At 42.9% G+C, this 72,089-nt stretch overlaps 1 protein-coding gene and 1 pseudogene across 3 annotated transcripts; one reads left to right on the forward strand and one right to left on the reverse strand.

The window, feature by feature from the left end:
* Nucleotides 1-2,656: 2,656 nt before the first annotated feature.
* On the forward strand, nt 2,657-14,878 carry LOC147882350 (uncharacterized; annotated as a pseudogene).
* On the reverse strand, nt 14,453-42,458 carry LOC147882351 (ABC transporter B family member 6-like). Of its 3 annotated transcripts, XM_087400969.1 has the most exons (12): nt 41,431-42,458; nt 40,019-40,073; nt 39,754-39,929; nt 39,004-39,204; nt 38,596-38,855; nt 38,288-38,371; nt 38,061-38,158; nt 37,745-37,965; nt 37,283-37,623; nt 36,237-37,057; nt 35,849-36,090; nt 14,453-17,012 (listed from the first exon to the last, which is right to left on the reverse strand). In XM_087400969.1, exons 1-12 carry the CDS (start codon nt 41,788-41,790, stop codon nt 15,783-15,785), a joined length of 4,089 nt encoding a protein of 1,362 aa, XP_087257095.1. In that variant the 5' UTR covers nt 41,791-42,458; the 3' UTR covers nt 14,453-15,782. The 3 variants fall into 3 exon arrangements, with proteins under 3 accessions (XP_087257095.1, XP_087257094.1, XP_087257093.1); XM_087400968.1 differs by having other exon boundaries at nt 38,061-38,371; nt 39,865-39,929; XM_087400967.1 differs by having other exon boundaries at nt 38,061-38,371.
* Between the last annotated feature and the right edge of the window lie 29,631 nt (nt 42,459-72,089).

The following is a 72,089-nucleotide window of genomic DNA, read 5'->3' on the forward strand; positions in this document are numbered from 1 at the left end:
CAACCAATTTTGGCAGAAGCACCTCTCGAGCTAGAGTTATTCTTGATTTGATTCATACATATGTATGGGATTATGCACAGACCCCGCAGCATCAATGGTTCACTGTACTACCTGACTTTCATCGTCGACAACTACAATAGATATTGTTAGGTCTACTTTCTAAAAGAGAAATCTAAAGTCTTTCCCAGATTTCAAGAATTCAAGGCCATGTTGAGAACTAGACAGACAGAAAGATCAAAGTCATGAGATCAAACAGAGAAGGTGAATACATATTTCACCATTCATGAACTTTTGCAGAAGTAATGAGATTTGAAGACAATTCACATGTGCAAATACTCCTCACAGCAGAATGCAAAAGTTGAAAGGAAGAATGGGACTTTAGTAGACAGTGCTAGAGTAATGCAGAAACATCTTTCAAATCAATATTGGGCAGAAGCAATCACCACTACAAACTACTTGCTTAATCAGCTTCCAACCGAACCGATTTAGGGTATGACACGTTATGAAGCATTCACTAGATACAAGCCATGCATCGCATATTTAGTTGCATAGCATATGCCCACATACATGACGATCATCGCAGAAAATTGGATCTTAAGTCATGTAAATGCATCATGGTTGGCTAGTGAAGAAACCAAAGCATACAAGTTGTACAATCCCATAAACCAAATCTCCATAATCTCCATAGACATAATTTTTTATGAGGAATCAAAATGGAAAACATCCAATACACAGGAGATGGACACACCGATTAGTCAGTCATCTACATAAACGGTTGATGAAGAATAGCAAGAATTGCCAGAGACACCCCAAGTAGAGTAGTAACTCAAACGGACTACTAGAGAAAGTAGACCACCAGCATGGTTAAGATATGCTCAAAAAGGGAAAGCAATTCAGATTGAAACTACCAATCGTGCTCTTATGACCACCATCATGGCAACCAGTGTACTTTGAAGATGCAGTTGATAAGCCAGAATAGCAAACTACTATGAATGAAGAAATGGAAAGCTTCATCAAGAAGTTGAAACAAGACTTATTTGTGGAGTTTGACATGAAATATCTTGGACTTATGCACTATTGTCTTGGTATTGAGTTTTGGAGAGACTCAAACATCACCTTCATAAGCTAGTAGAAATATGTGGATAGTCTCCTAAAAAAGTTTCATATGGTAGATTGCAAGATTGCAGCCACTCTAGGTACAAGACAATTTGGAATATAGTACAGAGCAAGTCATCCAAGGTTACATGGATACTGTGACGGTGACTATGCAAGAGATCATGAGACTAGAAGACCCACTCAAGCATATGCATTTTTCCATAATCAAGGTGCTATATCAGTGTTGTCAAACAAGCAGCCAGCCGTTTCTTTGTCTTCAACAAAAGTAGAATATACAGCACTCACAACAAGTGCATGCGAGGCTATATGGCTCAGAAGACTATTGTCAAGAGCAAAAAAGCACATTGATGTCAGAGAGCACTTCATCAGATAAAGAGTGTTACTTGGCGACTTCACACTGCAATATCCCTAAGTTCTACAATATGGCAACGGGACTTCTATTCATCAAGTAGATTGTTGTTTATAAGATTCTACACTTTATGGCCTCAAAGAAGTAACAAGAAGTAAGAAAGAAGATATTGCATAGAGGAGATGGTGTGCATCCTTGGCAAGGCTATGAAGGCATTGGAGTTGCCGAGAGTCTTCATCAGCAACATGAGTATTTAGCATCCGTTGGCAAGGCTATGAAAGGATTGGAGTTGCCGATAGTATTTAGCAGCATGCGAGATGAGTATACTTGGTTGTCAATGAGATGCAACACTGTCTATGCACTCAAGACTCAAGAGGCCAATCAAAGTGAAGCCTGGAGGCTTGGGGCCTCCTTTGCATACTCTGCGCCAAGGTTTGAAGTTGGAGGACATCAAGGAGAATAAAAAAACCTTACAAAACTCTCACAATTTCCCCCAAACTATTTTACACTGACTTTCTCTCCCTCTCTCTTCTAAATCTCTTTCTCTCAAACCATACAAAATCTCTCTCTCTCTCTCTCTCTCTCTCTCTCTCTCTCTTTTCCTCACACAATGAATACTCAAACAAAACTCACAAGATTCGGCCAAACTATCATATATTTTACACCATAAGATAGAATAGGAAGATTTGTGAAACAAAATGATGAGGAGCACACCCCCTCTACATGTTCAAGATGGAAGAAATGGCTATTTGTGATACAAAATGAAGCAGAGCACACCCTCTAGACACTCAACACGAAAGAAATGGAAACAATGCCTCAAAGGGTGGGCTTCATGCCATTATCTTGACTCTCACTAAGGAGGATGAAGCTCAAACTAAGCTCTGATACCATGTAGGAGTGGGAGAGTGAGGAGTACACACAAGATGACTTACTCTAGACTAAGTTGTATTCTAAGAAATTGGAAATATATACATGTTCACCATTTAGGATTAGGGTTGGAGTTTGTCCCATGAACCCTATATGGTGCAATTTATACCATTCTAAACAAACCCACTTTGCAAAGACATTAGACCGACCTACAACTAGACTAGACAAGCTTCTACTTCATTCAACATACCCTCATCATACTCTCTCTCTCTCTCTCTCTCTCTCTCTCTCTCTCTCTCTCTCTTCATTCAACATACCGGAGCCAGCCTAGCAGGAGTGTTGATACCCATACTGCTCTATGCAGATGAAGTAGTTTTGATTGCAGATTCCCCGGAAGGATTACAAAGACATTTAGATGCGCTACAAGCTTTTTGTGAGGACAGGGATCTAACAATAAACCTTGGGAAAACCAAGGTGATGGTATTTAATACTACACAGGCTTGGGTAACGCGCCCAGCACAACAGTTCACTTTCAAAGGTGAGACAGTAGAGCAGGTACGATCTTATGTGTACCTCGGGGTGATCTTTTCTGGTCCACAATTTTCATTGAGAGCCGCGATTGATGCCAGATTGGATAGAGGCTATGCAGCTTTGGGGGCACTAGAGAGATAGTGTGCACATGTACAGTTCCAAGAGCCACGCACAAAATTATGGTTGTTTGAGACATTGGTGGTGCCCACACTATTTTATGGTGCAGCTATATGGGGCCCCAGTGTAGGGGGTGCAACTGAGTGGAGGAGATTGGAAAGGCCATTAGTGACACTGATTGCCCACATGATCCGGAGCAAGCCATCTGTACCACATCCGATAATACGAGCTGAATTAGCAGCTGCTCCACTACTGACTGAGGCTCTGTTCCACGCAGTAACTTGCATACATAGATTGTAGGATCTACCTGGCTCCAGATATGCATGGTTGGCTATGATATCATCCAGGCAGCTAGCAGAGGAGGGTCGAACATGGTGCTGGTATGCTCAGCTACAGAGATGGTTTGTAGAGCATGAGTTGACAATGGATGCACTCCCACCCTTTCAATACAGTTTGGATTGTCCTAAGTTAGACCTGTCTCGCCATGACCGAAACAAGATCATTAGAGCTGATATTGTCAAGTTGGAGACTGAGAGAACCTGGACTAGACCACATGAGCCCCTAGGGAAGAAGATGGCACACTACTAGAACCATTTTCTTCATTTATCTCAAGATGAACTTATAGCCAAGCCAGCATACATGGACACACACCTATCTCACGGGCTACGTAGTATTATTGGCCAAATTCGAACCTCATCACATCAGTTGAGAATAGAGACAGGGAGATACACCCACACAGCCTATCAGGATCGGATATGTCAGTTATGCCAGCAGGAGGAGGAGACAGAGGAGCATTACATATGTAGATGCACGGTATATTATGAAATCCGAGGAAGATACCACTGTCTATTCAGAAAGGGATTTGGCCCACTCCGTAGGGTGATGGAGTACGAAGATGGGTTTGTTTTTATCAAAGCTCAGGCGACATAGAGAGACTTTGTTGGGAGATAGACAGCCGAGACCAGCCCCACCCAGGCAAAGTACACTCAAAGACTTCTTCACTGCCAACACCTCAACTAGTGTTATGCCCTCCCCGCCATCAGAAACCCCTGGCGCCACCACCACCTTATCACACACAGGCAGATTGCCACACTCTAGTGGTGTGATTTTGGACCGAGCCATCGCCATATCCAGGTCACGAAGGCCCAGGCCCCCAAGACCCCGTGCCCGACACCCATATCTTCATCGGATCCGTGCCATCATTGCCAAACACCGAAAACGTTTGGCACCGAGTTATGAGATCCTAGAGCTACCCATGATTGGGATTTTTGACATAAGAAGAGTGCAACCTTTTTATTGATTAGCTTTCTGCCTATGCTGATCAATTGGTACTTAGTAAATACTTGCTTGGTATTTCATTAGTTTTGGGTCACTTGCAGTCCCTTTGACTGTAAGTACCTTTAGTAGCTCTCAGCCTTCAGCTTATTTATTTTGTCGTTCTCTTTTATGAGACAACACTAGTAGATGTATCAACTATTTTAGTCTCATAGGCCGTTTGGCCTTTTAGAGACGTTAATATATATCTATCTATCTATCTCTCTCTCTCTCTTTGTGTGTGGCATGTGTGTGTGTGTGTGTGTGTGTTAGACTAGCAAAATAAAAAGTACTCGAAGCAAGGGGGTAATTAATTTTAATTTAACCCAAAAGAGGAGGTTAAAAGGACTTTAGTAATAAGGTCAACTATGAGGTTGACTTTGAAAGAAAGTAGTTACATCAAGACGAGCAGTACCAATGAAAGAAACCGAATCAGAGAAAGGGAGCCTGACTGCTAGCCGAGGTTCTACGGAAGTGTAGTAAGAGCTTGCGCTGCCTCCGTAAAGAATCAAGAGAGATCGTAGTAAAAGGAGTCGATGGCTAACATTCAGTATACGAGGCGCTAGATCACAAAAGAGACAAGTTGAAGCACAATAGCTCCTTTGCTTGCGTGCCACTTAGCTCATAGTTAAAGGTTGCATAGAGAATTTCAATAGCTTTCTATATTATGACGGTTGCCACCGCCATTTCAAGTACTCCTGGTCGACCTCCCATTTTCTTGGTACCTGAATCCGTCGTCTACAGGCATGCTGTAAGAGGTTGTATCTAGTCGTAAATGAAGCAGTGCAAGGTAAGGCGAAAGACAGAAGATCAACTGCGTGCGGAAATCGTTAGATACAAATAGAGAAACCGTATGACCTGTGCAATGCGCAAGAACTTGTAGAAGTACGACCAATGATCAGGGAATAATATCCCTAACAGAGGTAGTCGACAGCAGAAAAATAGGAAAGTCTTACCTGTGTGACTAACAAAACAATGCAACTGAACACGCAATACAGGCAAGTGCACTAATCAACCAGAAATAAGTGCGAGTGGTAAGCCAGAAAAGACCCTCAGGAGCTAGATGATAGATGATTGTAAGTAGTGACTAGTTTCGAGCGGAGAGTTTCGTATAAGCAAAACAAACAATACTATGGAAGACCTAAGCCAACCATCGATCCATGAAGAAAGCGATTAAATGATGGGAGCTACCTGCGAATTGGTAGAAGTCATTGGAAGGGAAGATAGAAGCACTGAAAGAAAGGGAGGAGACACGCCAATAGTCTAAAAAAAGTATAAAACCCCATAGTTAAATAGGGAGAAAAGGATGTAGCATGCTTCATAGGTGAGAACGTGGGGTGGTGGAGGGGTTACACGAAAATAAATAAGTGGGGAAATTAAAGGCTATACTCACATTTGTAGGTGCTTAGGTAGGTCTAAAAGAGGGAATTAACATGCGAAAGTCAATTATAAATTTCATTATCAACATTAATTAAATACCAAAAAACATGGAAAGGCACATTTAAGTTTAATAACCACCACGCTAGGCTATGGGGTAAGAGTCATTATATTACTGCAGAGCCCAAAGTAGAGCAAAAAGAGTCATGTAGACCAGTAGGCTTACAACTAAAAATTACAAAGCAAACAAGCGCTGAGTAAAACTCTAATCACATCCCAAAAAAAAAAAATCCATGTATAAGCTGTCCATCTTTCATCAAAGTGAAAGTTTCTCATAAACCAACAAAAACAAGGTTCCAAGTACTAGAACGCCATAAGATGTCAATCTTCCATCAGAGAGAGAGTTCCCTGCAAAAATAACCATAACAGTTTGAAAAAAGAAGTGTTCAAAGAATTTGTAAGCATTGTGTATGCAACAAATGTTAGTGTGTGTGAGAAACAGTAACTTTGTAAGTGTGTGTGTGTGTGTAGATTAAAAAGTCCCATCAATAATTGAGCCATACAATTAATTCCATCAATTGGAAAAAATATTTGAGACATCTAAGTTTAAAAATGCAATAGCTAGAGTTTGAAATCATCCAAAAGTAAAAAATTTGTAATAATATTGAGTTTGACAAACACAATATTGAAAAAAGATGTCAAATCCTCAGGTTAGTCCAGGTTCGGAGGTTAGGGTCCACTTACCTGCTACCATCCAAACAAATTAGGTGTAAGAACATCATAGTTATGTTTGGGTAGACACGTAATGCTTGTTTTCCCTGGCTTGTTATTGCTTTACCTAGGAATATAGACAACCATATGGATTCTTATATAATTAAAAGAAGTTTAAGTCACAATGAAGTTTAAGGCACAAGTGGAGTAAGGAGCAAATGAGTGCATGGGTTAAGAAGGGATTAGAAAAGGTATGAAAGGATTAGTGTGCTGGGTGTGTGGGGTGGTTAAAAAGAGAGTGTAAAGGGGAGATTTCACATGGGGTACATAAAAGAATAATTCATAGTTTGAGAAGTATACATGTGTGTGTGTGTGTAAAGAAATAATTGTCTGTGTGTGTGAGATACATTTACTAATCAAAATTATTGTGTGTGTGTGTGTGTGTGTGTGTGTATGTGTGGTCCACCCCCAACCGAGAGGGTAAGACCACATGGTGGGGAGTAAGCCCACCATGTGGAACTTACTCCCCACCTATTAAAATAATAAGTGAATAAAATTGGATTTGTATGATAAGTGTCAAATGAAAAAATGATGCAAGTAGTAAATGCGTAAACTGCTTTTGCAAAATAAATATAAAAGTTAGAAAAAAATAAGGCAGATCACAAAAAGACTAGGGATTATACATGCTAAAGAATTATCCAATGGATGTGAATTAACTGTACGGCACTAGCCAATCCATTCTTAACCCATGCACTCATTTGCTCCTTACTCTAATTTTGACTTAGACTTTTTTTAATTATCTAAGAATCCATGTGGTTGTCTATATTCCTAGATAAAGCGATAACAAGCCAGGGAAAACAGGCATTACTTGTCTACCCAAATGCAACTATGATGTTCTTACACCTAGTTTGTTTGGATGGTGGCAGGTAAGTGGACCCTTACCTCGGAACTTGGACTAACCTGAGGATTCGACATCTTTTTTCAATATTGCGTTTGTCAAACTCAATATTTTTACAAATTCTTAATGTTGGTGGAAAATTTTGAAAACTCTAGTTGTTGCATTCTCAAACATTATTTCCTTATATGTTCCCCCTTTTTTACTCTTTAACCAATTGATGGAATTAATTGTATGGCTCAATTATCGATGGGACTTTTTGATGTAAACAAACACTGATTTTTCAACGTATGGAAGGATTAGTGTGCTTGGTGGGTGGGGTCATTAAAAATAGAGTGTAAAGGGGAGATTTCATGAGGGGTACATAAAAGAATAATTCATAGTATACATGTGTGTGTGTGTGTAAAGAAATAATTGTCTATGTGTGTGAGATACATTTACTAATCCAAATTTGTGTGTGTGTGTGTGTGTGTGTGTGTGTGTGTGTGAGAGAGAGAGAGAGAGAGAGATATGTATTAACGTCTTCGAGAGTCCTCCTGGGCCTACGAGACAAAGCACAGAATTAAATGTGACACATACTCATACAAGCCATAAAGGGTTGAGGCAAAGGGCATGCTAAGACCCTTTGCTAAAAGCTATACTAGACTGAAAATTTAGAAATACAAAACATGTAAACTTCAAATCTAGAACTAGTGACCAATTGTATGACTCACTCTCAAATAAGGACTCAAAAGACATATCTAGGTGCCATGGTGGCTCTCCTGTGAGCTGCAAAGATGTCTTGTATCTCTATCTATCTTGGTATCTTGCGTTGTGGTGGAGGGCGTGGTCTTTGGACTCTCTGTATCTTGTGGGCCATATCAATGGTAACACCTCTAGTTGGGAGATCTCCTCCCAATAGAACTGAAGAGGCTAACCTCCATCACGTGTGCTCTAGTCCATTGTCGCATCATGGGTGGCTCTAGTGTCTCTCGATGTATCTCGTCTCATCATCATTTGTCTCATCACATTGGTCCATAGTACTCTCATGTCATGGATCTCCTCAAGCTCTATCCCGACATGTCCAAGAGTAGACATGAATATGTAGAAATCTGTGACATGTCATTAAGCTTGATCCATCACAGTCCCCTGTGAGTTGCAAAGATGTCTTAGATCTCTGTCTATCTGGCCATCTCATGCTATGGTGGAGGGCGTGGTCTCTGGGCTCTTTCTATGGGCCATATCAATGTTAACACATATGGTTGGGCGATCTCCTCCCATTAGAACTATAAGAGGCTAAACCTCCATCAAATGTGCTCTAGTCCATCGCCACATCATGGGTGGCTCTAGTGTTTCTGGCTGTATCTCCCCTCATCATCGTTTTTCTCATCCCACTGGTCCATACTAGTCTCATGTCATCAATCTCTTCAACCTCTATCCGAACATGTCCAAGAGTAGAATTGAATCTATAGAGATCTATGACATGCTGAGCTCGATCCATCGCTAATTGAACATATATGCTAAGATCGGGGCCAAGACCTCCTGCCGTGCACAAAGTGCTCAGTCTGTAAACCCTCATGGTCCTGTACTCTTTGGTTATGGAGCAGACGTAACATAGCTCTCACATTGTTCAAATCTACTTTTGACTATAGCCTAGTGCATGGATAGGCAAAATTAATCATCTCGATCATTCCAAAGAACAAATTCCATAAAAGTTAATCAACTTTTGTATGTTTTTTTCTTAAAACTATATTTAGATACCCATATCTTGGTTATTTTGCATCCAAATCGAGTCCAATTTGAAATGAGGTTTCACATAGTGAAAGGACACATCATTCAAAAGATTTTGATGTGGTTAAGTGTACTTTTCTGCAACATTATTCATGTCAACTATCAACAAGCCATTTTAAGCTATTTTTTGCCATATCTTGGTGGTCATATTTCAGTGTCTTCACTGACTGGTTCACAATTCAAATGCCATACTTTTTGACTCAAACAGTAAATTTGATGACAACAATTTGATTGTAGTTTAAACTTGTGAAAATAGTCCAAATGAAAAAGTGGTGGAAAATCATTGCAAATAAGAGAACAGAACAAAACAGGACCTCAAACAGGACCTCTTGCATCAACTTCAATGCCACTGACACCAGATCAACTTACCAAACAATAAAATAAATGGGATGAGGAAAGCTCATTCGATTTGCAATCTCATCAACTTCAATGTCAAATATTTGTTGATTTCTATCATTAGAAACAAAAAGTCAAGTAGAGATGCATGGAAAGCTCTAGATAATTGGCTAATGCAAAAATGTTCAGGATCATTACGCTTGAAAATCAATTGAACAATGCAACTAAGTTGTAGATAGCAATAGGCCTAGATTATCTAGTGAGACTAAAAAACATATGAGATTAACTGACACCAATTCTAAAAGTAAACTTGTGGAAGGCCTTGAGCTGATACTTGAACATTTCAATGATACTAGGCTTTTGACATTAAGATGTCCAAACCTCTTATTCTATATTGTTGTGAGACATGCATCTTGACTTTTATAATGCACAACAAGAGCTCTCTAAATTGGAACTATTGATGGAAGCTTAAACAGTTTAGCAATCTTGGCACCTTTTGCAATGATAGAATTATGATTGTCAACTCCTTATAACTATGCATCCATATTTGTTGAACACAAATTTATATCATTCTTTGTCATTTGACCAACAAAAATAAGATTTTTCACATAGTTGGAACATAAAAATAATCACAGTTTCAGCATCACTATGTAGTGGTATGTTAGCTACTCCAATTTTATAAGGTTGTCATAACTCATAATAACACCATTTCTATTTGGATACAATTAAGAAAACCCATCCTTTCAGGAGTCATGTGGTTACTTGCATTTGAGTCAAACCACCTGGTATTCTCATCTTCTCGATGCCAATCAACTAGTTTCTCTCTATAATGGCATACTAAAAAATAGAATACTATGTTGAAACTGATCTTGTGAATTATCATGATATAAATCGTTGACATAATATACATACTATTTGTGTTGATTGCCTTAATTTGATTGCAATTACCATACTAACAACTAGATGTATCTCTTTGTTTCTTTGTGCATTTAGTTTCCAATAGCCTGGGATACCATAGTAATGGCAATAGCTTGTCTTTCTAGGAGAATTGCTTGATTACTTCCTCTTCTATAGTTTCACCCCCTTTGAGTGGAGGAACTTGATGATGATTATGATAATCAAATGAATATTATGAAGATTGGTAGATACAAGAATGTATTGTGTGACAAGTTTCCTCTTTTCCTCCCATAGAAAATGCTTGATCATGGCTTTTTGTATCAATAACCTCTTCAGGGGTAACTCCCTAAGTCTACATACTCTACAATTCAAGTTTTTAACTTGAGAAAAGTTGGAATCTTTTACAACCATGGACAGGGTGGGCCAAACTGACTCTCCATTCTTGGAGTGACTAAGTAGTGTGATCATTATGGTTTTTGCCATCATGCAAAGGGGAGTTTCTTGAGACAAAATGCTTTATGGGCATTTTGAGTGTTAGACTCCCAATGATCAACTCAATCAAAGAGTCATCTTTGGAATGAGTAGGTTGTTCTTCCATCATAGGCTATTGCCCCAGTGGTAATTGAGAAAGTTGAGAGTTTTTTAGATAGCAAGAAATGATTTACTTGGGGCAGTCATGACACATCAAGTCTGTCTTGAACTTGATCTTGCTAGATTGGTCTTGTTGCACCAGAAATAGAATTCTTTAGCAAGTTTACCTCATTATAGAGTTGTCTTCTACCTCCACCTACAACCTTCATTCTTTACCAGCTTGCATGCTCTCACTAAGAGCTTTAGTGGACTGGCCGTAGTGATGCATTTTTGGGCACTCCTTGATTCTTTCTCTTCATAATGAAGACCTATCAGCTAAGTGCTCCTCTACTCTTTGAATCCTTGGACCTCCATACAATCAATTTTGAGGCACCTCTAGATGGTTCTTGGCCTCCCTTTTGATCTACCATGTAGGCAATTGTGATGCCCTATGAATGTGTGGCAAGGCCCCCAATGGGGCCCTTTTAAAGTCTGATGACCTTGTACAAGACCAATGAAAAGCCCTTGAGCTACCGCCCAAGACGACTCCTAGTGTTCTCAAACCCACAACTCGTAACATAACTAAAATCCAGGTAGCACCAACCATGGTACCACCATGCATGGTACCAGTTGTCTTCAATTGAGAAATGCTAGCATTCACGAGTAATGCAGGTACAAGCATCAAGTTCATGTAGTTGACCCCCTTAAAGTCCAAGGACAACCTACCAAGCACCATGCTCTTGTGGTCTGTTTCAACCCATCATTAGTCTAGCAATATCCATAACACAGTAATCCATGTGAGCAATGACATTCTGTGGTGGTTGATCCACATACATCCCCATCATCAAGTATCTTTCCATATATAGTAGTCTACATGCACTCACATCTGAGTAACTTATCAATAACAACATACTCTCTTAATTTGTTGATGTTCCCGTCTCCACCTTAAAAGATTCAAGCCCATATTCTTCTACTTCTAGCATTTTGAACTCGAGCTTTGAAGAAGCCTTTGAAATGCATATCCATGTCGGCATATTATGCTCCTCAAAGCAATCATTACTGTCCTTGACAAAAGTTAAGAACAAGCATTGATGGCCTCTGCAATGTTAGCCAGGAAGACTTTCACCCTTCATTTTCTCAACACCTAAGAAACACAAGGCATATAGTTTTCCCAATGCATGCTACTGAAGTCTAAATGTATGCATTGATAACATACATACCATTGGATCCACTTGTATAGTTGCTTGCCTTGAAAGCAAACCAAGTACCTTCGGGGAGGCACCAATAATATCCACATGTGGGTCTATATGTCCATCTCTGATATCTATGTACTCCTATGACCTTGATCTTGGAATTACCTCCAAAGATACCTCCTTCATGCACGTGGTGTCAGCCTTATTCTCACAACAAGAAACTAAGAAACCACAGTTGTCTAGACATTAGGTAGTTCCACACAATTCTGCATAACCCCAAAATGCATCCTTCATGCACGTGGTATCAACCTTGTTCTCACAACAATCTCAAAAACGAAGTTGTTTAGACAGTACACAATTCCACCTAGATCTACATACCTGATTTAGACAACACTCAAAGTAGTCACCAAAAGAAGCTCTCTCGTTTTCGTTACCACACTTGCCACTAGTTTTGGCTTCTCTGACTCCTGCTTGGAGTTCCTTCTTTTGTTTAACCTTCTTTCCGTAGTCCCTCGCATAAATAGGGCTAGTGGGAGAGGAAGCATCTCTTGCTTTTCTTGCTTCCACCTCCAAAAGAGTCTTCATTGTCATCAGAGTCGTCTTCATTATTCTTGTTGGGCTTGCCCTTACCCTTGCTATATGCAAAAACGGTTTTGTCATTGCCACTATCTCCATGGTTAGTTATATCCCTACCATAGTAGTCCTTCTATACCAACATAGCCCCCAACTCCTCAAAGGTGAGTGGCCTTGACCTTTCCACGTTTATCTCTCACTACCTATAGTTTCATCAAGTAGTCACGCACAATATCTCCCTCCTCCATACTCCTAATGGTGAACAATTGATTTCTTTGGAGGTTGAGGATCCTTATAGTATTTTTCATTTTGCATAGGTCCATTAAGACATCCCATCTTTTCAATGTGCAGAGTCACTTTGGATCATCTTCTCTTGCTACCTTTCCCGTCACACTTCGGTTCAGATCCTCTCATGTCATCACCTTCCATAACTTCCCTACCACTAGGTGGCTCCTTCACTTCACCTTCTAGGTAGGATAGTTATCTCCATCCAATTTGCCCACTTCTCTAAAATTTGGGATGGATGCGACAAGTACAAAACCAAGCAATCCCTCATCAAGGCACACTTGTTTTCATCTTGGTCACCTTCTTTCTTGCAAAGATACCTGTCTTTCAAATGTAGGAGTTTACTACAATTTCCACAATCCTAAATTAAGATCTCCTTACAAAGGTTCTCACCCCCGAGCTTCACACACTTGCGAATGTTTCTCAGATTCTGATACCATGTTAGAAAACAGAGGTGGAGATTGCTTTTTGTAGCCATCACTTCTGCAACAATGGAAGTATGTAAAAATATGTAGCACAATGCTAAATCAAAGCTCGCTTCTTTCTATTGTAGACATGAATGTATATAGAGATAGAGACATAAACACAAATTTTGAACAGTACACAATAGAATAGAACAGCAGAACATGTAATGTAGATTGCTTCCAAGATCAACAAAGATACCTTTGCATGCCCTAGTGCAGCAAGAGCTCCATACGCTATGGCACATTCCATGTTTAGTCGGATTTGCCCATTTGCATGGCAAGCTTTGGATCTACCTACATGGCCTCTCTCTGGTCCCAAATCCTACTATAGGTTACACTCCCCATGTCCTCATTTGGGGCCTCATAGGTGGAGAGTTAACCTCTAACATTCGACACCCCTTATAATAGCTTTAAGTACCATCTGTTTGTGTAATAAACCTCTCTCTCTCTCTCTCTCTCCAAACATTTCTCAAGAAATATGATAAATACAAAATACTGTGTTAACTTCTTGTAGTTGGGCTTGTCTAACTTGACATTGAATAAGATCTCATTTAGTAGCTCATCCAACTCTCTCGTCTTTGTGGTTACAGACAAGGATAGTGAGAAATAATATCAACAAAAACGAGCCTTGCACCAATCTACTCACTAACAGAAGACAAGATACCTCAATTACAGATTCAACACCAACTAGCTCACTCACAAAAACAGTGCCTTGCATCAAGCGTGCTCACTGACAAAAGACAGATCACAGATTCTACACCAAATTGACTTTGGAGGTTTTTACATACCTGAGGTGAACTAACATTTTAATACATATAAGAAATACAGCATATTACAAATTATAACACTTGTTACTGAAAGAAAGCTAAAGCCACACATCCACCCACTATTACCAATGGGAAGAGCCTCCACTGGAGTCCCACGGGAGTGCCATTGTCAGGGAGCAAACCTTACATCTATGTGCCCTTATGGTTCAGCACGCAATGACAATTGCCACGAAAGGCCGACCTTGCAATAGATTAGCATTCCCAGCAAATTGGAGCCCACACCCCTCAGGAGAGCACGGGCACACATACAACAGCAATCAATTACAAATGTTGATTTGTATTGCTTAGACAAACGAGAGTGCAGTGATCATTTCTTTTATCCACAAGGTTCACTCATTGATTATGTGCTTCATATTGTTGACATTGTTTCATTAGTGCTCGGGGCTTGTCAAGCCTCCTTATATGGAACCAAGCCTGCAAAACAATCACCCTTCTTACAGATTTCAAAGGAAAAGGGGTACAAAGGAAAACATACAGCAGGCAATTTGTGTAAGGTTTGGTTCTATATGTATCCAAGACAACACAAGACACCAATGTACAGCGCATCACTTCAGTGTGTCACCCCTTTCTCTGAGCCCTGTGAACACATGCCAGCTGTCTTTTCTGTACCTGGACCCAGTCCTACAAGGATAGGATTTGCAATTGACAGAGGTTTATCCAGCACCACCAAAACATTGATTCTTTGATAAGCATATGCAATTTATTTGCCTAAAACCTGGAGGCAAATGGTGATGCTGAATTCTACAAAAGAATTAATCTGGTCAAGCTTTGTTGCACCATGTGAGACATACATGCACAATTTAGACGAGGGACAGTGCAAGAGGAAGCATGAACTGCAGCATGTTCCAACCATTCAACACTCTCACAGGGACAGTGCAAGAGGAAGCACGAACTGCAGCATGTTTCAACCATTCAACACTCTCTGGAGCAATTTATTCTGTCCATTTGTAAGTATCAAATTGTATTACACACATCAAAAAGAGCTCTATCACAACAGCTGCTGCTCAGCACAATCTAGCAAAAATTATCGCAATGGACCATAAAGATCCAATCACCTTGCAGTAAGAAGGATTACAACCTTGTATTCAGTAAGATATATGGCACATTTTTTGGTTTGCACATGTCACCAAACATATTGGTGAAGTGAAGTGTGTAACATGGAGGGCCAATGGACCCCTGTCATGTCATCCCTGCATATGTACAAACTTGTGCATAAAATGGAAACCCAATTCATGTTGCTCAACCACAGACAACATCTTCACGGGTTTCTAGACCTGGGACCATGATACCTCATCAACTCTTGAGTCGTGTGTACAAACCGTAACTCCACAAGGAAACCAATAGAAATGTATCTACCTCCTGAAACCTCCTAAATCATATTTCTACACCTGCAATGGATTTGCCCCGAAAGCATGGGACAATATTAGCACAAGCTTCTGCAAAGAAGCCACTAATTCACAACAAAGAGAAAAGGAAGGTACTGACTATCCTGCACAGCAAAGAATAGGGGGTGAGCCACAGAGAGGAAGTCCATAGACTTGCCCTCAGCATTCCAAAATATCATTGACACAAAGAATCTGCACTGCAGGCTTAAGCAACCCTTTGTTGTCGTAAAGATGATTTGAAATGTGGCTGCATCAACCTTGCATAGAGGCCATTCTTTGCCATGAGTGCATCATGGCTACCTTCTTCAACAATGTGTCCTTCATTAAGCACAACAATCATGTCCACATGACGCATCATTGCCAGTCGATGTGCAATCAATATGGTGGTTTTATTTCCCATTATTAAAGTGTCCAGAGCTTCCTGCACCACCCTACTTGATTCTGATTCGATTGCAGAACTTGCCTCATCAAGCAGAAGTATTTGTGCATTCTTCAATACAACACGTGCAATGGCAATCCGCTGCTTCTGTCCAGGAGTAAGCTCTAAGCCCCTCATCCCCACATGTGTATCATAACCATGCGGTAAACTGCTGATAAAATGGTGTGCATTTGCAATACGTGCTGCTTCCTTCATCTCTGCTTCTGTTGCATTATGGCGTGCATATATAATATTCTCCCTGATGGAGGTTGAAAAGAGAACAGGCTCTTGTTGAACCAGGCCCATGTGACTTCGTAGCCATCGGAGATTCAATGTTTTGATGTCCTTCCCATCGAGGAAAACTTGCCCAGCCAATGGATCATAAAACCTTTCAATCAATGCAATCACAGTACTCTTGCCAGAGCCAGAAGCTCCCACAATTGCCACTGTCTGGCCCCCTGTCACTTTTAAACTGAAGTTGCTTAAAACCATGACTTCTGGCCGAGCTGGATACCTAAAATCAATGTTTCTCAACTCAATAGTCCCATACACATTGGGTAGCCTCAGTCCTGAGGAATCATCCGAATCAATCTTAGGCTTGCGATCGATTATTCCAAAAACAGAGACCAGAGATTTTCGGCGCTTTAGAATGTAAGGAGCTAGTCCAAAGGGTTCCACCAAAGCAAAAGTGGCAAATGAGAACACGATGAACTGCTTTAGAACTCTTGATGAGGGTGCTTCATTCCTCTCCACCACTCGAGCTGCATACCAGAGAAGAGCTGCATTGCAGGCAAAAAGAAGAAACTGGGAGACACCAAATGCCAGACCTCTAAGTTGCCCGTTCAAAAAACTGTGCAGCAAAATTTTCGAAAGATACCCATTGTACACCTGCATAATCTTTTTCTCAGCAGAAAATGCCACAACAGTGTAGATATTCCTTACTGCATTTTCCAAGACCATACAGGATTTTTTATGCACCTCCTGTATATCTCCAGCGAATCCTTCCAGCCACATTTTCTGCAAAGCAAGACCATAATTTTCATGATTCTTGTAAAGTATCTCTGAAGGCAAAAAGAGAGACACATACACAAAGAGAGAGAGAGAGAGAGAGAGAGAGAGAGTTTATTTAAAGTCTTCGAATCTACGAGACAAGAAGAAAACCGGATACAAAGAAATATGAGTGGACACACTAAAGCGGGCATCCACACCCAAGGCTGATGTCTGAGATGAGAATCACAAAATAGACATATACACCACAAGGTCTCTGTGGAAGGGTACACATAGCTACCATGACTGTCCGCATGAGAGAGAGAGAGAGAGAGAGAGAGGTTGTTAAAACTCTTCGAAAGACCGAAAGGTCTATGAAACTAAAAGAATGGGGTACAATGAGCTAAAAGGGTTCAAAGCCTCTAAGCAGGCATCAAGACCCATGACGAATACAAAATAGTCATAATCATAAAGACACCAAAACACAAAGAGCAATCTCTGAGCTCATGGAGAAGATGGAAGCTGGCAGCACTCTGGAAGCTGGCAGAGGCCAAGCCTAAGAGGGGGTCAACGATTATGAGACTATGGTGGCATAAAGGATAGAGCGCTGACTGCTCTCAGTATGTGTGGTCCATTGTGGTCTCCTAGCTATGGCCGTGTGTCAAACAAGTGCCACTGTCACTCCCATCGGCCAGAGAGAGGTTTATTAATGTCAACGGAAGGCCAAGAAGGCCTATGAGACCAACTCAGATTACATCATGTGGAAAAACATCCCTGGTGGGGATCTAGTTGTTAAGGTCTCATCTATTGCACTATTGCAGCTTTTGTTGACCTACGTGAGCACGCGTGTTCATCACCCAACCATGCATGAGCATCAGCCACTCAACACCAGCCCTGCCCCTCCGCTTCCGCTGAACCTGCCTCCCTGTACTCTCCATTCAGCTCCTCTTCCAGTCATCTCTTCCGCTCCTCTTTCACTTCCGCTCAGCCCAGTCCAGCTCTTCAGCTTCTGCTCAGCCCACCTGCTCTCCTTCTCGCTGCACTCCCTCCACTCAGCTCAGCCCACCTCTACTTCCACTTCCGCTCAGCTTGCCCCCTCTCTTTCCCTCTACTTTTCCACTCAGCTCCTTATTCCCCCTCCTAGCTAACTCACACAGCTGTTCCAGAAGTCTGAAGTTCCATAGGCATTCCATAACCATTTCTGAAGGGAATGCCGTTCTAGCGTTCCACAGCTACGGAACGGGGTTCCCTGGCAACTATGTTCTCCACCCCGCCTCCCCCTGCTGCCCCCCGGCCTCTTCCCGCTTCTTTCCTGCCTCCCTTCTCCGCCTCCTCCTCCCCGCCTTCTCCATCCCCCCTCGCCCCATCTCCTCCTCCTCTCTGCCTCTTCATCTCCTTCCTTCCTCTTCTTCATTCGCAGCAGGAGCATTGGTATTTGTTAGGAGGAGGAAGATCTTGGTGGTGACCTTTGGTCTGGCTAGAGGGGCTCTATGGCAGCACCCTCGAATCCCATAGCCGTTAAGGTCCTTCTTTCTTCAGCCAACAAGCAACAGGTACAACAAGCTATTCAATCCCCCCAGCACAAGGAGACTGTTGACACGACCCCAGCACTCCTGAAACCTCTGATCTGCAAGCAAACACAAGAACACACCAAACGTGAGGAAACTGAGCAGGCTGCTCACCACCCAACCATGACATCTATGGGATGCGATCCCGAATCAAGAAATGTCCCCTTCGAGCCACGAGCTCCCAACCAAATCCTAACCAGCCTAGTGTCCCATACCGGGATCTGCTGCTGGGCCTTGGGCTACGCTATGATGCAGGCGCACGTCCGCGACTCAATCCAGGATCAGACCTAGCACCTGGGAACGAGACTTGCTCCCATCGGCTCACTCGAGAACTGAACCTCTGGGCCCCTTATATAGACTCGGGCCCCATGCGCCAAAAATAACGAAGACCTCTAACTGGTTCATACCCTTGCCACTCAACTCGAGAATCAAGCCTACCTAGCTCTAAGCCTCCCCAGGCTACCTGAGCTAGTCTTGTGTACCCAGTACACATCGGATACCAATCCGTGCACATGACATACTTCCCCTCCTCTAAGAACTCACTCCTGAGTTCGCTAAAAAACTCGAGAATGTCCTCTAGAGGTTCTGTAATATCTCCCATGTTGCATCCTCCTCAACACGATCCTTCCACTTGATCTTCTATTCCGTGATAGTTCTATTACGAATCTGTCTTTCATGAAAAAAAGTCAAATCTGTAACTTCTATTATCTCTTAAGGAGAAACAAGTTGATCATCCGCACCCAGTAACTCTTTCAGTCTATTGACATGAAATACTAGATGTACTTTAACATCAGGAGGCAATTCTAGTCTATATGCAACTGGTCCAATTCTTTTAATAACCTTGAACAGACCATAGTATCTGGGGGATAACTTCGGAACCAAACCAGTACTTAGACTCAAGCTGGCTCATCCTATAAGGTGGAACACTAATAGATTGAGCCCCATGTACTAAATCTATGCGATGGTCTACTGCCCGTTCTGGAGGTAAACCTTCCGGCAGTTGAGCAGGGAATACATCCATGAAAGCATCCAACAACATTCTCAATTCACGGTGTTCAAACACACTTAAATCATTCTTGTTATTAACAGAGACAACAAATGAAGAAAGCGGAATCAAAACACACTGATACACATCATAATGAGAAGTGCTTAATTCCGAAGTTGCATCGCAGATACAATAGGTCCCTGTGAAGAGGGAATATTATCACACTCAATACAAAATTGGGTGTCCTTATCCAAAAAAGAAAGAGTATGTTTCTTCCATCCAATCCGAATATCGTGGGTTTTAAACCACTCTATTCCGATTAACAAGTCCACATGTTCCAAGTGCATGACATAGCACGTAAGAGCAGCTGTGTAGTCTTGAATCCGGATAGAAAGCGCTTCAATCTTGCGATTCCAAAACTGCTTCCTAGCTAGAAGCTGCACCTCGTAGGTGTGATCGCTAGGTATTGTGGACAACCCCATCTTCTGCACAAGTTTGTAATTAACAGAGTTGTGAAAGCTGCACGGGTCAAAGAGAATGTGAACTCTTTGGTCCCTAACTTCTTCATAAACTCGAAAAAGATCATGGGAACCAAATAACGAATTATTAAAAGTGCAATTACAAAAAAGTGGGCAAGTAATGACATTTACAGAAATACCTATCATTGAAACTTGATTAGCTCCCTTAGCTTTGGTATTTGGATCCGCATGGAGCTTCGGTCCTAACCCTTGCTTTTGGTTCTTGCGCTTAGGACAATCATTCCTAGTGTGGCCCCGCTCCTCGCATATGAAGCAACGTCCTTCCTTCTTTAGCTTCAAGGTACGAAGGAAACGGACACGACTATTCTTCGCCTGAGACGAATGTTTCTTGGAGGCGTTATCTAAAGACTTCGACTCCCCGGTACCAGTGGTAGACTGGAAGAACTTCCTCTTATTCTTCCCACCCATGTCGGAACGGTGGTTCCCTTTGCGCTGGCCATGTTATCATTATAGATGCGCGCATAATTCATGGCCTCTTGCAAAGTGGTACACTGGTTGTTCTTGATTTGTAACTTGTACAAGTCAAGCAAACCATCCATAAAGAAACCTAACAAGATCACTAGATCCAGCTTTGTAGCTCTGGTCTGCAAATCCCGAAACCTCTAAAGATAAACCTCAAAAGTCAGATTCAGCTTGGACATATCGAGGGCTTTGAGCTTGCCTTTGATATCGTAATCTTCCTCCTCCTTCAGAAACTCTTTCCTGAAGACCCCTTCGAATTCTATCCATGTGGTAGGCTTTGGTCGGAGTTCCTTCCACCATAATAAAGCCTTTCCTGACATAAACCCTATTGCAAGCTGTATTTTCTTGTCATCTAGGTAAGGGTGAAACTGAAAGTGTTCTTGCCACTTGTGCAACCAAGTGTCAACAACCTCCTTGGTATGAGACTTCTGATCTCCTGGAAAAGGATCTGGAGTGATATTTAGACCTAACACTGAAGCCATGGCATCCACATGTGTGAGCCCCTGAACAGTGCTAGTCAAAAGTGTGAGTGTAGTCTGAATCCCTTGGAGTTGCTGCGTCAACCCCGTTTGATTCGTGTTAACTTGCTCAAACTTTTCATCGAGAGCAGTGGTGAATTGTCTTCGTAATCAAATCATAGTAGAGACCCTGGTCATCCTCCGCATGGTAGTTCATATCTTGGTCTCCCATCGCAAGCTCAGGGTCTACAGAATTAGCCATGACTGAAATCTGATCTGAAAAGAAGATAGGCTAGAGAAGAGAAACAAGCAAGTGGCCTCGGAGCTAGGAGGTAGAAACGAAGTGAAAGCTGGCCAGGAAGGAGGCGATGGAAGAAGGGAAAGCTGGCCGATGAAAAGGTAAGCTGGCTGAGCTGATCTCACAATTCAGCTCAGATTCTTGAACCTGGGACTCCGCTCCTGGCTGTCCGTACGAAGTGCTGCAGCAGGCCGTACAGGTGTTCTGGCTCCCGCGCGTGGAGGTGTAGAGGGGCTGGAATTCTGCGCAATCTACAGGCTATGGGAGAAGGCAATTTGGCCGAACTAATAATGGGAGAGCAGGCTTTTAGTAAAGCCCTGCTTTTCCAAAATCTCACCCTCCAAAAATGGAGGGATAGCGCTTTTTTAAGCCTCCAAGCCCCCCCGAAAAGCAACTGGCCTAGATTGTGATCTAGCCCTATCCTTTGGCGCACCTTCCTGCGCTCCCCTTCTACCTGCCATCACAACCCCTGCGCAGCCAGCTGACACGCGGGATCCCCTTTGGTTCGCCCCAGCTCTACACGCTCTCTTGACTCCCTTCTGACGCCTCTACCTGGACCTCACTACTTCCTCCTAACTACACCTCTCTCCCTCTCTCTCAGCCTGTCACATCTTGCAACGAAATCACCCTACACACTCTCTCTCTCTCTCTCCTTCCTTTTATCCCAATCTAATACCACTTCCCTTAACAGACACTTGCAAGGCATGAACACGAATTTCGAAAGTAGGGCACACCTGGAGAAAAATTCGTCCAAAATTCTCGCAACAGAAGTTTCTACCTCAGGAGTTGGCTCTGATACCAACTGACACGACCCCAGCACTCCTGAAACCTCTGATCTGCAAGCAAACACAAGAACACACCAAACGTGAGGAAACTGAGCAGGTTGCTCACCACCCAACCATGACATCTACGGGATACGATCCCGAATCAGGAGATGTCCCCTCTGAGCCACGAGCTGAGCTACTGGCACGAACTCCCAACCACATCCTAACCAGCCTGGTGTCCTATACCACCAGGTGGCGCTATGAAGCCTGGGATCTGTTGCTAGGCCTTGGGCTACGCTATGATGCAGGCGCGCATCCACGACTCAATCCAAGATCAGACCTAGCACCTAGGAACGAGACTTGCTCCCATCGGCTCACTCGAGAACTGAACCTCTGGGCCCCTCATGCGCCAAATATAGCGAAGACCTCTAACTGGTTCGTACCCTTGCCACTCAACCCGAGAATCAAGCCTGCCTAGCTCTAAGCCTCCCCAGGCTACCTGAGCTAGTCTTGTGTACCCAGTACACGTCGGATATCAATCCGTCCACATGACAATTGGGGACAGAATTGTGGGCCTCACACCCACAAGGCGACAGGTGCGAGAGTGGAGCCAAGCCAACTTGGCACTAGAGGGTGACCACATTCAGGAGGTCACTATCTATGGAAGAGGTAAGGTGCCTTCCTCATCCAGCTGAGCTCCCCCGATATTGCCTCAACACTTGTGGAGCAGAGCCCCATCCTCCTTGGCTCGCATATGGTGTACCTCTTTCCTTGGTACCATGGCTTTACAGTGGAGGACATGGACACGACACACCATGTTTTCCCGTTTTTCGGTTACGCTCCGCTTCCAAGGGCTCCCAAAGGAGTATAAAGCCATCCTCCCCCCCATTGGTCAGGCATTTGGCACTGTGCTCGAGCCTTCGCCAGATTCGGCCGCATCAATGGTAGTAGATGACGGGGTCCCCAAGATCAGACTAGAGGTTGAGAGCCCAGAGTTGATAATCCTAGAGACCCTCGAAGGGGATACACTTCGCCAGCGAGTGGAGATTTCTGGGTTACCAGGCCAGTGTCTTCGTTGCAGAAGGGTCACCTAGCCATAGATTGCCCCCGTGGCCAAGGCCGAGCTCCTCTCCCCCACCCCCGTAGAGCAGGTAGAGTCAACACGCCAGAGCCCAGATCCCCCCAGACAAGAGCAGTAGGAGTCTCAAACCCCCTGGGTGACCCCTTTAGAAGGAGACTGGACCCATGTTAAAAAGAAAAAACCAAGCAAACAAGCCCGAAAGCGCTGTAGGTAGAGGGCCAGACGCAGAGAGAGAGAGAGAGAGAGAGAGAGAGAGAGAGAGAGAGAGTTTTTCGAGAGGCACCTGAGGAGGAGCAGCAGCAACAGCCCATACGTGGAGACCCACCCCCCCAAGCGGCAGGGGCCACCACCCAGCCAGGTGATCCTCCCGTGATGGAGGTTCACCATCTGCATTCACCCTTGTATCAGTAGTGAGCCCCAAGAGCTCAAGATGCTGCGATGGCGGAAGCTGAAATTTCGACTACATATCTATCCCATCATCATCAGGACATCAAGGTGAATGAGGCAATGGAGGCATGAAATTTGTGATAGAGTAGTGATCTGAAAGAACTGCTTCGTCATCCTTTCCCCCTGCTGTACCCACCGGACTCGGGAAGAGTGATGGGAGAACTCAGCCCACCGAATCTCCGTGTCCTGAAGCTCAAGGCGAGTGCTCTCAAACTTGCTACTAAGCCACTGAGATCCTGGGTCCTGCTCCTTGAGCCTCTCTATGGAGGCAAGGTCTCTCCGCAGTGCCCGCTCACGCTCCTGAAGAGCCCTCCTCCACCTAAGGGCATGAGCTTGCAACTCCTCACTGCTCCTCTGGGTCGCATCCGCCACCTACGAAGTCCAGCCCTCGCCCGGTGCCATCTCTGATTGCTACCAAATCTTTGCCATGACCTGTTGAATCTCCTCGTCCTGCAAGAGGTCCTCTGGAATGCGGACCCGCTTTTGGGGAAGACCTCTATGGGGCTGCTCTAAGTGGAGTACTGCTGGAGAGTGGTCTGACATCGTGGTATCTGCCAGAATCCCAGTAGAGCCACCTCTGTTTAGTGCCCAGTCCCCAACGTAGAAGCAGTCTAGCCTCTCAAGCAGTCCATCATGTCTCCTCTGTCTGAAAGAGAAGAGAAGGCTGCCAAGTATCCTGCTGAACTCTGACTTCTTGCCACGGGTCTCTACCACTAATCATGAAAATGAACTGCTCCCAGGTGCTCCTCTTTGGTGCTGGCATCTAAGAGAGGCGGCGTCGCCCTGCTTGTCCTCCCCAAACTCCAGGTCGTTGAAGTCCCCTCCAACAATCCAGGAGTCTACATCCGGAAGACACTTTGACAACCTCCTCCAAAAGGCCAGACGGTGCTGTCTACACGCTAGGGCATACACGTTCAAGATCCCAATCCTGGACTCTTTCATCCTAACTCCCATTCAAACTGTCCGTCCTGGGATAAGCTCGCCCTAATCATAAACCTTTGGAGCCACTGTCTGTGAGACCGAGATGCATACCCTCCACTCCGTCCTACTGAAAGGGACCACACCTCCGAGCCTCTCCCCGAGAGAAGGTGGTGTCGCTGTCTAATGTTTGATGCTGAAAACATATGCTCCTGAATCAAGTGGATGTCCACTGTCCGCCCTATCACTGCCCTCGAGCACGGTAATGTAGACCGTGCACGTTCCAACTCACTCTAGTCCAGCTCATGAGGATAGGGAGCAGAAAACAAGGCTCTCTTGTGAGTGGGTGCCTGTTCCAGAAAGGCTGCCTTATGTGACTTTGTCGGGGGTTTGGAGGGCGAGTAGTCCGTGTTTGTACGTCGACATACTAAGGTGGACACCAGCTCAATGCCAATCTTCTGTGCCCACTTCATCATGAAGGAGACTTCCACCCCGAACAACTCCGCACACTTCTGGAGTGGCCAATAGTAAGCCTAATCAACCTTTGCCTCAAGCGGCACTCTGATAACTCCTACCGCCAAACCACACATCGGCTTCTCTTGCGTGAAGCACAACTGAAAATTCACCTCAGCACCATGGGCGTGCCAAAGGTCCAATCCCTGTGGCCCCATGCCTATGCGTGAAATCTGATCTCCCATAATAGCATCAAACACCACTGGGGACCACTTCTCCAACCCTATGGAGGCGAACTGGAATCTTCAAACTGGGTGTGTCTGGGAGCCCACTACGTTGATCGAACCCCCTTTCCATGGCTGCAAGATGACAAGCGTTACCTCCAAGGGTAGAGGGTAAGAGTTCGGAATCTCTAGATAACTCCAAGGTCCCAATCTCCAAAAGTCCCACGGTAAGGGACACCCAAGGAAATTAGGAGCTCCTGAGCGAGAGGACGAGCCCCTTCCCTCTGGCTCCCTCCCCGAATGGAGAGGGGACAGGATGCTGCGTTGAGGAGGCGGAAGGGGATGATGTCTTGCCCTTGCCTGCTGGCAAGGGTGTCGAGGCAGGGGAGGGGAGGGAAGTTGAAGAACCTACTAAGGAGGTGGAGAGGGGGGCGGAGGGAGAGGAGGTGAGGCGGAGGGAGGGGGACGGGTGGTGAAGATGATCATAGCAGGAGGGGCGAGGGGGGGAGGGAGCGGGGGGAATCCAAGAGGGATGGGGGGGAATGGAGAGGGAGAGGGAGAGGGAGAGGGAGCTGGAGGGGGAGGGGGTGGGGGGGAGTAGGGGTGACCACAGGCCCCCCCTGTTGATTAGGCTCATCGAGGCTCTGGATCTACTCCTCCTCAGCCCGTTGCCGAGCTAACGTCCGCAGCTTCTGTCACGAGGACGTGAAATTATGGGACTTTTAATTTGCGACTCCCGTAATTTGCGCGTGACTGTTGCCTTGAGCCTCTGGGGCATAAGGGTTCGGCCATGGGGCAGGACTTGGGGAATTAAAATTCCTTAGTGGGCCCTTGGGAATTGTGACTGTGCGCCCAGTTACTAGGCAATTAATTCCTAGGGCCAAAGTGTGTGGTGCATTAAAAAATTGCTAATTTTAGTACATGATTCCAAAAAGAGTAGAGAGCCCTGTTTTTGGGGACAGAAGGCCAAAATCAGTTCTAGGGGAGTCAGATCATCAGCCTGCCAGGTGCTGCCAGAGCCAAATCGCCATCTACCAAGAGCATCCAAGGCCTGCCAGGGGAAATCGCCATCTGCCAAGGCCAATTCCAATGCATCCAAAGCCTGCTACAGATTGCAATTTTTGCTAGGGTGTCTTCTTCAGATTGCGATTTGATCTCCAGGTCTTCCGGGCTGTTCCAGGCGGCTGTGACTTGTTCCAAGGCTGTTCCAGGTGATTGCGATTTGCTTTCCAGGCTGTCCAAGCTTTGCAAGGAACTTGCGATTTCATTCTAGGGAGCTTCTGGGTGTTGTTGCTGATTTTGGTAACTTTCCAGGCGTGGGTGTTCTCTTCTAAGCTACTTTTGGGCTGTGCCAGAGCAGAGTCAGCTTTTCTTTGCAGGATCTAGGGTTTTCCAGCCCCAGTGGTCTATCTTCTGTGGATACCAGGTAGAAGAAGGCTTGCTTTGGCCTCCTTTTTCCATTCCTTGATTGGTGTTGGCTAGTTATTGCGTTTGGGTTTCTTTCCTTGCGAAGAAAGGTTGATTTATGCTGTTGGACAGTGGCCAGAGAGGCTATAGATTGAGGCAACCTGTTTGGAAGTGCTTAGTTTATTGATTGCATTAGAGTTTGGCTGTTGAGGACTTGTCTTGCAGTTGTTCAGCCGTGTCTGGCTCGTTGGGCACTTGGTTGTGCAATTGCAGATGTGGCACAGACAGTGGATGCTTTTGGGGTCTCTGTTGCATGCTTTGGTTGGCTGAGGATACAAGGTGGTTGCCTAGTAACTGGATGCCATTTCACCATTTGGAGTTGAGCATGGAATTACAGGGTGGGCTGGATGGGGAGTCTGCGGGCGTTGGTTTGCCTGTGGTGCAGCTTTCCAGAACCGGCTTCAAATGAATGTTAAATAAATACCGCAAGGGGCACCAATGTTTGGAGCCAACGTTTGGGTTTTTCGGTGTCCCGGTCTCCCTTGTGATTTAATCTGTGATGCATAATTATTTGTCAATTTATTGTGTATGATGTAATTAAGTGGATCCTACCACCTTTTACATTGTTGAGGTAGAGTCGCAGGCCGGCCGAAAGGGATTACTATGGCCCTTGTTAGGCGCAGAGCTATGACTAGGAGACGTCACAGGCCTGCACTCGTGAGCAGCCGACAACGGACCCGGATCGGCAGGCACACAGCTACAGCGTCTTTGAGATCCGCAAGGCATCATGCACACTGACCCGCAAGAGATTTTAGACCTGACCACAGGTTTTTACAGCCAGCTCTATCAAACAGAGAGGATGACTCCACCTTGTCTTGTGGCCCGTGAGGTAGTTTGGGATCACATTCGAACAGTAGTCTTGCAGGATTTGTGCAGCAATCTGGAGGAGCCTTTCATGGATGAGTAGCTTTGGGAAGCCCTCAAGGCTCTCCCCACCCAGGAGTGTCCTCGCGAGGATGGCTTGACTCCGACCTTCTTCCAGAACTTCTAGGAGATCATCTCCACCCCTTTCCGACTAGCTTGCCAGGAGATTTTCGACACGGGCTCCCTTCCTCAGTCCCTGAACAAGGGGTGGATTTGTTTGATCCCGAAAGGGGGAGATAGGTCAGACATCTGGCAGTGGAGACCAATCACTTTGCTTGATACTGCATACAAGATCCTCGCCAAGGTCTTGAGTTTGCGGTTACAGCCCCATCTTAGAGACATCATTCACGACACATAGACCGGGTTCGTCCAGGAGCGCAACATCTTGGACAACATCTTCACGTTCTAGAAGGGAGTGGATTGGTTCGGGGAGGAGTCACAGCTGTTGGCCGTCCTCCTCTTGGATTTTTAGAAGGCCTACGACATGGTGGAGTGGTCTTTCCTGGAGGATACTATGCAGAGATTGGGTTTCTCAGACAAATGGATTAGAGGAGTTTTTGTGCTTTTTGCGGGGAGCTCTAGCCAAATGCTTATCGAAGGACACACGGGTGAGGCCTTTCCTCTCTCTTGCTCGGTCCGCCAGGGCTGCCCCCTCGCTCCCTTCCTCTTCTTGTTTGTGGCGAAGCCTTTGGGCTACTACTTGAGATCACAGGAGGCGGGCCTCACAAGGTTAAGGCTCCCAATCAGACAAAGGAGGAACTACTGGACTCTGAGTTAGCAGATGACACGGCCTTGTATGTAGAGAGCACCACAGCAAGTTTGGAGAGAGTCAAGGGAGCTCTGGCTATCTACTGTGAGGCCTCGAGTGCGCGGATTTAACTAAAAAAAATCCATAGGTTTCTTCACAAGCTCTAAGGAGACACAGGAGATTCGAGAGTGGGGGAGTAACTTTGGCTTCAGATGGATACCGCGAGGCCAGACAGCGAGATACCTCAAATGCCAGGTTGGTATTGATATTACAGCAGAGCAACAGATCGCCCCAATCCTCCAGAGTGTTCGGCGCAAGCTTCTCTACTGGAGCTCAGCCAAACTCTCTCCCTAGCAGGACGTGCCTTAGTGGCAAAACAGGTCCTTCTTGCCACGACCTGGTATATCGCATCCTGCTGGAGTTTTCACAGAGAGTGCATTGAGCAACTCCGACAGTTGCTTCTGAACTTCCTTTGGGCAGGATTGGACGACACAAGGAATACTAGAGCCTGGGTCGCTTGGCAGACTATTATCATGCTGCAGGCGCTGGGAGGCTTGGGTATCATCGATCCAGAGATGCATAGCAAAGCCCTCTTGGGCAAGTTGGTTGTTTGCAGCCTCATCCAAGGTGCAGAGCCTTGGAAGCTCCTCTTACAACGAGGGCTTCTCAGGGGCAGTGGCGGCATTAACACATATGGATCTTCTCAAAGGCCCCCCTTTCGGGTAAGGGTTCCCCCTTGATGAGGAGACTCCATAGGGTCTAACAGAGATTAGCAGGGGGCCTCATTCGTGCTCAGCCCAAATGCAGAGAGGAGTTCGAGCATCAGAGATCAAGAGGGGCGTATGCTCGGGCAGCGGACTCACATTGGTTGGGCACAGTGGGACAATGGACCGGCCGGCTCCTTTGGCAGATGGAGTAGATTACCCATGGAGGCAAAGGCGAGGCTTGGCACCTTAGCGCATTTGTGAGGGGCAGGTCTAGAAAAGAGGTAGGACAGATTTGGAGAAAGGGGGATAGAGGAGCAGAAGGGAGAGAGAGAGAGAGAGAGAGAGAGAGAGAGAGAGAGAGAGGGAGAGGGAAAGAGGGAGAGGGGAGGGTGTTAGAAATTACCCAACAGAGGGTACGCATAGCGGAAGACTGATAGTAATGCCCAGGAGCTCATATAGTGTGCGTGTGGGTGTTGGTAAACTGAAAGGAAAGGAAAGAGTGGACACAAACTCAGAATACTTGCATTACTTGCTTGTAGAATGAAGAAGAGTGAGGTCCTTAAGTAGGCACCTCATACATGCTCACTGACATCACTGATGACTTCAGAGCTCCACAATCATCTCCTCAATCTGCTCCTAGATTCTCTCAATCATCCTATGTGGCTCTTCCACCACCTAACTGTGCTTGTGAGCACCTAACTGTGCCTCTAGCACTCACACATAGAAACATAAGGTGTGCCTGAGGCATACACCTTGAGATATCCCATCAAACCCCCCCTCAAGGGAATGCCTCAGGCTATGTCAAGGATACATCTAGTCTCATAGTTTCTCATGCCATCTCATGGTGGTCAAGGATAAATCTATGGCTAGGTTCTCATGCTAGCAAGGGTTCCCATGGGTGTAAGGTAAACAAAAGGGATACAAAAAGACCTTCCAATGGTTATCTCCCCTGCATGTACATGCACACAATGTCTGCAAGAGGTACCATGGAGTAAAACATACACATGGCCTACATCATAAGGTGACCAGAGGTGTTTACAAAACACACAAAACACAATAGTTTATTTTCATTCATTTTGGAGGACTATCCAGGTTGAGTACCTTGACATAAAAGGAGAGATCTGGAGCATACATAGAGATGATTTAAAATGCATAATCTTCATGGGATGCCTCATCTTGTGGAGGCAGAATATCCATGTCAAGGCAAGGTCTTACCACATGGGCAGTGTCTAGTGCCTTATAAGATGGTACTATGATAGAACAAGTGGATCTGAAAATCATATCCTTCAAGAGAACAATTATCTTGTCATCTCCATAGTTGTGTAGAGAAGCATATCTTAGGTATCTGACCTTCATCTTTTTCTTGTACTTGGAGTCCAATAAAAGTGCCACGAGAGGGTAGATCTCTGGCTTTGTAGTTGCTTCCTTTTTGGCAACCATTGTTTTAGCAATCTTCAACAAGGAAGTCAGGTTGGCATTTTCATCCTTTGTAGCATAACAAGACATTGCTTTATGTTTTGGCTTTTCACATATTTTGCATAAGCAAGCCATGAGAGGGTCTAACCCAGGAATTGGGCAGTGTCTTCTCTCTTACAGGGCTTAGAATAACAACTGAAATGCTTCAAAATATAAGCATTTAATGTAGCAAAGTCTTGTGACCAAATGATGCTTCTTCTTACATGCTTCATAGAAGTGGCTAAAATGAATACTTTCCAATCAAAACCAGGTCTAGCAATTCAAAACAAAACTGAAGCCACACTTGTACTGAAGTTATTGAAAGTTTCAAAAAACCAGAAATGCTAGAGTAGCATTTTATGTAGCATCATCTTCAAAAACTTGTCCAAAACTGTCAAAACTAAAAGGCTGAACTTGGAGGGCTTGTAGCTCACTCTTCAAAGCAAGGAAAAGAGGGCTTTCTGAAGCAAAAGAAAGCTCATATACCAGAGAGGGTCCAGCACAGAGGTTGGACGAAATGGTGCGTACTTTTGCCCAGGGGAGTTGCTACAAGCTGAACCTGAGTTTTGACGATTTCTCCCTCGTTACTGAACCAAATGAGCTGAAAAATGGCTCAAAATCTTCGTCTTGAGGTCGCCCATCTACTCCTAAGAGGGCTCAAGCAATGGCGGAGCAGGCAGGGAGTATTGAGCAGTAGAAGAAATGGCAAAAAATGCGCTGTTTGGGGAATGGCAGCCACCCACAGATGTTTTTTCTTCAATTGCTTGCAGGTGGAAGTTCGCCCATACTAGAGGAGTTTCCAGCTCAGAGGGTTTGGGCAATGGTCGTTTGTAGGTGGAGAACCAAGCTCTCAAAGATTTTGGGAAGAAAGAGGAAAATGGAGAAGAAGAAGATGAAGAAGAAGAAGATGATGTGGCAGAAATGGGCTCAAGGGGGATCAAAGGGCTCTGATACCATGTTGGTAAACTGAAAGGAGAGTGGACACAAACTCAGAATACTTGCATTACTTGCTTGTAGAATGAAGAAGAGTGAGGTCCTTAAGTAGGCACCTCATACATGCTCACTGACATCACTGATGACTTCAGAGCTCCACAATCATCTCCTCAATCTGCTCCTAGATTCTCTCAATCATCCTATGTGGCTCTTCCACCACCTAACTGTGCTTGTGGGCACCTAACTGTGCCTCTAGCACTCACACATAGAAACATAAGGTGTGCCTGAGGCATACACCTTGAGATATCCCATCAGTGGGGTGGAATCACAAACTTCTTAACTTATGTGCATAGATGTGCAAGCCAGTAAATAGACAATGCTCAGAAACAAATATAGAAGCAACACTTTATATTTCTGTCCGTCCAGAAACTAGGACAGGATACAATACCAAAAGGTCCTACTACTACAAGCACTCCTAGAACTCTGAGCCCGCGTGCTCCACCTCGAGCATATGTAGACTCTCGCACCTTGTCCTTCTGAATGTAGGCCTAAGTCTCCCCCTTTGCTGCTCCTGTCTGCTGTCCTAAGGGCTGCTCCAAGTGATAATAAATGAGGCCAAATGCCTCTCCTTTTATAGGCACAAGGGGCCCTGAAATGGACCGACCTGGTAGGGCCGACCCCTAGGTCTGTTTGGGCCGACCAGTCTGCCCCCTCCCAGTCTGTAAACCGACCCAGGTCTACCTCCACCATGCTCTCCTCATATGGCGGCTTACAGATGGGGAGATGACCATTCCAACAAAGGGGTAGAGGGAGAGGAAGAGAGAGAGATAGAGAGAGATTGGAAGAGAGAGTAGGCAGCACGTAGGAGGAAGGAGGAGGTAGTAGATAGGATTAGATGTCACATCAAAAGGTACATAGTAGGGAGTGGATGGAGACTTATATTCACTGTGATCAATGCCAAAGCGTGGGCATCTCTATCCTCCCATGCTTCGAGTTTCTCTCCATCTATTGGTATAAGTACCCTTCCCTTTTTGTCCATCATATCCTCCGGCTTTGCCTCCGCTCTCGTTGTCAACCTCCACAATTTCCAAGCCACTAAATGACTCCCGATCTTCACCTTCCAAATAGGATAATTAGTCCCATCCAGTTTCCTGACTCGCCAAAGTTAGGGATGGTGAAAGAAGGAACTCGACTGCATGAGGAGGAAGGGAGAGAAGGGGCTGAAGAGGCTTTTGCTTTTGAAATCGACACCTTTGCTGCTAACCCACACAGCAAAATCGAAAGCAAACTCAACCGTTTGCAGATAAGAATTGTATACACCTGACTAAACCTGAGTCACCCTCCTCGCAAGGGCACAGTTCTCCAGTCGTCGAAGTTGCTTTCCTAGCCCCTATGAATCACGATCGGTCCCTGCCTTCAAGCTCCCACACTCGTAAGCCTCCTACTTGGGCTCTAACACCATGTTAGAAATTGACCAACAGAGGGTACACACAGCAGAAGACTGATAGAATAGCCCAGGAGCTCACACAGTGTGTGTGGTGAGTACAATCACAAACTTCTTAACTTTATGTGCTTCAAATAGATGTGCAGACTAGTAAATAGACAATGATCCAGCCAGATATAGAAACCAAATATATTTCCGTCCAAAGATATGGACACAATACAAAAGATAGATCCAGAGTCCCACCAGGATGTGGTCCTCTGATCTTACCACAAGGTATTTCTACCATCTCCAAGATATCCTAGATCACTGAGCTTGCGTGCTCCACCTCGAGCATATGTAGACTCTCCGTCCAAAGACCTCAGCACCTTGCTGCCCTAGAAGACAGCCAAAGGCTCCAGCCCTATGTGAGCTTAGTCTGCAGCAACTCTCTCCCTTGCTTTGCCTCCTAGATGTAGGCCCAAAGGTGGGGCTGGTGCTGCTCCTTCTGCTCCCCGATTTGCTGGCTTGCTGGATGTGTTATGCCTCCCTAAGGAGCTCCTTTTATAGGCCCCATGGGGCCTCCAAACTGACCAACCTGGCCTGTCCTCCTGCCCGACTCAGGCTGGCCCCAACCGACCCCACTTGGGGCTGTGGGCTGGCCGACTTGGTTGGCCAGCCGACCAGCCTTCTTGGCCCTATATAAGGGCAGGGTGCTGCCCACTTACCCTCCCTTTGCTGCAACACCTAGCCCATTGAATGCCCTTTCTACTGCTGATATTCCGCCATATATTGTGTCACTTCCAGGGCCTTGCTACAGGTCAAGCTCTTGAGATGGAGTATCTAACAAAAGCTGGTGTTAGCGGGCAATCTTTATTTCCAGCCAATATAGCACACAATAGTTACAAACCCTTACCAGCCGGCTCATGCCAAGTGGTGGTGGAGTTGTAAATCCGTCCCAAATTCTCATCCAATCTCCCACAGTGAGTGACTGTGGACATATTGAGGATGATCAGGTGGGAGAAATCGATGGTGATTCTCATAGATGACCTTATTCAATGCGTCTGCCCGTGAGGCAACTAGCGAAGGACCACAAACAGGACATGCATAGTAACCCGATGTAGTGAGTACCTGAACAATAGACGCAATTAAGAGTTGAAGGTGGGTTTAGGGTGCCACATCGATTGCCTACTCATAATTAAAAGTGCAATGCTTACCTGAACACTCGCCATAGCCTGGGAAACAAACCCTGCCAAGTATCTCGCCATCTGGGCACCTACTCCTTGAGATCAGTCCGTCATCTAGTGCTGCTCCAGATCTGCCTTTTCCAGGCCAGATCCATGCTGTGTATGCATTGCCATCTTCCTGTTCATAGGCACCATCTGTTGCAGCCACCATGACTACTCCATAAGTTTTTGTGAGGGGCTGCCCATGTGGCAGCCCCCTCTCTCTCTCTTCTCCAGGCATATCCTGCCCTAGGTCTCCCTCCCCCACGCTCTCCTCATTTGGGGCTTACAGATGGGGAGGTGACCTTTCCAACATTAGCATAACCGCTAGTAGATGGTTCATGCTCCAAGGGGAAACCTGTCATAAGCAGTGACATAGGGTTAAGAAAGGCTGCCCCCTCTCACCAACTCTTTTCAACCTCTTTATCAATGACTTGTAAGAGTGGATGAGAATACACAGAAAGGAGGGGTCGTCGGACAGCAAGATATGCTCTGCTAATGCTTATCTATGCAGATGATGCAGTATTCTTCGCAAAGAGCAAGGACAACTTGCAAGCACACTTGCATGCACTGAGAGATCATGAAGACAATCGGGAATGCAGTCAATATAGGAGAGACAAAAGTAATGGTGATTGGGACACGTAATAAACAAGACTCAAGTTGATTCACCTTTGAAGGAGAGCCCTTGGATGTTCAGTCAACACATATAAATATCTAAGACTAGAATCCACGGACAACTACAAATGGAATGCATGTGTGGAGAGGAGGATTCTAGGAGGATTGAAAGCCTCCAAAATAAGTGCAGGAAGGCACAGCTATGGCATTGGGAAATGAAAAAATTGCTTGTGCAGACAGTAATAATTTACAAACTCCCAGCTTGGGCACCTGGACTCTCTAGGATCTACTAAGAAAGAACAGAAACTTCACATAAACGTTTCCTAATACGGGAGTTAGGGATTAAGGCACAGACACCCTACCCAATCCTACTGGCTGAAACAGGTATGATACCTCTAAAGGGGAAGCATTATGTCAATTCATGGCTTAGCTCAACAAAGTTGAGAAGATGGACACCAACTAGGATACCAGACAAGGCGATGGAAGCTATGCATATCACGGGTTGGCACAAAGAGAGGGAATGAAATGGATGGAATCGTGGGGTATAACAGCTGCTGATATACCAGAAGATGCATGTGAAATCAGGGAGATAGTGACACAGAAAATGCTACAGAAACTATGGCAAAACTCAGGGACAAAAATGGAGTTCTACAAACAAAAAGTAATTCAATGGACACCCATGGAATAAAAGGTATCTAATCTGCAAAATCAGAACTAGTTCACATGATCTCAAGGTGGAGAGGGGTAGGTGGGCAAGACCCAAGATTGTCAGAGAAGAAAGGACCTGCAAAATCTGCCCAACAGGAGAGGTAGAAAATAAGCAGCATGTACTCATAAGATGTAGAGCCTATGCACACATCAGAGCAGGTTATGGAGGCAGCAGAGATCATTTGAAAAATGTGCTGGAGCAGCCAGCCAAAAAACTAGGAAGCGATTTGAAAGAGGTATTGGAACACTGCAACAAGATACTGGGACTAGCACAAAAGCTAGCCCAACAAGTACTCACAGTTGGTAATATTTTCTCCCACTGGATGTAATGGATCATTATTAGTTGATAGTCATCGCCAGTCCCATAGATCCTCAAGGGTCTCGACTCTCACGCAGACGTTAATAATCATATCGTCTCTCTCTCTCTCTCTCTCTCTCTCATTTGCACACACATACGTGCATGCATCTTCTTACTTCCAAATTGGTGGCAAATCAATATGGTCAATTAAAGCACTATAGGACCAACCTGAGCCACTGCTGATATCGTGAGTAGAGGAACAGTGGCAAGTGCAACAAGAGCAACACGCCATTGCAATGCCATTCCCAAAGCAAAAGCTACAACCACTGCCATCAAATCCTGAACAAGAATTGACAAACGATTGCTAAATGCAGCCCGCACAAAAGTAGCGTCATTAGCTAAACGCATATTGAGAGCATCTGTGCAGTTATCCTCCTCGTCAAACCAGCCCACTTCGTTCCTCAAAATAGCTGCAAAATATGAAATCATCACCAGTTGTCAAGCTCTGCAAACGTGATGACAATAAAACCATAGCTGCACAATGTTTTGCTGCTTGCATCAACCTCACAGAATAACTGTATGTGTCCAATAAACTAGTTTGTTCTTGACCACGCACCTGAAAACATCATTCTGCGCACTCGTTCTGTCATCTTCTCTCCCATGATACCAAAGTAGAAATGCTGCAGAAAATTGGCTATCACAGTGACAACACCCATCCCTACAACCACTAGGCACCATTTATTTACTTCATACTTTGCATGCGTCTGCACATAATAATTCTCCACCACCTGGACGAGGACAAATGCTAGAAGAGGATTAAATGAGCCAAAGATTGCAGCACCCAAGCTCCCAAGAATTGCATACAACCATTCTGGAGAACTCAACTTGGCAAGACGCCACATAGAAGGTCGTTGATTTCTGACTGTTTCTGTTGGTTCTCCAGTGCTCATGTCTGGTCCTACATCAACATGATGGACGTTCACTCTACTAAATGTTTTAGAATGTGAACGTTCATTTTTGGGGTCAGATGTCAAGAGAGGAGACACAGGCGACTCAGGATCTGAATGACTAGAGGAAAGCCTCTGTATTGCATGAACATCCAATTTAGGTAGAGAGGGCAGGCATATTTCGAAACTGTCTTGACGTTTGTTCCCAGAAGTGACCCTCTCATGTACGTCAAATGACATGTTGATGTCGTACTTCTGTTCTGATGGTGGGCTATGCAACCTTGGAGAATCGTGGATGTTGTTGTAGTCAAACAATTGCAGTCCGTGAGATCCGTGCTGCCGCTGCAGCGATGCGGATTTAATCAACTGCAATGACTGAGGTTCTTGCTGTGCTGGCATTGTTGGAGGTTCCCTGTAGAGAGGAGCAACAGCTTGCTCTTTCTGTGATTGGGAAACTGTGAATTCTCTGTAAGGCTTCATCGTCGGTATGCTGGACAAAACAGTGAATCCTAACATAAGCATGGCATCTGAGAATTTACATTTTCTTGATATGCTTTGATTGAAAGATAAAAAATATGAGCTAGCTAAAACTACGATTCCGGCCTTTACCTTAAACAGTGCAAACGGTGAACAGACAATAAGAAATCATGGACCCTTCAAAATCAAATCCTACTGTTTCTTTGTGTTGAACATGAAGAAACTAAAGTGCTCTTACCGCTTTGGGGGCTTAGCAGCCTCTTCATGCCGGATGAGATCTGTATACAGACCATTGGCCGCCAATAGAGCCTCGTGAGTTCCAAGCTCAACAAGCTGACCTTCCTCTAGGACAGCAATTATATCAGCGCTCCGGACAACAGAGAGCCGCCGAGCAATGACTATAGTAGAGCGACCAAGCATCAAAAGATCCAAAGCTTCCTGCACAATTCGTTCAGCCTCAATATCAAGAGCACCTGTTGCCTCATCTAGCAGTAATATACAAGGATTCTTTAGCACGGCCCTTGCTATTGCCACCTTCAGCTTCTGATCCTCAGACAGGACAAGAAGAGCTCCACCAACCTACAGAAAAAATGCATGTGTATCTTTTCATTAGCTGTCAAATCTCAAAGCAACTGTTCGTACAAATTTGATACCTGTCCTCCAGGCATGCAATAGATGCCTGCTGCCAGGATCTGTCTACCTGAGTATCATATCCTTTGGCAAGAGAGCTGATAAAAGTGTGCGCATGTGCAATTTTTGCTGCCTCTTCAACCTCATCCATACTTGCAGAACGGCCATACAAGATATTCTCCCTGATGCTAGATGCAAATAGGGCAGGCTCTTGGCTCACCAGTCCAATCTGACCTCTAAGCCACTCAGTTCTCAAATTTTTTATATTTTCTCCATCTAACAGAACTTCACCTGCAATTAAAAATCTCAATGAGCTCCAGCATAAAGGTGCCATGTCTCTCTAAGATTTCTAAATAAAACTCATGACAAAGAGGAGTACAGCATACCCAACGTGGGATCATAAAAGCGCTCTATCAAAGGGATAATGCTGCTCTTGCCAGAACCATGCCTTCCAACCACAGCAACTGTTTTCCTAGCAGGTACACTGAGAAAGAAACCACTTAGGATAGGTATATCCGGACGGGATGGATAGCTGAAGTACACATTTCGAAATTCTAAGTTTCCTTGAACGTTATCCAGAGCCCTCCCGTCTTCATCGTTATTGAAGGATGACCTGCTAATCATGTCAAACAGTCTGTGTGCTGCAATTCTTCCTTGCTCAAAAGCATAAAAGTTTGTTGCTGCCTGATTTAAACCCCTATATCAAACAAAGGAGATACTCTAGAAGTCAAGACTATATTGCAGTTCAATTTTACAATAGAGCATGAAAGAATTAGACTAAATGCATTCTTATCAGTGATTCATGATAAACAGGAATCTGAAATTGCTAGCTTTTGAATTTACAAAAATCATTATGCTAGACCAGCTACTAAAGCTTAACATCGCTTGCCAACAAAACAGAGGATGGGTAAGTTGGCTTACAGCCCACTCAAGATAATGGAAAACAATGCAGTTACTACGTCACCCCCATTGGCAAGCCCATGAGACACAAGATATCGCCCAAACCACAACTGCAATGCACATGAGCAGATCGCAAGTCCATATGTAAAACCCAAGCCAAGTCCTTGCACCAAGCTGATTTGGACACCATATCGAAGAGTGGCTTGAAGAGCATTGGCATACGAGTACTTGGCAAGTGTCTCATTGGCAAACGCATAGAGTGTCCGGATATAAGCAATTGCCTGCAATTCCCATTCATATGCAGTACCCAGTCAGATAAAATTGATATCACACATTTGACTGCAGCATTATCAGGAGACAAACCTAGAAAAATGTGTTAATGGCATTAACATAAATAGTCTACACAAAGCATGTAACTCCATAGTATACCTGTTCAGCGATTGTGGCAGCTTCAGCATAGGCATCTTGAATATCTTCAGCAAGCTTGTGTAAAAATATGTTGGAAATCCCTCCTGCAGCGACAATAAAGGGCCCGGTGGCTAGAGTTACAAGCGCAACTTGCCAACTGCCAAGAAACCCCACGACAAGGCCTCCTAGGAAAGTTGCCATGTTGTGGATGTAGTTTCCCACCTGTGGACAAATGGAGTTCAAATTTTAACTTTAAAAGCAATGTGTCCAGCCAGAAATTGGAAAGAGACAGTAAGCTGGCACTGCCAGGACTTTATTTTCGACCAAGCCAGAGTTTGGTATGAGTCCTAGGTTGTCTATAGTCTTTTTTGGGAAATGGCAGAAAGAGTCTGTAGATGCTTTCTCCTGTACACAGATGAGTGTTGCCCTAAACCCCCATGCATCTCGACTCGGATATCACAAGAAATTTCATCTCGGGGACAGAAGGGAAAGGGGGAAAAGTGGAAACGTTGTGAGAGAAACAAGATACTGGCACATAATGGAGCAGCCACTACACATTCACTTTCCTGTTGTTCCATAGAAGCTTCTCTGTGAACTTTGAAACCTCAAAGATCCATTACTTTAATGTGTTCTTTCCAGAAGTATAATCCTAATGATGATACAATTCTCCGGGACATACCTCACACATACACATCTACTGAGTTGAAGTGGACCTTTCCATTATCTACATTGGTAGTAGAAGATAAAAAATTATGACAGTGAAAACCTTACCTTTTCACTCAATGTAAACTGTATGAGGACTACATCACTCAGAACTTGACTGACAATGTCTCCATTATTTCCGTAAGTATCAAAAAATCCCATATCCTGATTGAGTAAGACCTGCACATAACTTGAGCGTATCCTTGCCGTCTGTCTCTCTCCTGTGTATATCCAGCATGAAACCTCTGTTTACAACGGAGGACATATCAGAGAACCTGTCAAGATGGAGACCTTGGAGTCAAACAATCAAAAAATATGTTCAAGGAATGCCTACCAATCCAACCTGCAACCAGGGCACTTGCTGCAACATACATGATCGATAAAGAATGCTGCAAAATATAAAACCATTGCTAAATCAGCTCCTTCAACAATTACATGTGGCACAGATCAAAGACATAATAAGAGGCACATCCTCAAAGATAACCTAGCAGAGCAGCAGACCCCTCTTGAAAAAACTTGTCAGCATAAGCCATAATCTAGTAAATGCCAGGAAGCCAAAAGGTGTCCACAGTGACTCATGAGCAAGTGAATACGGTATGAAAAAACATGAAGATTAGTGGATGGACAAGCTTATGGTTCAATGCCACTTGATCAATAAGCCAATGTCATTAACCTGAAGCGGAAACTGTAAGAAGAGCATTTTGAGAGCTCATAGCTGGAGTTCATTAGGGGCATGACCGATAGCATATCCATGGAAGAATTTGGAAATTTGAGAGGGCACAACTCTCTAGACTTATAACATAGTAGATGAGTTCTTAAGTCATTCGACTAAAGTTTGAATGGCTCTATGCACAAATGTCTAGCAAATATAGCATCAAAAACTGACACTAAATGTGTTGGAGCTGAGTCCCTGCTGCAATCACAGTCATCAGCACACAGATGTAGGACAAGTCGTCAGGCATTATGCAAATACCTACACGCTGAGGTCGAAATTCACGGGTCCAAAGAGTTGAAGGGCAGAATTCACAAGCCCGAAGAGGTGAAGGGCAGACACAGTGATACTAATGAGAGCACGGCTAATCAACTGCATTATCCACGTTTAGTTTTAGCCACTATCGCAGCTAAACTATCTTGCCGTTAAGAGCGTCAAGCTCATATGCTGACAGTAACAGTTGGAGGATTTTAAAAGGACCACCCTCCTAGATATTTTCCCACTCCACGTTGAGCGGCCACTGTTCCTCAAAGTGCAAAATATGGTTTCAAAACCCCCAGGAATGAGGAATTGGGCAGAAGGGGGGCAGTTGGGGGGATAGGCTAGAAAGGACACGATGCAGGAGGCACTCTCGTGTAATGATCATGGCTTAACCAGTTACTGTTCAACGTGGGTTCATCTTAGGTCCACGTTTAGGAAAAGCACACCTCCTGCAGGAGAAGCACACTTTGGCTTCATCACTTCTTTGACTGAGGAAGGATGACCTAAAATGGCCATCTTTTTTCCGACGATGAGCCGGAACATTGTCCTTGCTTCCTGACTTACTGTTTTCTGAAAGAAATGTATAAGCGGATTTTCTCATGTCAACACCCTTCATGGTTTTTTTCCAAAAAGAAGATAGGGAAAACACTCCTTTGGCTACAGTTGATGGCAAATCTCATGCAAAATTCGAATCGTTGTGTTCATTAGGCGTAGTTATTGAGCAACACGGAGCCCTGTGAATCCCTCAAGACCAGCGCAGAGTAGATACGCACCGTGGTAAACTCGTGGTATGACGGATGATTAGACTTAAACATATTAATGATCTGCCCGAAAAAGTGCAGATAAACTGGCAAGGCCGCGCCATGTGCTGCAGCTGCTATAGCAGCAATCACCATTAAGAACCAGTCGAGTGGAGAAGCGTAAGCAAATAGCCTGAAGAAAGGTACAGCAGCAGGCGGCGGCTCTGTCTCCTCCATTTCTTCTGGAGGTCCATCTTCATCAACGGGGATCGCATCCGCTCCCACATCCAAGTACGGAGAAGGAGATTCCGGTGGTTCCGAAACCTCGGAAACAGGGGTTAATGGCTGAACGTGTGGAGGCGACCAGCCGAAGAGGCCCCTCGACAACATCATTTTCCAAGGGAAGATTTTACTTCACAGAGTCCGGCCGGAGAGTCATGCCTGTGTTGGAGTAAAACCCGGTTGATCTGCTCGGCTAGCAAAGAAACACTGCACAGATTGATCGGGATGAATTTTCACGAACACGGACGCAGAAATCCCTCCGCTACAGCAGGTACGAGCTAGCGAAGCAAGTACCAAAATAAGGGAGCTTGTCCAAAGGTGTCCATGGTGCGTGAGCCAGCTGATCTACCGAGGGGGGGGTTTCATGATGAGGACTGTAAGGGCAAATCCGTCTTGTGCAAAAATATTTCGAAGCCTGCAGCGATCCTCTTTCGAGCAACGACAGAAAAATTGAATGGACCTGGGGGAGTGGTGTGCCACGGAGGAAGCCGGAGGGCGTAGGTTTGATCAAAGGAGAACTCTGTCGGGAGGCTGCCGAAAAGTCTGCATGCGAATTCGCATTCCGAAGACTGCGGAGGCGTGTTGGACTGAAAATCTGGAGAGGAATGACCAAATTGGGAGGAGGGGATGGAGAGATGGAGGAAGGGAGTAGCTAAAGGAATGGAGTTAGGGCGATGGCGAAGGCCATAGAAGGAGGAGGAGCTGAGAAGCGGTCGCCATCGCCATAGCCGGAGAAGCTGAGCATCAGCATCAGCATCATCATCAGAAGACAGCAAAAGAGAAAGAGAAAGCGAGAAGAGATTATTGTATGTAAAAATTTTGTGGTGTTTTTGTTTGTTGTTGTTTTTGACAGTTCAGAGTTTGACTCCCACTCTGACCATCACCCCCCCCCCCCACACGCCCCACTCGTGTGTCGTCCCCCCCCCTTTTCAACTTCACCTCTAACTTCACCTAGTGTTCGCACACAGAATGACTCGGGGACGCAGAGCATGGGAGGGACTCACCCTCCCGGTTTCCTATTTGAAACTATATTTCGATCGGATATCATCTCACCAAATTACTATCACGTCTGAAATTCCCACCGATTGGTTTCCTGTAGACTCCCAATCCATCGCCGGAAAAGCTCAACCGGCCGCCGCTGAAAGGCAATCAAACTAGCAAACTTGAAATTCCTACCCGATTTCAACTAACTGAATTACTAAACAGCCTAAAATTCTAACCATTTGATTTCCAATTGACTCATAAGCTAATTCGAAATCTCCACCAACTCAATGCTAAGCTGAGCCTCCCTTTTCCCGAACCCTATACCATTCTGACTATTCATCAAACACTCATCTCTTGAGATAATTGTTTTTCTATTGATTCGGTCATACAGTTTATAGGCATTCCTATTTGGCGTATCCAACCATAATGCATCTTTTGGATTTTGATATCCAGCTTTCTTTTGTGAGGATCATGGATATGTGCATTTGCTATGCATCCAAAGGTTCAGGTGACCAATCCTTGGCTTGTATCTTGTAAATGCTTCATAAGGAGTGAGCCTATTGAATCTATCTTATTGCCTTCCCATTATTGGAGTGGGCAAAGGTAGCCCTCGCTCTCTAAAATCTTCGACCACATGAGTATTCTCTATCTTGTCTAAAAATTGGGTCAATGGCCCATTTAATCCTCTAGCACTCTTTCTTTCTTCTAATTGTCTTATACTATAGCAATGTCAACCTCAACCGTCCTCCAACACACACCCCTCTTGACAATTGTATGCCATTAGTAATAGCCCAAGTGGTCTCCACCACCACCCCTTGCAGGCCAATTGCAAATGACTCACAATAGCCCAAGAGATGTCATTCCTTCAACGACGTTGAGTGCCTAGGGGCATTTCAAAAGAGACTTCTTGCAACATGATGTCCCTGTTTCAAATATATCTTCAAACTTTATCAACAATATGATATCACAAATAAGCATAGGAGTGGACCCTTCCTCTTGTTTTGAAGAGTTGTAGTCCCCATATTATTACATCTTATTTGCCTCCCCAAAGTACACAAAGATTCAAATGCAAAGTGAAAATTCAAATGCTAATAAGTACAAAAGTGGGTGTGTGCATGCCATTCGTCTTTTTCCTTTAACATACTTGACACCACCCCTTGATCCCACCTTTACAACTAGCCAAACCTCTCGAAAACTATGACGTGCACATATACATTCCTCTCAGCATGGCAATTCACCCCATCTCACTCCACGGTTTCCATGATGCCAAAATATAGGTTGTGTCGCATGCAATAGATTTGCATTTTTTACATCTAGACCTCCCTTACCAAACAATGTGCCTCAAGCTAAGGTCCATAAGCAAACATGCAAGAGTGGCCTCATCTCTCTCTCTCTCTCTCTCTCACACACACGCACGCGCACACATACACAGATGGCTAAGAGGCCATGGGTAAGATGATGTTGAGGTGTACGTCCCCCCCCCCCCCCCACACACACACATAATTTGAAGCCAAGAAAACATTCACAAGGAACATGCAAGACTAATCTCATTTGCCCCCCCCCCCTACATGCACACACAAGCACATGTGTCTTTTCAAAGTTATATGTTGTCCAAGTGTGTAGTGCACGTGTGTGTGTGTGCGCATGCGTGTGTGTGTGGGGGGGTGGGAGGGTACACCTCAACATCATCTTACCCATGGCCTCTTAGCAATATTATTATTAATAGTATATATGAGTCCTTCATTCTCTTTATGCCACGAGAACATTGACTAATCTCCTTTGTCCTTCATCTTAGCCACCCCCTACTACCACTTAATGCCAATCCCCTCTTTTACTTATTGTTGAAAAGTATAGCTAACTTGACCAACAATGTTCATGGGTCAAAAGGAATATCTATCAGCATCTCATTCCTCTTGTCTTCTTTAAAAACCAATGGTTGGTAAGGAATTAAAAGATAAATAAATTTGGTATATCCTCATGATTTAGATAAGCTTCCTCTATTTAGTACACAATTGTTTCTTTCCACTTTCATAAGATGTGTAACCATTTGAGATGCACATATTATCGAAGTTACACCATCATGAAGATTTTACTAAAAGAAAGTGCATGTCTTGTACAACTGGTTTTAAATGGATCGAAAACTAGACATTTGCCTTTGCATCTATCTTTTGAGGCTTTCCATATGTTTTGACTGGCCCTTGCCATTACTAATGAAAAGCGATACATTAACACTATAATGCCTTGCTAATAATACCCCAAAGTGATACATTAGCACTATGACACCTTGCTAAAATATATACTAGTCATTAACAATCAGAAAACTACCAAATAAAAGGCATGGGCGAAATCGCCTCCAAGTGGATGATGTAAAGCATACAATCAATGCAATACATATTTTCCTTATCAATAAGCAACTCTAGTCTCTAGACACCTTTAGTGGCTAAGAATGGAAATCTCTCTTGCTCTCTTTCTCTCTCTCCCCTACCCCAAAGAGATAGGGGGGTAGAGTGAGCAATCATCATTAGCATTGGCATTTGTTGGAGTGAACTAAACCTAGAGTCATCAAGTATAAGAGGAACATAAGAATGCAACTAGTAGAAAGCCCCTATATAAAATATCCACTATGCAATATGGAATAATAGTGTATACATGTTACTAGGCATCTAGAACCTCTTTAAACTCAAGCAAAAATATTTGCATCCATGCTCTTAACTACTTCCCTATAAAATTGCATGTTTCAACGTGAAAACATCAAGTCGATTGGCTCCAATATCTCTCTCTCTCTAAAATAATAACATAATAGAGAAGGCCATATAAACTTCTCTCGAATTTCTTCCTTCATCCAACCCCACATATCCTTCTCAAAAATTTGATATGTGCTCGATATGTGTAGGCACAGGGATGGAGGGGAATACCCCTCATGTGAAAATAGGTCTATGAGACATAATGAAAGGGAAGGAGGCAATACATCATGACTAACGAAAGGAGACTCTAATCAAAAGTCATAGCCAATTAAGGAAAGCAAATGGAACTAAGCTATTTGTTGCAAAAACTCTCAACAAATATGATTTCACTAGGGAATGGGCAAAAGTGAATGGAGTGATCTAGGCGAAGAAATGGGTAGTAGAGAAGATAAGCATGATGCATGATTGCATGCGTGTGATCAATGTATGCAACTTTGGCTATTTATCTATAACGCCTTAGAGTCCCTTCCACATGTACATATAAACAAGGCTAACTACACAAGCTACTATACTCAGATGGTTGGTGGTTGAGAGAGTGTAAATGCTAGTTTTTCCCAAAAGTTTTAAAATTGTTTTAGTGAAGTATGAGTTTGAAATCATAGTCCGCATTCAAGGCTTTACGTAATATTTAAAGGCTCATGTTTCAAGATACACTAAGAATTGAGGAATAAGGAGTTTTCTAGAACATGGTAGTGGTAAACTCGTGATTTTCTAGGGCACACACTTGGAGGCACAAGCTTCAAGACAACAAGGAGAATTGAGATGATCAATGTTATAGTAGGAGAATTTCAACGTGATGTTGAGAGTTAGAGGAATAAGAAAGTGCATATGCGTTGTCAATTCATATTGCTACAATAAAGTTGTGACAATGAGCATAATGGAAAATGATTGCATGCTTTTACAATAGAAAGACAAATTGTGATAGCATTTTCTAGAGGTGTAATATGTCAATTTCAAGAGTGCCCAAAGGCCACTCTTGAGTACATCTTGCTGACTTAAGAGTGCAAATAGTGTGAATGCATTTATTATGTAAGTTTTTGATAAAGAAGCTTGCATTTTCTCAATTACATTGAATATCAACATTAAGTTGAACCATTTAAAGCCACCCTTAATTATAATGGTGGAGTTTTTGGAAACATTGGAATGAAAAAGCTCAATATTTATTTTTACTAATGCTTATTACTACTATTAATATTTACTTTTTTGTTATTTTAGGTATCCTTCCTAGTGGCTAAGTAGTTTAGCTTTTCGAGTCTTTCCCATATTGATAAGAAGACTTCTTCTTTGGGATTTTTATATTAGTCCTAGGTTTTTAGTTTAATTTATTATCTCTTGCTTTTGGGGTTTCTTCTTTTTCTTAAGATGATTTGAAGTCCGTTTGACCTTTTAGAGTTATATAATTGCCAAACTTCAATAGGTTTATACTTGGCTGTTGTATTTTTTCTTAGTTTGGTGAGGGCATTTATTTTCAGAAAGTGGGGCTTAGGATGTGTTATAACGTAGACATAGTTATGTCATGAACTTATGTTTTTTCTTACTTCTTACCTTTTTAGCTAAAGTTCTTGTTTAAGTTTGCTAGTGACTAGGGCTTTTAGGTTCGCTTGGTTTGTGTTTTCTTATGTTTTTTATTTTTACTAGTGAAGGTTTAGTGGTTAACTTCCCAGTTTGGTTGCCTCTTTTAGGTGTTTGTTTTCTCGGAGTTCTTTGTTTCTTCTCAAGTAGCAACGTGATTGGTTGTGTTAGTTTTCCTTGACTTTGTGTAATCTAACCTTGTTTAATAGATATGACTATTTGTTAGTAGCTTAGCAATGCAATTTCATATTTCTTTTGTTTAGTGGTTGTCATGGGAGTCAATCCATGTGAATCCCAGACTTGCAAGGCTTAACCCTTTCACAACAAGTTTTCTAAGGTAATATATCCTTTTGAAATCAGTCCTAGGAGTGGCCATTTTTTGAGATAGCAAATCAATACAATCTACCAATAGGAAGGTCTTGGTTGTGTTGAGCTTGTAATTCTCTTTGCTACTCTCTCTATTTGAACACCTTGCGCAACGATGGCAAAATGCTAGAGGTTTTTTGCCCCGGCCAGGGAATTGCCAAAGCGCTTCAGCTGATGTAGTATTCTTATAATCATCTATAGTAAAATGAGCTAAGAGCATTTGGAACATTTGAGGAAAGTGTTCCAATTTCTTAGAGATAACTCTCTTTTTACAAAAGAATCCAAGAATCAATACTTTGCAAAATAAGTGAAGTACTTGGGACATATTATATCCCAAGAAGGGGTGCGTATGCATCTTGAGAAGGTAAGGGCCATATTGGAATGGCCGCATTCAACAAACCTATAAGATTCGTAGACATTCTTAGGTTTGTCTAGGATTTATAGGAGATTCATCTAAGACTATGTGAAAATTGTTGTTCCGATGACGGACCAGCTTAAGGGGAAGGGAAGTAGCTTCATATAGGATGAACCTCAAAAGGATAGTTTTGAGAAATTAATTTGTAGCTATAGCATCTGCTCTTGTTTTAAAGGTAATGGATCCCAATGAACCATTCATGGTTGATACAAATGCCTGTGATTTCGCTATTGGAGTGGTACTTTTACAAAAGGGTCAACCAATGGCTTTTGGAAGCAAAAAGTTAGCCTGTGCCCAATGGAATCACTCGGTGTATGAGAAGGAACTATATGCTATAGTCTATGAGAAGGAACTAAATGCTATAGTCTATGCTTTGAAGAAACGGAGGCACTATTTCTATGGTGCCAAATTCGAGATCATTTTTTATCAAGAAAGCATTAAGTGGATTTGCAATCAGCCAGAGCTTAAAGGAAGAAAAGTTAGGTGGGTTGAAATAATGCAAGAGTTTGATATTCAAGTAACATATCGGAATGATTTCCTAGAGTCCTTGAAAGGAAAATGTCTAAACTGAATGCCAATTGATAAGGAATTGAGCTTCCTCAATTCCAGAATGATTTCCTAGAGTCCTTGAAAGGAAAATGTGAGTTTGATCCTCACTTGAAATATGGAAAGCAATAATGAGGAGGCATCCAACCAATTGAGGATCTTTCATTGAGGAGTCATATGGAAATAGTGGCACACCGTAGTATGGCGATAAAGGACTCAAATGGGAAAAAATAGCTATTGAAGATGGCTACCTACTCTACAAGGGTAGAGTATGTGTCTCGCATAATAATTACATTAGGCACCAAATTCTTTTTGAGTGTCATGATAATCCGAGTGCTAGACATCTGGGAATTCAAAAGACATATGCACTTCTAAAGAGGCAATCCTTTTGGCCTGGAATAGATAAGGACATCCAAGCTTATGTATTGAAGTACCAAAAATGCCAAGTCAATAAGGCTGAACGCTTAAGTTAGGAGGTCTCCTACACCCATTGGAGATTCCATCTAGCAAATGGGAAAGTATCTCCATGGATTTGATTGTTGGATTACCTAGGACACAGAGGGGGCACAACTTGTGTGGGTAATCATGGATTGATTAATAAAGATGGCTCACTTTATTCCAACCAATGAAGAGGTTAAAACTCCATAATTATCTAGGCTATTTGTGGAGCATATTTAAAAAGTGTATGGGCTAGCAGCCAGTGTTGTTAGTGAATGGGATAGCAAATTTAATAGCCATTTTTGGAGGGTTGTGCTTATGAGGTTGGCAACTTCTTTGAATATGAGCACCACGGATCATCTATAGAGTGATGGACAAACTGAAAGCAATCAAGTCATTTAGGATATGCTTTGAGCATATGTAAGTAAATGGCAAACTAATTGGGAATTTGCACATAACATTCTGCTACAGGTTTTAGTCCATTCATGATGGTATATGGATTTCAATCTAGGGCCCTAGATGTAGTGGGACTCGAAAAATAGAAGGTTAAAACAACCAAAGACTTTCTTGAGTATATGAATCAAATGCTTAAGCTAGCTAAAGATAGCATCAGAAGGGCTCAAGACAAAGTAAGAAGTTATGCAAACCCCATCGTAGAAGGTTGGTGTTTGAAGAAAATGAGAAAGTCTATCTTAGGGTAACTGAATCTTCAGAATCTTTAAAGACATATGTATTGTGCCCATTCACAATACTTAAGAGAATTGGAGAACTTGCTTACAAATAGCCTTATTAGAGGGATGTAGAGTACATCCAATTTTTCATGTAAGCAAGCTAAAAAGAAAATTAGGAGATGATGATAATCTCATTGGAAATGAAGTCCTACATGAAGTAATTAAACCTACTACTTTACAACATGAACCAAGAAGAATTTTAGATAGACAAGAAAAAAGAATGTGACATACAATATGGCAAGAATGTCTAGTTAAGTGGAACAATAGACCCGAGGAGAGCTCAACATAGGAAAGGGTAAGCAATCTCCAGAGGAGGTTTCCCAATTTTGTTTTTGAGGCCGTAAACCATTCTTAAGGGGAAGGGAATGTTACATTGACCATAATCACGAAAGTCTATGGTGAGGCGACAGTGCTTGCATATTAGGGGGCCTAGAGGGCTTGGGTCCAGGGTCACCCTAGGCCTAGGCATTTACAAGGAGGTGCATAGGATAGCCCAAGAGAGGGCTTAATGGGAGGAGTCCATTAGGGGACACATGGCACCAAGAGGTGAGGTCATTTGGCAAGCACTCGGCTAGGGGACAGTTCTAGAGAGAACTCCATGGTGAAGGAGAGAGAAGAAAGACGACTGTCTCATGAGAACTAGGGCTTCTCTAATGAGCTCATGGTTGGGTGGAATTCAAGCATAGAGCCCTCTTTGTCATGTTAGATGCTACAAACCATCACCTAAAAGGCACCGTAAGCCAATGCTACAAACCACCACCTAAAAGGGACCGTAAGCTTTTCTAGTAGCACCTGACAGTCTTACTTTTCCAAGCATGTACCATTTTAGAGAGAAACTAAGACTAAGGAATTTTGATTTGAAACTCAAAAAGCAACAAGTCTTGCCATGGAGTGTTAGAACCATTGATACCACTTGCACCACTATTGCAAATCCAAAACCAAGCAGGCCTAGCCCAAGGCTGATTACATCCATAAACCAAGAAAGCCTAGCCCAAGGCTGATTTTATCCACTTTTAAAAAGCCACAAACATCGCAATAATGCTTATAGAAATCAATCAGAATACCATCTGGTCCCAAGGCTTTTTCCTTTGCCATGGAGATAATTGGGAATTTCAACTTCCAAAAAGGTGTGCTAAAGTTGTGTAGTGTCATGAGGCATAACTTTGCACCAAAGGCTAGCAAAAAAATACTCCATCTGGTTCTTTCTCTTGCCCCTCCCTTTCTCTTTCTTCCTATCATAGAGGGAAAAGCAGATGGGATATCTTCCCCCCATTTAGAGAGAATGTGCTTCCTCAGGGATGCTAGAGGCATCCGGGGAACTATAGTTCGATAGGGGGACTGGCCTCGTACTTGCAATACTAGACAAATGAGCAAAAAGAATAGCAGGAATATTGTGCTCTCCTTACATCTGCTTAGTGTCACAATCGTGAACCATCGTGATACATTCTTTGAGTTTCTTATACTAAACAGCTTTGAAAAGAAGGAAGAAGGGTGATCACCTTCATCCATTCACATGAGACCTACTTGAATCTTGGCCAGCTACCAACTTTGCATGCTCAAACGCTCTAAGAAAAAGCTAAATGGATGTTAAAAGAGTAGGAAGCATTGGACCATTGGGCAAATTTCAAGAGTTGAGACCAAAGAATATCGAGCCCAAACAACACTTCTTACATTAGAATGATCCAAACAAGCCATTTTTCTTCCAAAGTTATTAATGACATTCGTGACTCCCTTGATCCATTCATTGCATCTCTCAATAATACAAGCATGTACACTCCTAAATTTATGCCATGCAAATTGAATAGCCATATCAAGCTATTTTGCCCTAGAAAAGAGGTGTTAAGCCTGAAAGGCATTGGGCATTTTTTCATCTCAGGGACTGTGTCTACAGCAAAGCTTATCAAAAGCGAAAAATAATCCAAAAAGAGAGTACCTATAATGATCTTTCCTTGCAAAGAAGGCCCGATCCACAAACCATTTTCTATAAAATAACTTATGTTAAGGCGCATAGCTCTCCAAGAGCTATCTGAATGGTGATTATTCCATGTGAAAGATTTAAGATTACTAAGCATCTCGACACTCATCCAGTCAACAAAATGACCATGCAGCTATGAATCTTTTGATGCTTCCACCTCTCAAATAAACATTTTTAATCCATAATGAGACCGATCGTTAGTTTCAGATAGACTGTTCTAGTCACCTATACACATCCCTTCTTTTCCTTAAATAGATTGCTACTCAACCCATAGATTGATTATGAGCATAAATAGAAGCTACATAGAACTGAACACCTTGAAAACAACTTTAGCAAGCAAAAATTCACCATAGTTGTCACTAATGAACATTGAGGATTAAGTTTTACCTTGATCAAAAGTGTAGTCCCTTCTCTGCCAAAAATGGAAAGTGGCTTAAGAACTGAGAGCTTGGGATCTCCAACCCTTGAATGTTCTTATTGCTAGTCTTGAGCTCTTGAAGAGCAAGAACATCTCGTCCAAAATCTCACACCATCCATTTCACTACACTCTGCTTCCACTTTAAATAGATGCCTCGCATGTTCCAAGTCATCATGACAAAAGAAGCAGATAAACCAACTTGTTGAGTCACTAAAAGAGTCATTCTCCTAGTCCATTCCCTTAGTAAGTGTAGCATAAATATTAACAAAACCACTCCCCGTATGTGCCCTACTCTTAGTGGCTCTAAGTGATTCAAACTTGGTACTACCAAAAATAGCAGGATTCTTTTGCATGGTGCCACATCAATAAGAGGCCTATGCTTACCAATCCCTCCTCTAACACGTGAATTTCCATTGCCAACCATCATTGTAGTGACTTCCAATTCAAAAGCCTTATTCTTGTTTGACTCATCACCAACATTTGATGTTTTAATAACCTGAGATCAACAAGACACACCATCTTGTACTAATTAATTCATCTTATCAACTTTTTGAGCTTGAGTAGGATCAATCTGTTCACATTTCTCTTCATGAGGCGTTTCCATAGGCATGGATTTCTCAATCTTTTTTATGTCATGCTTTGCATCCTACCTGTCAAAAAGTTGCTTGGGAACCACATCCACTCTGGAGATTTAAACTGGGCAGTTTCTTACAAAATGGCTACCTTGCTTGCAAAAGTAGCAGCCAGGCATTGGGAAAAAATACAAACCAATCCTGCTCACATAGGCAGTGCATTGATGCCTCGAAAAAACCTCTACCAATAAAATGATAATCAACAAGTTTATGGTAGCTTTGGTAAGTTGTAGTAAACCATCTAGGGAATTCATCTTTGATGGGAACTCTACCCAAGAACAACATGCAAAAATCACAATTCATCAGCCTATTATATTTGCTGCATAGACTATCAACTAGAATATCAATCTTTGTTAATAGAATACATCTTTCATTCTTGTGTGAGAATTCGAAAGCCTCATGCTTCCTAGCATTTATTCTTTCAAGATCACGTTCGAGGCAAATGAGATTGATGGGATCAATATCTTCACTCAATGGACCACTCTTCATGACATCAATGTAAGATTCAAGCTTTCCTGACATTTCCATCTCTATTTGGCCTGATAAGCATGTTCTTTACACCTTATGAGATGAGTCCTCGAGCAACAAAAGAGCCTCAAAATAAAGGTTGTGTCTACCAATAAGCATCACCAACAAACACATTCTATATCAGACTTTATGCATGTGCAATTTTCTCTCAAATAGAGTACTTTGGGTCATTTGTTCCACCTATTGTAGTTTGATAAACCCTCAAGGAGATGCAAGTATGTATGGGTGAGAGTTTTGTACTTGTAGGTCACGTAATAGGATAGTTGGGTTTCTTGTAACATGATAATTTGAAGTTGGTGAAGTTTTATGGGAGTTATCTTTTGTTGGGCTATCATTGGAAGGTTAAGTTAGGTGTCAAAAGCTACCTTTTGTAGGGCTATTATTGAAAGGTCGAGTAAGTTATCTGAATCTTTCTATTTGATGTCAGGTTTTTCATTGTTTTGTTGGGCTATCATTGGAAGGTCAAGTTAGGTGTCAAAAGCTACCTTTTGTAGGGCTATTATTGAAAGGTCATGTAAGTTATCTAAATCTTTGTGTCAAAAGCTACCTTTTGTAGGGCTATTATTGAAAGGTCATGTAAGTTATCTAAATCTTTCTATTTGATGTCAGGTTTTTCATTGAATAAGAAAGAGGCATCTTAATTTCTTGTGGGAGGTTGGGGACCTTTAATTTAGATCTAATTTATGAAGTAGTAGAGTAGGGTGCATGATGGGTTGTTTCTTCTTTCTATTCTATAAGGAGACTAATCCCAGACAGGCAAGGAGGGAGGCTAGCGGGAGATTCGGCATGAAAAGGAGGTTCACGGGAGGCCTGGCAAAGAGAGGAGGGAGGTTCGAGGAGGACAAGGAGGTTTGGGGAGAGAGGAGGAGACGAGAGAATGCCATCCAATAGTATAGCCCTGCATGATGAAAGAGGGAAGCAAGTTTAGGAAACAACTCTAAAGTTTTAAAGATTGGCTTTGAGTTTGATTCTCTATGGGAACCACTTTGGTGGACATGTACACAAAATGTGGGAGTATTGCATGTCTTTAATGTGCTTACATGGAGTACAATGACCTTGGGGTATGTTAAGCAAGAAGAAAGTGAGAAAGCCTTTGGCTATTATGTGCGAATGCAGGAGCAAGGTCTCACCAACAACTAGCTTTACCTTTGTTGCCATCTTGAAAGCATGTGGCAACACAACTTTGGATACCATTCTCAAATTAGCAAGGTTGCTTTTGAGATCCCACGTTGAGACCCAACGGAGTGGGTCTTTAGCCCATTGTAGACGGGTTAAGTTACTCGGTGTTTAGCAAAGTTATGGTTTTTAAGATTTTGATTTGAGTAAGAGAATTGTTTTAACTCTAAAGGTTTCACACAACTTGCCAATTTCATTGAGGAGAAAGGGTTCTTTGTCATGGAAAATGGTTTTGAGCGTGATGTATGGGAAGCTTTCCTTCCAGAAGGATTAGTGTTACCTTTATTGCCTTTAGGATTCTATCAAGTTTCACTCCTCATGGGAATGAGTTTGGAAGAAGTTTTAGTTTAAGGGATGGGTTTCCATATTGTTGTCATTGATAAGGAAGTACATGAATTTCTACCATCTTTACTAGTCTTCTAAGCTTCTAATTTAGTCTAGTTAATCAAGCTTCTCTAAGCTATTGAACAAATTCATGTCTCTAAAGGCATTGTGTATGTGTGTGTTTTGGCCCATGATTTCCTTGGTTATGTTTGAAACCATTGTTTGTTGTTGTTGAAACTTATTAAAATTTAGATGCATTTGCTAATGGCTTGGGGGTGTCATGTGAAAAGAGTCAAAAGATTTGGTGACTTGGGAAAAAGAGAAGATCAATTTTGTGCTAATTGAAAGAGAGGCTTCTTAAACTTCTTGTTAAATTGGCAAATTTTGAGTTTACGAAGAGTTGAGGAAGAGCCCTCATTTGCATTACCTATTTGCTTATGTGTAAATTCTTCTTGGAAAACTTTGCTAATTGATGTTAGTAATGTGAATTTTGACAAATGCATGCCAAGATATGGGGAGAGTAGACATTAGCATTATCACGTATCACAAAGGTGAAATTTTATGATTAATGTGTTGGTGGTACAAACACCTAGAGGAAAAGAGTATGCCTAATTTAAGTTCATAGAAATAGAATATAAAGTAGTTGAGACACTTAGACATTATATTGTTTAGAATTTGAGAAAATAATATCTCAACATGTACAAGGGCTCCTGACCTTCATTATGTTTTCAGCAGGATAACAAGCTAATGCACCCAAATATAATATTTGATACCACTCATAAAAGTGTCATAAGATAGTAGCCATCACATTTGGCATTTTCTGCGCTCTCTCTCTCTCTCTCTCTCTCTCTCTCTCTCAACGTGTACAAGGGCTCCTGACCTTCATTATGTTTTCAGTAGGATAACAAGCTAATGCACCCAAATATAATATTTAATACCACTCATAAAAGTGTCATAAGATAGTAGCCATCACATTCGGCATTTTCTGCTCTCTCTCTCTCTCTCTCTCTCTCTCTCTCTCTCTCTCTCTCTATGCATGCATGCATGTGGGTGTGTGCATGTGTGTGTGTGCGTGTGCATGTGCACATGTGTATGTGCACGTGTGCATGTATGTGTGTGTGTGTGTGTGTGTGTGTTATTAGAGGAAAAGAGTATCCCTAAGTTTAAAGAAATAGAATAAAGAGTAGTTGAGACATTTGATCATAGAATACTTAAGTATGCCTATGTTTACAAAATAGGATTCACCTAGAATACCGAGTAATTGAGACACTTTGCTTACTTTAATATTGTTTAGAATATGAGAAATAAACTCCCAAGCTTCATTATCTTTTCATTTAGATAATAGGCTAATGTAGCGAGATATACTATTTCATTCCACACATAAAAGTGTCATAAGATAGTGGCCATCACATTGTGCTATTCTCTCTCTCTCTCTCTCAACTCCCTCCCCCTCCCTGCCTCAACTCTTGTCTTAGCTCCGTCCCCCTCTCTATCTCAGCTCCCTCCCCTTCTTACCTCAGCTCCCCACCTTAGCTCCCTCCCCTCCCTACCTTAGCTCCCTCCCCCTCTTGGCCTTAGCTCCCTCCCTTAGCGCCCTCCCCCTCTCCACCTCAGCTCTCTCTCCTCCTCCATCCCCTTGCCTTATCTTAGCTCCCCCTCCATCTTATCTCTCCTACTTACCTCTTCTTCATGCTATTCCTTACACGTGTTCTCGCCTCTCAATTGTGCCACCCTTGCTACCCCACCTACTCAATCCCACGTTGTGCACACTATTGCCCCCTCGATTTTGCTGCTCCAGCCTCTAAACATCCCCTGCCTCTATTGTTGTTGTTGGATGTTCTCTACATTTTCCACCCTACTACCCTTTTCTTTCTCCACCCTCCAAAATAGAGATGGATAGCCATGTGTATGGGTGTGAATAGATAAATGTGGATGATGAGGATGATTGGACTTCTTGACAGAAGCAGTGTGAAAGCTATGTGAGATAGAGATTTGGGCATCCAATAATAGAGAATACAGTTTCATGTGCATCTCCCCTCATCCCTTGTGTGATCTTTGGATGATATAGTTTTAGAATGAAGGATCATACCATTTGTATTTTCCCTCCCTTGCTCAACTTTCTGTTGATGAGCTAACTCCGATATGTACCTTTGATGTGACTTAGAGCTTGAGTGGCTCATTTGATAAGGGAGAAGCTCACGAGTATCTCCAATAGTTGCACTATCATTCCTGTTAGCTCTTGAGCATCTTCTAATCCATCAATGACAAGTTGCTTGTAGTTTATCCGAGTCCCATCTCTGTCAAAACTTTGGGAATATTACTGTAGTAGTGGCCCAATAGGAATGGTGCAGAAGACAGCATGGATGGGACATAAGTGGTGAATAGGAATACATACAGATATCTTGACAAAGCTTCGTCTCAATCCTACTATTCCAGAAAGAACTGTAGCTCCTCCAAAAGTAAAAGAAGCAATTATCATCCCAGAAGGTGGTTTTTCAGAGTGCAACAGGAGCAGGAGGAAAGGGCGTAGCAGATTGCACCAACAAAGTTGTCCCTCTTTGAAGCCATCCTTATCCTCAAGTGGCGAACTGGATCCAATTCACATGCCATCGCCAAGTACATTGAGGGGAATTATAAGTCAGGCCTGCCACCCAATTTTAAAAAATTGCTCTCGTGCAGTTGAAGAAGCTCACCAAAAAAGGGTTACCTGACAAATGTGAAGAATTCCTACAAGCTCACTGATAACTCAAAGAAGATATCGAAGGCTCCCAATGCAGCTCTTGGTTACGGAATCATTGTTCAATAGCGTCTAAAAGCAGGGAGTTCATGTGAACACCTTCATGCAATCAAGGTTGAATTGAGAGTGGAAACTACCAAGTGAAGTGATATATGCAATCAGCCAAAGCTGAGAAGGAGTCTTGAGTGCAAGAGCAGATTTGATAACTGTCGTAAGAAACCCTTTTATAGTACCTCTCGATCCAAAATAGGAGGTATTGAGGCATTATTGAACATTAAGGTAGAGCATGAGGAACACTCAGGGAGATTGTAAGAGAGAGGATTTTGCCCTGTATGCCTTGGGGGGTCATGCGCAGGTAATAAGCTACATTGATGTGTTTATGAAGGAAAATTTTCATAAGACAAGGCAAGGTCGTAGATTTCACAATAGTAGAGGTTACACACTTTGGGCTTTATGCACCTTTGTGGTTATTTCTTTTTCACATAAACCTTTCCCCTTTAAGGCTAAAGAGAATGCATGACAAAATCATACTTAAGACCTTCAACTTCCAAAATCCATTTTATTTCGGCTTTGTGAGTATAGTAAGGTTTCAAGAAGACAAGGGATTTGTTACTCATTGTGATTGAGACCAAGTAAGATATCTTTGCTCCCTCATTTCCATCTATCTCAATTCTGTTGTGCAAAGGATTGGCATAGTGCCCGCGGGTAGCATGGTTGAAGAAATTGCCATTTGGGATAGCATTTATTGCAAGAATTGCATGCCAAAATAAAAAAATTACACATTTGGGACATAAAAGAGTTGATACTTGAGGTTACATGCCCGGTTGATGAAGTGTTGATGCATTTGTGCACTTGGATTCCGATTTTGCCAGTAATTTTGAATAAGCATATGAGGGTGTGTATGCCTGAAATTGGATGCATTTGATGCCCAAAAGAGTGGGATACTTTTTGGTTTGGCAAATCATTGCAAGAGCAAGTTTGGTGGCCATTTGATGCCAAAATACGCACATTTACATAAAGTGGAAAATGCCATTAGTGCATTAGTACATGCTTGAATTGGTGCTTAAAAGTGGATTGTTAGTGCTCAAATTTGATGTTCTTGGATGCCTAAAATTTGAGCGAGTGTAAGCAATTGAAAAAAGGGTGAATTCTCATATTTGGATGCCATTTACCTCACTTGAACTGAGTGTGCTCATTTCGGGAGCAAATCTTGTCAATCAAGCATGGATGAGACCACTCAAGTAACCAAACTAGTGGGTGAAAAGTTGACCAAGAGGATAATTATAGAGCATGGTCTTATAGAATGGAAATTTTCCTTATGGGAAAAGACGTTTGGGGACTGATCACGAGTGAAGATGAATGCCCGGAGTTCCATGGGATGAACCATCAGATGAGTTGAAATTGGAGTACAAAACCTAGGTGGAAAAATCAAGAAAGGTATTGCATTGGATATCTTTATGCATTTTTGATACACTCATTTCTCACATCAAGAAGGCTAGCATGCCTAAAGAAGCTTGGGATATCATTCATATGGTACAAGCATGAAGGCAAGGAAAATTCAGCTCAAGCAGCAGCTCCATGGAATGTGGCGAGGAGATAGAAGCATCACGGACTATGTGGCTAAGATAAGGTAAAGTGTGGAAGTCTTAGCCTCCATAAATTGCAATGTGGAAGATGATGATTTGGTGTCTATCACCTTGAATGGTTTAAACCCTCAATACAAATCGTTGGATACTTCTATTTTCATGCAAGTCACTATGCCCGATTTTGAGGAGCTACTTGCATTATGTCGACAAAAGAGGTGACGCTTGGTCTCAAAGCCTCCACGAGTAGTGGAAGAGACAATTTGTTTTATCACCATGGTGGAAGAGGTGATTTTAGAGGGCGAAGTGGACCCCTAAGAGGCCGTGGAAGAGCCTCATATGCCCCTCAAAACACTATTGATAGAAATGAGTTTGCGGACGTGGTTACATGCCAAGAGGAAGGGGGAGAGCCACACCCTGTGGTAAAGGAAGGGACACTCATACTCCACAAGCTGGAAATTCTCACTTTTGTGGACAATATGGGCATTTTGAGAGAGATTGTTATCCCAAGCATAATACCACACATAGAGGGGAAGACCACAATACAATTATTATGTTGGTGGAAGAGAGTATGCACATGAGCATGGATATGGCACTCACCTCTTTAGTATGGAGCGTGTTATGAGCAACATGCAAGAGCCTTCCTTTAGTAATGATTGGTTCATATATTCGAGAGCCACAAATCATATGATGCATCATGGTGAGTGGTTTATTCACAAGAATGAGATGCCCTGTGAGGAGTTTGTTTCTATGGGAAATGATACTATGCACAAGATTACTCATATTGGTGATATTCCCTTGAGGGATAAATATGGTGTGGAGAATACATTGGGAGATGTTTTATATGTGCCCACAATCACCAAAAATCTTTCTTTCTTTGGTTAAATGGCTGATGAAGCCTACCAAGTGTGTTGTAATGAGTTTGGATGCTTTGTAGAGCAGTTTCATAATGGCAGAGTGGGCAAGATTGTTGCCAAAGGGCAAAAGAGAGAAAGATTGTTCAAATTTGATGCAGGAAAGCCCTATTTAAAGCAAAGTATGTATGCTAATAATGCCCTGAAACAAGATCAAGTGGCTAAAATTTGGCACAAAAGACTTGGGAACATTAGTTATAGACGCTTAAAGGAGACGCAAACCAAAGAATTGGTGAGGGGGCTGCCCATATTTGGCCATTTAGATTTCAGCCATGTATGCCTTGCATGTCAATTTGCAAAACAAACAAGATTGCCATTTCCAAAGAGGGGGAGAATGAGCAAGTAACTTTTGGAAATAGTTCACTTAGATATTTGGGGATCAATGGATGATGCAACACCCAGGGGAGCAAGATATTATATCACTTTTATAGATGATTACAGTCGGATGACATGGGTCTATTCCTTGAAAGCCAAAAGTGATGCCTTTCAAGTGTTTTGCCAATTTGAAGGAATGATAGAGAAGGAGCTTGGGTGTTATATGAAGGGCTTTCATATGGACAATGGTGGAGAATATATGTCCTATGAATTTGATGAGTTTCTATATGGTTAAGGCATTAAGCGATGGGTCACTTGTAGATACACACCCCAACAAAATTCCATTTGCAGAAAGAAGGAATAGGGCGATTGGTAACATGGCTACAGCCATGATGGATGAGATGAATATGCCATTGATTTTTTGGCTGAAGCGGTGCATACGGCCATGCATATCATGAATAGAACACCCATGGATGCCATACATGGGTTGACACCTTTTGAAAAGCTTTATGGGTACAAGACAACCTTGGCTTATTTAAAGGTGTTTGGTTGCGTTTATTATATGCATGTGCCAAGTGATATAAGGAAGAAGTTGGAGCCAAGGGCTATAAAATGTGTGTTTTTGGGATACTAGGCTGAGAGAAAGGATATAAATGCTATGGTCCCATCACTAGACAAGCATATGTAGTCAAGATGTGAAGTTTAGTAAGCTTGAAGCAAGGTATCAACCCAAACCAATTATTGTAGAGAATGAGCATAAGCCAAAGGGTGAAATGATGAAATTACAACAAGCTGGACCCTCAAGTAAAGTGATGTTAGGGCCATCACAACATGAGGAAAGTGTTGATAGTGTGAGCCCATGGAGTGGTAGATTGAGGGGGAGCAAGCATGTGTAGAAAGGCAAGCAAAAGTTGAAGTAGAAGAGAGTATTGAGGATGCAAGTAGTTGATGAAGGGAGTGATTTGCGGCTTGTAAAGGCTCAAGGGACTAAGCATGCTTCAAAGTATGTTCCACCAGATGCTAGAAAGCCAATGGTAAGTACACAACCCTTAAGAATATCGGACACCCCGTGAGTTACAATGGATATATGAGAATGCACTACGCATACATGGAGCAAAGTGCAACATGTTTAGCCCTCAAGTTTTGAGGAGGCTGTAAAAAATTCAGATTAGAGGGATGCCATGAATCAAGAAATGGATGCCTTGGATAAGAACAACACTTGGACACTTATCAAACTCCCAAAAAGGAAAGAAAGCTATTGGCTACAAATGGGTTTGGTTTTATAAAGTGAAGTGCACATCAGATGGAAGTATGGAGAGATACAAAGCACGGCTAGTTGCAAAAGGGTATGCCCAAACATATGGGTTGGACAATGATGGAACATTTAGCTCAGTGGCAAAGATGACCACCATACTGAGACTGTAATTGCTTTGGCAAGCATGCATGAGTGGCTATATCAAATGGATGTAAAAAATGCTTTCTTGAATGATACACTTCATGAGGAAGTTTAGATGCATCTCTCCGAGGGGTACATACATCCCAAATATTCTATGCATGTGGGTAAGTTAAGGAAAGCCTTGTATGGGCTGAAGCAAGCTCCAAGATCTTGGTGCGAGAGAATGAGTAAACCTTGCTGAATTTGCACTGCAAACAATCTAAAGCTGATAGCTCACTATATGAATCAAGAGGGATAAAAAATGGTGATTGTGATCATATATGTGGATGATTTAATCATCATGGGGAGTCTTGATGTAGAAATTACAACAACTGAGAGATGATCACGTGAATTTGACATGAAGGATCTTGAACAACTAAGATACTTCCTTGGGATTGAGGTAATTGATTCACCACATGGTATTTAAATGCTACAAAGGCAATATGCTTTGGACATGCTGGAAAAATATGGTATGACAGTAGCATGTAAATAGATTGAAACACCACTTGAGCAAAATCCTAAGATGGTTGATGATGGATACTATTTGTAGGATGTGACAATGTTCCGGAAGATGGTTGGAAGTGTCATATATCTTACCATCATTAGACCAGACTTGAATTATGCTTTGGGTGTGGTGAGTCAATTTATCCAAAAGCCTTGCAAGAGCTACCTTGATGCAATGAGAAAAATACTTAGATGTGTGAAAGCCATGATAAATGTTGGCTTGTTTATGCGGAGGAAGGAGGGATATGCTTGCATGGTTATATTGATGCAAATTGGGCTGGCAGCATTGATGATAGAAGGTCAACTAGTGGGTATGCATTCTCTCTTGGGAGTAGTGTGATTAGTTGGAGTAGTAAGAAACAACCCATGGTTGCTTTTCTAGTACACAAAAGTGGAATATAGAGGGGCTGCCATAGCACTGCATGAAGAAACTTTGCTGAGATTGCTGCTTCATGTGTTGGGAGTATGCATTGATGATCTAGTAGTGATCTAGTATGACAACATAAGTACTACTATGATGGCCAAGAATCCCATTTACCATGGAAGGATAAAACATATAGAAGTCCACTATCACTATATTAGGAAGAAAGTGATAAGTGGGGCGAAATTGACTTGAGATATGTGGGGATAGATGCCCAAATTGCAAATATCTTTACCAAGTCCTTGGGTGAAGATAAATTTTGAATTTTTAGAGATGCTTTGGGTTTATGTGATGTACAAGCTCATGCTGAGCTTGAGGGGGAGATTGTAGATGCATAGCCGTGCGTATGGGTGTGAATAGATAGATGTGGATAATGAGGATGATTGGACTTCTCTAAAGTAGTGTGAAGAGTCCTATAGACTCTCTCTTGTATATGTCTTGAGAAGTGTGAGCAGTGCGAGATAGAGATTTGGGCATCCTGTAATAGAGAATGGAGTTTCATGTGCATCTCCCCTCTTCCCTTGTGTCTACACAAATAGCTCTTGTTGATGCACCCATACAGCATTGCCCTTTCTTGGTCTACAAGTATGAGGGGATTGACTTGCATTGCACCCTTCTCCCCACGATGAGACTTAGGAAGAAACTAGTACTACAAAAAAACAAAGCAAAATAAAAAGCGTGGGAATGAAACAACATGGGAAAATGAGAGAGAGAGAGAGAGAGAGAGAGAGAGAGAGAGAGGCAACACCTAACGACAGCAAAAGGATAGCAAAATATAGTTGATGACATCAAAAATTAAAAACATGTACTGGAATTTACTGGACTTCAAAGAGATAGTATTGTTGTGCAAAGCCTGTAGCTTTCACAATAGCCTCAACTTCACCCTTAGCTTCACCTTCATATCATTAGCAACAACATCATCTGCATCATGGGCATCAACATTGGCATCACCATCAATGTTTGCAATAGCATCCTTGTTCCCCTTAACATGTCTTTTCTACATTCTTGTTTCTTCTACCCCTTAGGTAGCCAACCTTTCCATCTAGTGCCAACCTCACGTTAGCCATCTCTCAAATGTCCCTCCACCCTCCTAGTTTCCTATCCCCCTCACTTCGCCCCCTTTCATGACCTCCCTACCCACCATCGGGTTTTGATCCTCCCATATCCAGTCATCAACTTCCCTACTCTATTTGTATGAACTGTAGTAGATTCCACCACCTAGAGGCTTGAGAGTATTTTCTGATGGAAGTTCACTACCTCCGTGCAACAGAGGTTGAGAAAGATACCCGAGTATGGATCTCTTTGCTTGCTTTCCACATGAGATGCTGGTGGGGATGGGGGGGGGATCCAATGTCTTAGTTGACTACACCATGGGATCCCCTAGGGGCCTTTTTCCCACACATCATTGACTTCTCCATCTCCTTGCCAAGACCTAAAGCTAACCACACTTCTCTTTTCTTTAGTATATCCATCCCCCACCACATGAGGCATAGGATGACACATCCACACACACTACATATAAGGACATTCTTTAATCATAGTCTATACCTTGAGTACTCAGCACATCTTTCTACTCTACTCATAGATCTTGAGGATATTTCATTTAAGCCACTTTGATTACCCATTCCCTCCATGAGGCCACCCTACACACTTTCACACACACCACCTACTCGACTCATTGGCCACCTCTTGGCTTAGTTTGCTATATTAGTTGGATGAGCCTAAGGCATTATGCCATCAACTCAAATTCGAGACTAGTTATCATCGTTTGAGTGAGATGGAGATGATACATGAGTATCATTGGAAGAAGTAGGCATTTATTTGCCAAAATGAGGAGTTACTAAATATCCTGTGTAAGAATAACTCCAAAGACTTCTATCAGAAGTTTCATGAGCAAGGAACCCCCTCTCCTCTCACTGACACCAAATTTTGGCACTTATGCATGCACACGATATGACATTCCCCACCAACCACCACTTGACCTCTAATAGCTAGCTTGCCCCATCTCATGTGCATTGTTCATCATGAATGATGTCAGACACCCACACTAAAGCTACATAATGATCAACCCACAAGATCATGAGGGGCTACGTATTCATACATGATAGAATAAGTACTATAGCCTTGATCTTGGCAAAGCTTTTTCAACAAAGTGGTCTACATCGGATTTTCCCACACCTAGACACTTAACACCATCACTCCCATTCATAAGGTAGGGAGACCCACGAGCGTAGAAAACTACAAGACCACTATGATTAGGCTTGTCATGTCCAAGGTCTATCTCGATACATAAGTTAGCTAGTTTGTAGAGCTCTAGGACTTAGAGCTAATGGAAAAGCATGCTTCCACATTGCTCATGCAACTCTAGGTCACATGCTCACATTCCAAGGTGTCATTGAGGAGGTTAGAGCATGGAGACATAGGGTTTATTATTGCTTTGTGGATTTTCACAAGGCTGTTGATATCATGCCAAGTGCTTGCCTCATCAGATGCTTGTAGGATTTGGTGTGCAGTTAAGAGATCATTTGGGCAGTCGTGGTAGTCTATGAGAGGGCCTCATGCAAGGTCCAGATGGCTATAGGGTGGATAGGGTTTAGATGGCTATAAGGTGGACAGAGGAGATCAAGAGCATATCAAGTTTCAAACAGGGTTGTTCCAAAGAAAATAAAGAGAAAACGAAAGAGAAGAAGATAACAAAATTTTTTGAAAAACAAAAGCGAGACATACTAACTTTGTTTTGCCTATACATTGATGAGGTTGAGACCTTCATTAGGACACTAGGAGAGGTGGGCTCATCTCTTGTCGGCCCTTGACTCAGTTGAGAGCCTCCAATGACACCTGGATGCACTCCTCACCTTCTAGGAGACGCATGATATGAAGGTCTATCTTTGTAAAACCAAGGTTATTATCTTCAACACATACAAAACAATCATGCATAGAGAGCAGTTCACCCTTGATGTGTTACCAAAGGAGATCGTTGCACCCTATACATATCTAGGAGGTTTATACTTTAGCTTGGTTTTCACCAATGAGACCAGTGATGTAGTGCCCAATGGAGTAGGGGGTACATCACACTTGTGAGAGTGCTTCATTCCCAATTCAAAGATCCTTTTGACCAAGTCTCTTTTCTTTGATTCTTTAGTCTACCCAATAGGCATGTATGGTAGCATGCTAGGACCCTAATCTATTAGAGGTGTATTGGCTTGAATGGCAAGGCTCCGGGTTCTTTTATTGGCATGGATAATACCACAATAAGCCATCATCTCCAGACCAGATCATTTTGGTTGATTTTCGACCCCCCCTCTAATTTGATGTAACATTTTAGGTGATTACTCTCTCTCTCTCTCTCTCTCTCTCTCTCTCTCTCTCACATCCGCTATCATGGTATCAGAGCTTATGGTGCTCCCATTCCATTCATGAGTGTCAAGCCCTTCTTCATGAGGCATCTTCCATTGGGAGAGTTTTCTTGAGATAGAGCGCAAGCCCTTACTCTGTCAAGGCATGGAAGCCCTTGCTCTGTCAAGGCAATAAGCCCTATGTTTGAGGCATCTTCTTCCTCCTCTTAGCTCTCATCATAGAGATCTTATCCATCTTTGTTTTGGATTGAAAAGCTTCCAATTCCGTCATTTGGAGCTTCTGTTATCTCAGTTTGAGTTCTCGAGTTCATTCTTTGAGAGGTACTCGAGTGCTTAAGGAATTTTAGTATTCTGAGAGGTGAGAGGGAGAGGTGTTAGGCTCCTTCTAGTGCTTCTAAAACAAGCTCAAAAAGCTCATCCTCAACGAATAACCTGGTTCCTCGACTCAGCAACTCATGGCTTCACTGCTTCAAAGGCTTCAACAACAAGCCTCTTTAGCAACACAAGGCATCTCAAGACAATCTTCAATGTCAAGCCTCCAAACAACAGCTTAGACTCAGTGGCTCTAGGTGCCTCAAACAATTAGTACTATACCCAACTGCATACAAGGTTCTCTAAACGAAGCAGTCAACGCTTCTACGACAACCCACGGGCCATTTCCAGTAGCTCAGAGAACAAGCTCTCATGCAAGTGACTCTGCCCATGGTGGCTTCTCCAAATGGCTTCATCTTCAACAATCTTCATGCCTCCGCCTGCCTTCTCCAATGTGAAGGCTGTCACACAGCAATGCAGTCTCCATTAAGCAACCTCTAATGCCTTCAACAAACAATGCCCCAATGATGGACTAGCCAACAAACAACCGGGCACACCTCCTTCAACGGACCTTCTCCAACCAAGCCAACAACTGGTCTCCTACAACGTCATAGCAGTCGGCCCAATTGCCTCATGACATAGCCTCGCTATGCCAGCAACATATAACAGCGGGCGGCTCTACAACAATGACCAATGAGCCAACTGCATCGCCTCAAAGCTCCAAAGTAGTGCTTCCAGAGACCCAACAAACAGAGACGCCTTGTTGACGGAGAAGACTTCGGCCATCAACAGAATCGCAAATTTCAACGGCATCCCTCGATGATTCCAATCCACCACTATGCACCACATGGCAAATAGGGTTGGACGATGCTTGGTTGGCCACTAGTTAACCCTAGGTCAACCACGAGATAGGGTTGGTTAATCAAATTAACACGTGTGGCAAAGTCCACATCAACCACTCTACCACATCAGCAATGGTATCCTCAAAGAGCCACGTCACCTTATCTGAAGCACCACATCACCTTATCTAAAGCACCATGTCATCAAGGCCCTCTCATTGCCATGCCAGTAGTAGGGAGGTACAGCTGCCACATCAACAGTGCGTCTCTCGTGCCACATCATCTACCACATGGCGCCCACCTTCTCTACCACATCAACTACCACATGGGCAGCCATGTCAGCCTTGCCATATAGGCAACCATGTCAGCACCTAGTACGATCTACCACCTCATTGCCCATGTGGTAGTGCCATGTTATGGGCCACAAAAGCATCATGTCCACTCAACTCCCTAGTCAACATTCATGTCAGCAGTGCCACCTAGGCCAAGTTCTCCACATAGGTACACCTTTTTACACAGCATGTGACCCACAATGCCACATCATCATTTTGATCACCCTCTTGGGATCAAAACTTGGATGTCCTTCCAGGAGCCATAACTTTTGATCCAGGTGGAATTTCACAGTGATTTGCGCTCTACGCTGTCACCTTAGATTTCACATCTAACTTTTCCACAAGTCAACATCATCCAATCCTCATCATCGGAACCACATCCTAATCCATTACAACGTACCCAAGACTTAAAATGAATCAAGATAAAATTCATTTGCTACATTTTGCGCTTCAACATGTAGTCTAGTTGTAGACTAGCACAGCCAAAGAGGAGATCCAACTTCACCAAGCCATGTAAGACATTGCCACATTACCCGCCAACCGGCATCAGTCCCATTAGATCTATCATTGGTCACACATTCACACATGTGACACCAGTTCAGTCCCTTGGCGTTTGGCAATTCATCACTCAGTGTGACATTTGGCAAAGTGATCTTCCTCTCGGAGTGAGGATTGTTGCATTCTTCTTGCACACACATGCCACCCATGTAAAGTCACAGATTGTTGACTATTTTTGGCATTAGTTCATACACATATCCATTATAGCCTCTTGGCTACGCCTGACACTCAGTTGCACTGATTTCTTATAGGCTCAATCTTTGGCATACACACATTCTCATATGACTTGGTTTTGATAGTTTTGCATAAGCCCCCAAGTGGCAGCTCTCACATGGTGTTCTCATGGGTAGACACTCTCACCAGTACACAGGTGAGCCTCTTGCACAAAGCACCAAACCACCTCCAACATGGAGTTATCCACATCACACAGTTGATGATACACTAGTCATGAATCCAGAGTGGAAAGAGAACCTTCTTCGCATATTCATTGCCACAGGATATGTACCGGTTTATGACACTGACTCGACCCTCATTGGCCTTGAGAGATCAAATGCAGATGCTTCACATGTTAGCATGGATCAGCCCACACATTCTGATCATGTACATTTCTTGGTAAACCCTCAGCACAAGGCACATTTGATGTCGTAAGCCCTCAGCATGAGGCATATTTAATGGTAAGTCCTCAGTACGAGGCAGTCCCATCTACATCAGTAGAGTCTAATTCCCGTGAAGTACAGCCATCACTTTCATGCATGGATCCCAACTCCATTTATTGTCACTCTAGATGCGAATACTAAGCAAGAGTCCAATTATGATCATGGTTTTACAACAGGTAAGTCCTCAGTACGAGGCACTCACATCTCTAGCCACATGCGGAGATACACAGGTAAGTCCTTAGTATGAGGCACTCACATCTCCAACCACATGCAAAGATACATGCCACAGTGCATTAAGCTCTTCAGGTGATTCCATTCCATTAACCATCACTAATGCTTTCACCTTTGACATAGAGCATACCTTGGACATAGTATCCATGAGCTGTTCAGAATGACACATTAGTCTTGAGGATATTCCAGCATCTGCTCAGTCATGCCATTGCATCACCCTTGGATCTAGAGATCACCACCACTTTCGATCAACAGATCATTCCTTAGCATGAGGATATTTATGTGTAAGTGTAGTCCTGCCCCAGTGCATTGAACATCATTAGGCTCAACCATAGTGCAACCTAGGAAACCTGAGTGTTTCAGCATGCACTTATGGCGTATCGGAAGTGGTAGCCTCCAATGCATTTATTCCTTGATCTTCTAGTTTATGCTCCACTTCCACATCTTCAAATACATGTCAAGTTCTAGATCACAAACCAGCACTAGTTGTCCACTCGATTAGGTTGAACAAACACTTAAGATATACCTAATCTATCCAAATTTCATTCATGAGAGCTTGAATTAAATGCAAGGGCAAGACACCAATATAACCAAAATGCTTCCTTGCTTGTAATGTGTGGGTAGAAAAAATGTTTCGATAACTTCATTCCAAACTTTTATTAAAAACCCACTTGTATCCTTCCTGACTGTAGCTTGCACACCTTTGTAGACGACTTTGAACCATTTCAAATCAAATATAAATACTTGGATTTTCTAAAATTCACTTGCAAAATGTCTTGCATGGTTCCAACATAATCCATTTCACCCATAATGAGATTTGTATCCCTTGAGTTGGCTCTACTATCTTGCGAGAAGTTAGCCATGACCCCTCGATCAAATGTGTTGTGCTTTACATAAATTTTCTCTATTGGATAGTGCCTACATGTGCCCACATTACATTGAACGAATGGTACTATAGAGGTAATGGACTATTCTTGAACACATACATATAGGTTACAAACAAATTATCCTTGAGAGCACCTTCTAACCAATCAATGGTGCATTTATTAGTAATTGCTAATAACTTTGAGGGATAAAGCTTGCCTTTGTTGCTCCTTTGCCACACTTTTCTATCTTCCTCTGTTTCAACTCTTTCTTCTTCATATTGTTTCATCATTCTTGAGCATATATATAGAGGTTACAAACAAATGTATCCTTAAGAGAAAATTCTAACCAATCAATGGTGCATTTAGTAGGAATTGTTGATAACTCTAAGGGATAAGGCTTGCCTCTATAATCTATTGCTCCTTCATCACACTTTTCTATCTCCCTCTCTTTCAGCTCTTTCTTCTTCATGTTGTTTGATTAATTTCTCCACAATTGTAAAGACAAACGATTTTAACTTTGAGTTACAAGGAGGAACTCATTTTCTTTTTTTGTCCTTTTGCGTGCGATCTCTCCTACAACGCGTGGATTATCACTATGGTCACAAAGTCTTGGCATGTATCGATTTATTTCTATAAGAAACTTTGTAATGTAAAACATTGACTCTTGCACAAGCCATCCTGCTTCAACCATGCTACTCTTGGGCCTAGCTTTTTTCCTTACCTATCCTTTTAACACCTTCATAAACCGTTCCAAGGAAAACATCCATCGACTATCCAAAGTTCCTACTTATGCCACTTCATCTGCCAAGTACACAAGTAGATGCAATTGGATGTCAACATAATACTTGTTGGAAAATCCTTTTCAATCAATCATATGGATTCAATGGCAAGAGTTCTCAATTCTTGAATGGATGATTTCTTGATCTGTTTTGGATATCCACCTGCACAATGATGTCGGAGAGACATTACAACTAACTTTTACAATAAGAAGGGAAATTAGACATGTACAATAGATCCCTTGACATACCTTACAAATATACTGAGCTTTTTGATGGCATTTCATGCATCTTTAGTACTAAATTCTTGCAAAGAAAGTGGAGTTACATACTAAAGTAACAATAATGTGTTAGTAAATTTGAAATAAGAGTCCAAAGAATTTATAATTTAATTTAAAAGAATGTTTCCTGTATCATTATATGCTAATCATGCGACTTGAAACCACTAAGTTTTCCCATTTAAAGTAAAGGCACCCTTCAAGTAATTCATATACCTCTGGTTAGGGTTTTCATACCCACTATAACACTCTTCACATAACTCCGTTCTCCCTTTGCTAACACCCATGGTGCCTTTGGTAAAATTACCCTGTTGCCTCTTTGTTTTGGCCATTGAGGCCCTTTTTGTCCCCATGTCTCTGAAGTCCTCTCATGGTTTTTGGTTGTCTCTATCCCCAATCATATTATTCCATATTCTTTTTGTGGCATTTTTTAATATATGCATTGGGTCCAATAGATACGTTACTTTATAATGCCTCCAGCAAGGAAGAGTGTAAAATATGGAATGACTTTGCATGCTAGTGGACATTTGGATCATGCCAAAGTTAGTCTCAATCTCCAAATCTTATGATTTCCAAAATAGGATCTAGTTCTTCATTGCCAAAAGATGGGTCCAGTGATATGAATGGTCCATAGGAAGAAACCACTTGTGTTTCTCATATACTGTCTTCAAATTATTTTTGGAGTACCAACAACACCAACTTCTTCAAATTATGGGCATGCATGGTGTCATGACACTTGGAGACCCATTAAAGTGATAGGGCACAAGAAAATAGTCTTACAAGTGAAAGAAGAACACAATCAATCACATTTTGATTTTGTGAATTGAGAGGTTGGAAGAGAATATCTCTATTTGAGCAATCAGGCAAGTCGAGATAATCATGCATTGTCCACATCAAGCCTCTTACTAAAAATGATGTTGGCCTAAAGACTTTGAACCTCCATGCCATTCCATAAAATTTTCAACTCATTTGTCAAAGCTATATATGCATCCATGTTCTTCACCTTATGCTTGTCTAGCATAATTAGTGCCAATATTAGATGTTCCTTCTTTATGGTCAGCCATGGAGGAATATTGTAGATTGTGACTACCACTAGCCATGTGGACATGACGTGGATTGATGCCCAAATGGACTAAGACCATCCATAGCCAATTGAAGATGCAGATGCGTGGTGCAAGCCAAAGGCAGAGAGGAGGCCGAGTTGAAAGATGAAAGGTTGCAAGATGGAGGTAGAGAGGAGGTCGAGAGGATGGGTGGAGAAAGAGGGGATGGGATAGGGATGAATATTGAGCCTGCAATAGGAAATATTCAACCATGCATTATGCAAATGAATCCTGATGGGTATGATACTTTGCATAGGCCTTAAACCTACCTTAAAGTAGGTTTAAGTAATGTGCAAAGTATCATACCCATCGGCTTCATTAGTAAGTGGTTGGGAATGCATGTTT

This window comes from Dipteris shenzhenensis, chromosome 29, assembly GCF_047967505.1.
Source record: "Dipteris shenzhenensis isolate YYH24624 ecotype China chromosome 29, Dip_SZ_1.0, whole genome shotgun sequence".
In the NCBI taxonomy this organism is placed as follows: domain Eukaryota; kingdom Viridiplantae; phylum Streptophyta; class Polypodiopsida; order Gleicheniales; family Dipteridaceae; genus Dipteris; species Dipteris shenzhenensis.

What these genes read in the sequence shown, in the direction of transcription:
- LOC147882351 (XM_087400967.1), bottom strand. Translation starts at nt 41,790, where the DNA reads ATGATGTTGTCGAGGGGCCTCTTCGGCTGGTCGCCTCCACACGTTCAG. An exon ending in AGTTTACATTGAGTGAAAAG is followed by an intron (nt 39,205 to 39,753) that starts GTAAGGTTTTCA and finishes ATTTGTCCACAG; the next exon opens with GTGGGAAACTACATCCACAA. An exon ending in CTGCCACAATCGCTGAACAG is followed by an intron (nt 38,856 to 39,003) that starts GTATACTATGGA and finishes TGGGAATTGCAG; the next exon opens with GCAATTGCTTATATCCGGAC.